Source organism: Thalia democratica, chromosome 4 (assembly GCF_965202585.1).
Source record: "Thalia democratica chromosome 4, ktThaDemo2.hap1.1, whole genome shotgun sequence".
Classification (NCBI taxonomy): domain Eukaryota; kingdom Metazoa; phylum Chordata; class Thaliacea; order Salpida; family Salpidae; genus Thalia; species Thalia democratica.
Window position 1 is genome coordinate 22274050 of NC_139168.1, and position 60948 is coordinate 22334997.

Below are 60948 nucleotides of genomic sequence, written 5' to 3' on the forward strand. Positions count from 1 at the left end.
TTTATTAAATGGTTTATCACACAGAAATTGCTGAGAATTTTACAATTTACTGATGTTAAATCTTTAAGCACCACTTTCTGCACAACTAAGCTTAAAAAAAGATTACATTATAAATGTAATAGACTTAACACCTAATAAAAAACCTGCTGAAGATACTAATTTTTATCTAAATATTTCAATTAAAATAGATGCTAGCTCATAAACTGTTTTAAACAATTAATGGCCAGTTAAAAAAATAAAATATTTTAAGAATAAATGATTAAAATTAAAGGTGTAAAACTCTAAGAAAGCTTTACTGAAATTTTAATTATAAACTAACAGCTATTAATAAAAATAGTAAAATGAATTTACTTCTAGAAAAGCGCTGACGTGTTAATAAAATTTATTTATTCAGAAAATTAGCGCCAACTTCTTTTTATAACAAATTGTACTTTTTAACTTTATAAACTTTATCAGAGAGTGAAAATCTCCTTCTTTATCATTCAAAAATTAAAAGCCATCTCGCACCCCCTGGAATGCTGCCTCGCACCCCCAAGGGGTGCGAGCACCCTGGTTGGGAACCCCTGGTTATATACGTCATTAATATTTATCGTAAATGCAAGTTCAGAAAAGTGTTTGTATTAAGAAATATATAACACATTTTTTACAATGCTTTCAAACTATTTTGTTTAGTTATTTATCTCTAAGCTAAGCAGATTTCTATCATTTATGCTTTATGAAAGAACAAACAAAATAAATATTTCTTGAATGATGTTTTAGATTTCTTATTGTTTAAAAGGTATGTTATGTTCATCGTAAAGTATTGGCATTTATAAGTTTAAACTTTATATATAACAAGTTGGTTGTTAAGCCTTTTACCAAGCGTATTATTGTATTTTTTTATTTGTATTGTTCTCAATTTTAGTTTAAGTTGTTTTCTGAAAAATTTAATTCTAATTCTCAACTTTCAAATTAAAATTTAAAGAGACCTTAAAACTACTTACAAAGCTCAAATAATTTTTAGAGATTTTATATTTACCACGAATAAATTTTTAAATAATAAATTTATAACCCTCTTTAAAGTAAATTTTTATATCAATTTTTCAAGTAAGATGATTTAAATTAACATTTTTATGACATATTACTTTAAAATATTTTTTCTTGTAAAATTAAGATATCAAAACATATGTACTCTGTCTAGACACTTATGTCAAATAGATCTGAATAAATTTCAACGAATTCAATTCCAAAGTAATTATGTAACTCAATAAATTTAATAGTTCAAATTAAAGTGTTGCAACTTAAGTATAGCTAAAACCGTGTAATAAAAATTTATAGTCTTTTTTTTTTTGAGTAATGTTAGTATTTGGCAAACTTAATTCTATGTTGAATAGTAAAAAGTTCATGTAACTATTTTTATAAAAAATAAATCATCAAAACCTGATGAAACTTATTCGAAAAGTATTATGTCATATTAGAAAAAGTTTTTTATTTATAGAAGTTACGACACAGCTTTAAAACAAAACATTTACAAAATAGATGGTAACTGGTTTACAAAAAAACTGGTTTACAAAAAGTAATTTTTAAAGCATTTAAACTGATACTTATACTGAGAAAGCAAGTTTATTTGAGTTCAAAAAATAAATTTAAAAGTAAATGTATAAACCATCAAATGTCAAAAAATAACAATATCAAATAACACAAATTTTTATTTTCATGCAATTAAAAAAACTGTTGAAGTATCTGCAATTTTAAGTTTTTTTCACTTTGAGCCACCATACCATTATAAATACTTATTCAAACTGAAATAATTACAACAGAACTCTAAAATAAATCAAAATCATTTATACAAAAGGTCTAGTGTACATTAAAGTACATCATATTCAACTTGGAAAACAAAAATCAATGGTTTATAGTGAAATTTTTGGCTAAAATATTTTAGTAGAACTTTTTAAAATTAAACTTTACAAAATATGACAACAAGCGACCCTTGAAACAACCACATTTCTAGTTTTTTATTTCATTTAATAAATTAAATTTTAAATCATGTCTAACAAAATGCTTGACGGCTATGTAAAACGATTGTGACTAGATTTTAGTATGACATATGTGTTTGAACATTACTCGTTTGAAATAAATTACTCCATAAAGTTTTCTTAATAAGTTTAATTAAAATATGGCTATAAAAGTTTTCTTGTTTAGATAAAATATTGTAGTAGTTTTAAAGAATTAAATACCATTTTCTCAACAAAAGTTTCGTAGTTCTACATTATTTAAATGAAATTTATTTATCAAGTTATTATTAGTTCGAGTAACTGATTCAACTTGAATTAGAATAAAATAGAAATTACACATAGTTTTAAAAACATTAAAGTGTATTTGAACAATACTTATACTTAAAACTTCAATTTTGCAGGTTTTTATTTTTGTCAAAAAAAGGTAAATAAAATTTTATAACAGGTTTTATACTATTCAAAGAAACACGTTATTTTAAATCTAATAAAAAATCTAACAACATATTTTTTTCAAAAAACAAATCAAATTTAAAGTAATTACTACAACCTACTTTCAGACAAACTATAGACACATAACTTGCGATTTATCGAAAATAGAGTTTTTTTAGTAAGTTTTCCTTATTTTTATTTTGAAAATTTTAGTACGTATGTTGAACAAGAAAAACATAGTTATTTATTTGAGTTCTTTTTATTGGCTTTTACAATGAATTTGCAAAAGCAATTCATTGTAAATCATGTTGTTGTTTATATATAAGTATTCCTTTAAAGCTTTAACAATAGTTAACGTATTTAATAACGAAAATTTTAACTCTTATTTCAAAAACAAATTCATTTAATCTTATTGTTTAAAAAGTTATTTATGTATCTTGACTTACTTGTTGAAGAAACAAACAATAAAAAAAAACTTCGTATGACATTATTAATTCCAACATTTAAAACTTATTTTTTTTTATGAATTAAAGTAAACTCTTATATAAAGATTTAAATATTTTTATCATAACAAATTTCTTTTTAAATTTCATGTTGCAACTAATTTTTTATCAATAGTGTTAAGAAAAAGTAAATTAAAAATACAGCTTACAGTTTTCTAGTTAAACTTTAATTGCATAACTAAATAAAAAAACTGTTACTCAAAGTTCAACTTTTGTGGAATAACTGCACAATATTTTATTTATTTTATTATTAAATTGTCTGTCAAACTAAATCGGTTTAAGAGACTAGTTGATAAATACTTTTAAAGTATTAAATAATTGCACAGCTTTTTATTTGTTTAATTTGTCATTAAATTATCCGTCAAAAAATATAAAGTATGTAAGATATTGCAATGATAATAATTTTTGTTTAAAAGTAAATTACATTGTTTAATATAAAATTGATCAGATTAATAACAATGGTCTAAAAATGATACATTTCTCGTGTTGTATATCAAACTTAGCATATCTTTACCACAACGAAATAAACAAAAATATATTAATATGTGATCGGTTAAATTAAAATACAGTTTAAATGACTTGAATATTTTATATTACAGCAAAAATTTTGTTAAAACTAATATTCTTTAAAAAGAATTATTTCAATATAGTATGTTATTTTATAAAGTAATTTTAAACTTATTTTGTTTAGTAACTGAAAAATATTACGCTTTAATCACTTATTGATCATTAATAATATTTTAACTAATTAATGATCACTAATATCATTTCTGGAAAATGCTTGTTTTTTTAGGCAACATAAATATAACTAAGTATAAAATATCGTTTTGAAGTTTTTATACGTAACTTAAGATAATAAAATTTAGAAATAAATTTTCAAACTACAGGTTTTAGCTTATAGTTTCAATAGAAGGAAAGTTTAAGTATAATACAATCGAAAAACTAAGAATAAAGCTTTGGAAAATAAACAAAAAAAAGCTTTTCAAATGTTAATTGAATAGATTTAGTCTTAAGATTTGTCGACGTACTACTTAACAGAGATTGTTTAAATCTAATTAAAAATTTAATCGTTTTATACGGTAATTTCATATGACGATATTTAAATCGTCTTTTACTATGACGATAATCGAATACTTTTATAAATTATTTTTCAAAAAAAAAAAAAACCGAGCCTGTATTTGAATACTTGTTTTAGCTTCTTATGATGTATTATGAACATTGCCAAAGCATGTAAAAGCTTTTAAAGTTTCTTTTTCGCTTAAAAAATGATTTTTTTATATAATTGTATTTTTGTAAGACAAGTTAAGTTTAATATCGAAATGAACACAAAATCCTAATTTAAGAAAAAAAAAGCCTCAAGTCTACATCTATTTGCTTTTTTATTTTTATATTATATAAAAAACAACAACAATGTTGTTGATATATTAGACATTCACGTAAGATGTTAGAAATACTTGAAAACCTTCTAAGTTTGTGGTTACTATTAATTTTGTAAAACGCGAATAACAAGTTTAAATATAATTAAATGAATATGAAACTAACCGAGTATGGATAATTACATGTAATTTAAATGCTTTGAACATTAAATAAGTCAAATTAAGTAAATTTATAACGACTTGATAATAATTTGTCCACGCCTGTTTTATTCTTACCTAAATTAGTTAGATTGTATAAACAGTTTTATATGTTTCTTTACACCTTTTATTATATTAAAATTAAAATTACTTGCTTCGAATTTAAAAAAAAAAACTATATTTTCAATACCTTGATTTTTAAATTGAAATATTACGTTTCATGTCCGCAACATTTATTTAGCGGTTGAAAACAGTTAAACATATTTTCAAATTTGTACATTAATTTTTCATACTTTCTTCTGTATTTGGAAAAAAAATCTTGGTTTATTATCTTTCGTTTATTATATCAGCATTCCGTTTGTGTGAACTTGTATGATATAGACAATATTTTCCTACAGCCATGTAGCCAAAATAAAGTACTAGTTATATCAGAGCCGTTATAAGTGAGTCCTAAATTTAGCGGTTCTTAACAATCGTTTCATGCATTTAATAAGACATTATGTGCATGGAGATTTAAGTATAAAAAATTAAACTTACAACCTTTAGATTGACAAAAACTTCAACTATGATAACTATGGTGTACGGTAGTTATAAAACTATAATATTAGTTTATCTGATGTTTAAAAAGTTTATTTTATTTATTTTTTTCGAACACTACAACATTAATTAGTTTTAGTATAATCTGTATTACTGTAAAATTTAAAACCAAAACACATTATTTAAACATTTATATAGAAGACTAAAAAACTAATTAATTAACTAAACAATTAGGGAAAGTTTTTATGATATCTTCCTTTACTATTTTTTATGCCTTCAAATACCGATGTTGTAATTGAAAACGTGTCTAAAAACATGAATAACTAAAGCGGTAATTTTAATGTTAAGCATGGAAAGCTACGATCCACGGGCCAAATATAAACCGTCAAGCAAAAACCGCTTCAAAAAATTCCAAGTATTTTTTAATTTAAATAGTTTCGATTTAAATACAACAAGAAAGTATAAGACCAAATGAGGAGATCTAATAAACATGAACAACTTAAAATATGAGACTACTCATACTTAAAATCTGATAATAATTACACATCAGATAAATGTTTTCTTAAAACTTTTCAGTGGTTTGTGAGTATATACTTTAATATCTAAACAGGTGCACATAGAATCTTCTGTGTTCAAATTTTCTCACAGCTGTTATTTTCCATACCTTTAGAACTAGAAAGTCTTGTACAAACCTTAATCTTTTCCGGAACTTAAACTCCACAAATGCCCTAATCAGCATATCAAACTCGTGTTAAAAGTTTAAAAAATTGTATTTTAGCAACTTACTTTCTTTGGTTATATATTTTAGGTTTTTAATACACATTTAAATGGAGAAAACTGCAACACTTCGTAACCAAATTAGTATACAGCAGGTTAAAAGCTCTAAATTTTTTTTTTATGAAGTTATATAACCTCAGTTTATTTGCTTTAAATCTCAACACGAATTTGTATTAACGTTTACTTTTTTAGTCCTATGAACTTTACAAGTTGTGTTGTATCAAGCATTTTTTAGCTTGAAAGTAATTTCTGATATAAACATAGGTCAAACAAACAAAGTTTTAGAATGATTCTCAAAAAAATAAAACTCCATAACAAAAAACCACGCTTCGCCACTGGTATTATACTTGTTAAACGGAAAATCAAAGCCAATTGACTTGAAGTTTGTGAGTAAATTCAGAACATATTTCAACAAAATGTTGTAGAATTCATAAAACACCAGTTTAGTTATTATGTTTTAACGGTAAATGAGGTTCTATTTTGTAATTAAACATACATTACCTGATCCATTTAAATCTGTTTTAAATTAATTCTTGAACACTATTGGAGTTAGGGAAAAAGCAGGAAGTTTTATACAAGCCTTAATCCTTTTTGTTTAGTTGCCCGGAACTAAGTTCCAGAAATATTTTGTTAATACTAAGTATACGTATAAAAATTCAAAATTAAACTAGCAGAACTGTTTCAGGAGGCATTTACTAAAAAGAACTTATTTAAAGACAGTTAAAATAAACCTACATTTTTCAAATGACAACAATAAACTTTACATAGACATTCTTTGCAGATTTTTGTTTGAAATTCTTACAAAAACTAACTTTTATTTAAACAGTAATTTATTTTTGGACAGTAAAAGGTTAAATATAGATTTTATTTTAGCTTAAGCTTTTCATTTTGCGGTATTTATAATTTTAAAATTTAATAAAAATATTTAAGTAAAACAAGTTTATTAGTGGCATTGGTTTTTCTTATCAAGTTATCCAGTGACAGTAAGCACAAGTCAAAAAATTAATTTAAATTTTATAACAACTGTATTTAAATGTGTCAAATTACACTTTTGTTACTTAACAAGAACTTAAGATTTAAAATACTTCAATAACTTAATTGATATATCATATTTAGTTTACTGACTGTTAGAATTCGGAAATTTAAGTTTTTACAAAATAATATAGTCACACCTTAAAATATAATTTGAAAAATTAAAGTAGTCACGTAGATTTTATAAAAAACTCTATAATATTAAAACATATCTGATGAAAAAAAACTATTTAAATATATAACTCACATTAACTAAGAATTGTTAGAGTTTGTATTGTTAGATTTTACATAGTTATGCAGCCACCAAATTTTCTAAAAAATAGTAAAACTGATTGCCGAGTTATAAATGTAGGTTGTGTTGATAAACTTTATATAAATATTTTCTTATGATTTTCTGTCGAGTCTGGTTTTTTATTTATCGTTGTCATTTAAAAACCTTAAAATTGTTTCTTTAGTTACATAAAAGTCTCTCCTAAAAGTGATTAAAAATGATAAAATCTTACGTTATTATTTCATTTTATCACTTGTTTCTTCAAAGTGTATAAGCTCTTTAGTCTTTGTGTGAATCGCAACTAAAATTTATTAAAATAAGTTAATATAAACATATACATTGTATAAATACACCAAGTTAAACTATTGTTTTATATTTTTTGTTTTTATGTAACATTCATTTTTTTATATAAAACTATTCAAGGTTAATGATAAGACTAAGAGTTACCACTTTTTGTTATATCTTTTGTTAAATTTGTTTCTTAAAAGAATAAAAATTGTAGATAAATAAGCTATAAAAATTTGCAAGCTTAAACATATCAAGTTAAAATAAATACAAAAACATTAAAAAGAACCTTGTTTAATCATACAAACCAATGAAAAAACTTTAAAGTTAAAAGACTCCAAACATGTTTCATAGATTTCCGTGAAAATAAATCCGACATAGACATATAAAAGCCGAGATTATTGTCAATTAGTGTGTATACAAAACAAAGTTTAGAATAACTTTAAAGTTCTTTAGTGTTGCGGTTTAAAATGTTTCTAGTTCTACTACTTAAACGTGTTTTAAAAAACACAAAAATATATGTAATAAAAGTCAGCTTACTTTTATATCCACTTTTATATTATCACTTTGAAAGAAAAAAGAAAGCGTACCTTAGTTTTTACTTTGTCCTAAAAACAACTAAATATAGTAGTATAAACAAACAAATAAAAATAAATACAATTTACAGGGATCAGGTTAAATATGCACGAAGGGACACTTTTGAACAAAGACTTTTTTGCCCAAAGGGACATTTTTGTCCGAATACACTTTTGCAGGATGAGTCACTTTTTCACAAAGACAATTTTGCACTAAGACACTTTAGCACAACGGGTCATTTTTCAACGAGAGTAAAAAAAATAAAAATGAAATAAAAACTAAAAAAAAAAGATAGATTTAAAAAAATATATACAGAAAAAAAAGGTCACAGACTGTGGGTAAGGGTTAGGGGTAAAAGTAATAAAAAATAACCTAGTGAAAATATTGATCAAAAAAAAAATCATAAAAAAAGAAAAAAAAAATACCGATCGAGGGTAAGGGTTAGGTGTAATAGTGACAGTAAAAAAAATGAAAAAACAATTAAAGTTAAAAGAATAATAATAATTACAATATTTTTCAATCCGTGCAAATGCGTCTTCGTGCAAAAGTGACCCTTCATACAAAATATTATTTGTGCAAAAATAACCCCTCAAGAAAAATTGACGTCATGCAAAAGTATCTTCGTGCAAAAATGTCCCTTCGTGCATATTTGACCCTTTGTGTAAACGCGTCTTCGTGAATATTTGACCCTTCGAGCAAAAGTGTCCTTTTGTGCATATTTGACCCTTTGTGCAAAAACGTCTTCGTGAATATTTGACCCTTCGAGCAAAAGTGTCCTTTTGTGCATATTTGACCCTTTGTGCAAAAACGTCTTAGTGCATATTTGACCCTTCGAGCAAAAGTGTCCTTTTGTGCATATTTGACCCTTCGAGCAAAAGTGTCCCTTCGTGCACATTAGAATCCTTCCCAGTTTAAGAGTATATGTAAAACCATGCAACAAAGTTAAATATAGGGAGTTACTTTAAATTATATAACTAAATATTTTAAACAAACTTACACAGCATTTATTAATGTTATCTAAGCTTTTTTATTTCGTTGGATGTTACAAAAGAAGTATAAGATTTATTTACGTGTAAAAAAACAAGTATTCAAAAGTAATTATCTAGTAATACACCAAATTAGATGATTATATCAATTAAGTTACAAAAAATAACGCCCTATTTTATAAAAACTTATTTAAGTTTATCGTTTAAATTCACATTGTTTAAATTGTACTATTTTACTTGAGGTAAACTTAATTTTAAAAATATGTTTTGATTGTCAATAGTCAAAAATTAGTTTTAAAAGTTTTCTAATTGTTCAATTTAATATTATTTCTCTCTTTCTGTTAAACTTATATTGTTAGTTTTACAAATGTTAGAAAAAGGAATCAGTTTAAATAAAGTATAAATTTTCTTTTTCACTCATACTATTATTATTCTAAATATCTGAACATAAATCAATTTTATTATAATATGGATTTTGTCTGACTTAGTTTCGGTAAACTAAAAAAATATTTACATAAAAAAAACTTAAAGTAAAATATTCATTAATTAAAACTGTACTTTTTCACATTTAAAAACAGTATAAAGTTGTTTACATTACAAAAACGTTTAAAAAAACATAAATGTTAACAATAAGTTTATAACGATATTTATACTAAAGCTACAAACTAAAAATAGTAATAAGAATAATAAAAAAGATTAAAACGTAAAAAAAACTTTATCTATACATTTTGAAAGTATTTTGATTAGCACAACCTAAAATTAAGGCTTATTAAAATACAATAACATAAACAGTAGCTTTAAAGAAAAAAAGTACTGATGATTTTTTAGAAGTAGTTTATCAAAAAACTTAAACCAATTTAATTGTATTAAGTTCAGTTCTTATTTTTTTTAGTTAATACACTTCAAAATAACTTGTAATTTATATAAGGCTACCACACCACGTTATGGTTTATGAAATTAAACTTAATTTCAACAAAGTTTTTGTTTTACAATTAATCAGACTTATTTAATTTAAAAATACTTTTGGATAGCTTGTACCTTTAAGAGTTATATGTCTAAAAAAATATTGATTGTTTTAGTGGTTAAAAAGTAATTAAACGTATTTTTTTGAAAAGTTATACACCTTTTAAGTTTAAATAAACTTAAAGTTTTTAAAAAGTAAATTTAAATAAATTTGTATTTAAAAGAACACCTAAAAATACTTTAGGTATTGCTGCTAGTTTAAACTTATAGAAAATATAAAGATAAAAAATATTTTAAAAAGTAAAGTTATTTTAGCTGGTTTTCGTAACATTTAGTACAGTTCCATATGTTTAATTAAACATTAAAAAACTTGAAGTTTTTAATTTACCTAAATCTTAACGTGTCTAATGTCTAGCTAGTGCATGATATTTAACCTAATAAATTTTCTGTATTTTTGTCTAAAAACCTCTACAATCAATTAAAGTTAAGATATTTTAAGATTATAAAAAAAAGTCTGGTTTTAAAACTATTTTGTTATTACATTGTTGTAATAATTGTTAATGCTTGTTAGAAAACATACCTTACACTAAAGTCTATCTATCTAGGATTATAAAAAAAACAATTATAAAATATATAACTTTGAAATAGTTTAAAGCTTTACAAATATAATAGGTAACAGTATAAACTAGTCGGAAATATCAAAACAGAACATAATAAGTTTATAAATTATTTTAAAATATTAATACTACCTCAAAACTTTGCTATCAAGCTTGAACTATGTTATGTACTTTTATTCATGATCAAAATAACTTTAGAAAAAAAGAATCTAAATAATTGAAATTAACAGTAAAGCAATTTAGTTTAAAAATTCTAACTAGATGAGCATTCAAACTCTAAACTGTTTGTTTTTAAAAATTCTAGCACTTAACAACAAGCTAGCGTCGTATTTTTATTAAGTTAGTTGTATTATATGCTTTAATGATTATCTTAAAATTTAAGTAGTCATTATGTTGTTTGAAATCCAGTAAATTCTTTTTAAACTGTACATATGCTAATCTCAGCCTTCCGGATTACTTTTGCAACTTACAAAAGGATATATTGATTGCATTAGTGGTAAAGTAGAAGCAACCTCTGTAAGGATTGAGTTTACCGGATGACCAAAGTTTTAAAGAATTTCAAATTTGCATACCGACTTAATTTCACAGTCTTAAATAAGCAAATGTATGTTAAAATTTTATAAACTTATATATTTAATGTTCTCATCACGTAAATTTGGTTAGAAAATACTTTAAGCCGTATGTCTTAGAAGTTTTATCAAAATTTTTAAAGCATTACACAATACATATATGATTGCTGGTTATTTTAAAAACCATAATAATATTCTTCTTCGTACTACAAAAATTTGCAATTAACTAAACGTTAAATTCAAAAAAAAAAAAAAACGTTGAAAAAACTTTAAATCCTAAAATATTTAAAAGATGTCTATTGTGTACGTGTATTTATTTATTTCAAAATGAAAGTTTAGCTGAACTAAAATAAACATTTAGGCATGTTTTAGATTTATGAAAATATCAAGTTTTGTTTCAATTTAAATTTATTGACATTTAGTAACTCTTTATAGTACAAAAACAAATCTAATAACGCGTATAATAATATTTTGTTCAAATAAAAGTTTTTAAACACTTAGTACAAAAATAAAGTTTTAAAAATGTTAAAAATCTATTTACAGACCAAATAAAAAATTACAAAGTATTTTTAAACATCTCATAAAAAAACTAAGCTTATTAAAATGCAATTTTTGATGAGTTAAGTTGCTATTGAAGCTATTCTAGAAAATTTCCACAAATTAAGATTTAATGAAATTTAAATAAAAAAATAAAAGACGTAAAAGAGTGAAATTAAAACTAAATTACTTATAGCACAAGCTTTTTAACATTATAAAATAAGCAACATACGTAGAAAAAGTTTATAACTTTCAAAATTGGTTGAATACAAAAGCAGTATGGATGGCCTGTTAAAAAAATTGTATACTAAAAACAACAACTAGTTTTTTAAAACATGACTAAATGCATCAAGTCAGGTATTCAAAGTAAACTTCCAAGTAAAAATTACAACAAAAGGTATTTTCCTTAAGAAAGTATCACTAAAAAGGTATTTATTATGTAAAAACTTAATGAAAGTAAAATAAAACATTTACTAAGTAACTAGAAAGGGTCATGTTACAAAATAAAGTATTAGTTTGAAAATTTAAACTAACTTTTGTTTTGTTATATAAAGTTATTAACTAAAAAAAAGTTGATTTAATTCAAAGGTTCATGAAAAAAAAATCCATGTAGTAATTTCGAAAGTTTGAAAAAACGGCAGTAAGAGTGGACCTAATATTACGTCATAATTAGGTCCACCCTATACTTCCGAATATTCCACAAGTTCGCACTGTGATGTCATAGATATACTTCTAAATATTTAACACGTAACTACCATTAGTTTTGTGACACTATTAGGCATACATTACATCTTCTATCCTTTAAAGAGATTAGTTTTATACAAATATAATTTTAAACAAAGAATCAAGAGCAAAAAAAAATGTGTAAAATTTCTTAAAAGAATATTTTAACAACGTACATGACTAGACAATTAGATTAACATTTTTACAATCGAAACTAGATTCTCTTCTTAGGTAATTTTCTTGAACATGTTTTGCCCACGTTTCGACCAATAAAATGTTTTTGAAGATTTGGTTGAAGATCGTGACATGGCGCAAATGACGTCATCGAATCATGTCAGCTCGTTGTGACGTCATAATATTACAAGTGGGGCTAACATAATTCGATGAAGCAACTTGCACAGGTCAGATAGAAGATTTATCCTTTTAAAATTGTGAAAAATATTTAGTGCTTGTTTAAATTTTTCTATAGAGATACTTTTCGATAGCCATTAAAAGTAACTAATAATCTTTAGCAAAAAGTTCTTTAACCTTATATATATCTAAGTACCTGACATTATGTATTCTCTAAATAAATTTACTTAATATTTTTTTTTACTATGCACATAATAAAACAAAAAGTTGGTTTAAACTAGTAGCGACATGTACTATTTTTAATAAGAGGTGCGGAAAATATACAACTATCTAAAAAAAACTATTAGTTTTAATAAAAAAAACTAGCTAATCAAGATAAAAATGAAGAGGTACAATAAATCGTTTGTAATTGAAAGTTTATTAAAAAAATATATTTTCAAAAGCTTTCTAACATTATAACAACTTTTTCAAATATTTAGGCGTATGTGATTATGATTTAAGTACATCCAATACTTCACTTATTCCAATACTTCACTCCACGCGAAACCCCTGGTTCAAACTGTTTGTACTAATTCAAAAAGATTCTATTGTAAAATATCACTAGCCTATAATATTTTAGTAAGAAATTTTTTAAGAAACAATTATTGAGTAATTTAGTTTTGTATCATTTGTCAAATTAACAAAAAACTTCTAACGTAAAGCAAACTTTAAACTAATTTCTATTTTAAACACTGCTTAAATATTTTAAAGAAAATTATTTTAGAAACCTTTAAAAAAACCGATTACAATTACTTATGTTTAATATAACCATATAAATTTTAGCAGTTTTACCTGTAAAATTTTCCTAAATTCTTGAATATATAATTTCTAATGTAAACTTTTTGTTTTCTTAACATGAGTCGAACAAATGTTAAATTGCATTTACTTTCAAATAAATTACAATAGTTTTACTTTAATATTCTTCTTTGACAAACGTTCTGAATAGAACAACAGTCTAAGCTAAAAACTCCTAGAACAGCTTGTAAAGCTAGTTTTTTGAAGTTTTCTAGTAAGGAGTGCTAGAGCAATGATAGTATTTAATACATCGAGTAGTGAACTTAATTTATTGAAAAAAGTTTTTAATGTAATTACCTCAATTTACTTACATATAACGTTTTTGATGGTTCTTTAAAACTTTAGGAATTTAAGCTCACCGAAAACGTTTAGATCAAAATCAAAAAAAAAAGTTTCTTCATTTTTCATAAAAAATTTAACAATTTATTTTCTTTTTAAATACACACTTTTCTTAACAAAAAAAAATTATATATTAATTTTTAGTAATAGAGTATTGGCTATACTGCTATAAACAGACTAAACTTCTTTATAATGATTTTTAGAACTACTTTCAGAATTCAAACTTTTTTAAGTTGTTATTAGATTTATCTGCAAGACAAATCCAAATTTACATACTTTTAATTTGACTATAAAATTTTTAAGTAAGAAGATCTTTTTTTTTAATATTTAAAGTGTTCAAAAAATTGTTGGTAAAACACTTTTATACTTACTTAATAAATATACTTTTAAAATACAAATAACTCCTGAAAAATGAGTTTATGAACTTTAAACTTTTCAAAAACTCTTTTAGCTAACTAGAGTGTAAATACTGACTAACAACTAACAACAACCATCTCTGACAGAGACCTTGCAAAACTATTAAATATCACTGCTAGTTGTCTGTTCTAGAATTTATTAGTTTAAGATATACTTAAATTAAACACTACCTCTTTTCGTAAAAATACCGTTTTATATTTATTGCTTAAAACTTGAAATTTTAAAGGAATCATTAGACTAAAGGTTTTTTTTTAAATATTACTTTTTTTTCGATAATATTAGTAAAAACTAAAGAATGTTTTATTTTAAAAAGTCTATAAACTTTTTTTTATGAAAGTTAGTGAGCCACTTGATTGACTAAAATGAGCATTAACAATTAATAGCAACCGTCTCTGACTGAGCTTTCACAAAAATGATGTCCACATGCAGACGTGTTGGCAACTTATTGCAATCAAAATTATGGTGAGCTGGCATTATGTGACGTCATAATTGTAATAACAATGACCGTGTTAAGAGCGTTGTTGTTTCAATACTGTATGTAGCGATTCGTATGCATAAAAAATTCCGCGCAAAATTTGAATTTCAAAAATGTAATATTAAAAATAAAAAATAACAAATCTAGGTCATTGTAAATGACTTTAAGTTAGAAGTAGTTTTAAATTATCAAGTTTAAGTTTTTTTAAAATTGAAGTCTTAAGTTCCGATAAAACAAATTAAAGCAAAAACTGTAAATTTTCCAGGTGTTTAATCAATTTGTAATAGATTGTCATTATATTATCAATGTGACTGATTGTATGCAAAGGTTGAACTAGTAAATTGTTTAAGTTTAATTTTAATTTGTTTAAAAAGTGGGGTACTTTAATAGGTTCTAGAAATAAATTTCTGGTAATTAAGCTCTATATAAAACTGAAACTACTTCTATCAGTTTTTTTAATGCATGCACAACAGGTATAGTTATTTTTAGTTTTTCTTAAGCCGATATATAAAACTAACTTGGTTTTTGAACATTTTAATTTGAATATTAAACTTTAACTGGTTAATTTGGTATTTTTTAATACTGAGACCTTTTTAGAAGACGACTTTATTTTAGCATTTTTAATTAAGAAACTCCATTAACGAATACAATGTTTTAAAAAGGAGTTTAAAAAACTTAGTTTAGTGAGAATAATGTCTTCCTAGGTTATTTTATAAAATGATGGCTATAAAAAATACGAACATACCTATTATATAACAAGTAAAATTTTATTTTTGAAACAATGTAACAATAGTAGAAAAATATTAGAATTTTTTTAAATAACTTTTAAGGTAAATGAAAATAACTTAATCTAAAACAGGTAAATTAAATAGAAGAAAAATCATTTTCAGAACAAACAGAACAATTTTAAAACTATAATAAGGTTTTGTGATTATGGTACAAAAAAGAAAAATATGAAACTTAAAAAATAAGAATTTTTCGATTCTGTTGTAATCGAAAAGAAATCGAACAGGTTAATTCAGTTTTAGTTAAAAATATTAAATCAAAACTATATATATTAATTTCAACTAAAGTAGGTTTTTCGCATACAAAGGTACAACAGTTTTTGAAAACTTATTTAAAGCAAAAAATCGATAAAAAAAAAAAATCATAATGTATATCTATTGTTAAGGGCAGTTTATGCATTGTTATGACGCTAAGTTTAAATGGCAATAAGTCTTTAAAAACTGTAGCTAGCAAATCTTACAATACTTTTTTGCATAATTAAGATAAAATTTACTACTTTTAATAGAATGCTTGCAAAAACTTCATGGTTATTGTTTAATTTATACATTTTGTTTTGTTCATCAAACTAAACACACAATCTTTTATAATTTTTTATAAAGACATGAAGTAACGTTAGCAAAATTACTAAAACTTGCTTTATACTGTTTTTGTGAAGTCTTACAACTTTCTTTGCTTTTGTTTTAATGATAAACTTACCATTAAACGTGAAAGGCTTGCAAACATATGATTTCAAAATTTCGAGCAATTGTCAACAAAAACTCCTGCACCTGACATTTTTGCGTTTGAATTACTGACTAAAAATATTAATAAAAACGGAATGGTTGCAAAATATTCACAGTAATTGTTTGGTTTACACACGCTTTCAACACAAATTGCTCACGTAGACGGATTAAAGTTTATGGTAGCAAGGTTATAGCAGAATGTGCAAACAGTTGTAATAACAAGTCTCTTCACAGCTACCTACTTGTTTTTACACTAAAGCTACATTGTTGTTACATTAAACATGTTTTCATAGCGTTCTAAATTATTCAAAGTTCATTGAAGTTAAAAATTAAAATGGTGCATTTTTGATTGAAATTTATCAAAATTTATATCTTAATTTTTTCATAGGACTGTTAAATTTTCAGACAACTTTAGAATGTCAATGTGTAGAATTTTTATTTAAAGTTTAGATTTTATTTGATTAATATTGTTACCATACATAAATTATAGTTCTATAAATAACTGTACTTCACTTAATACACCTATAATTTTAACTTACTGTATTGGCTAACGAAGTTTGTAGCGTTATTTATTTCATCAAATAGCTAATAAATAATATGTTTCAAGAAAATATTAATTTTTATCTGTACAGATTTGCTTTTCAATGCTTACAAATAACTTTAGTCATACAGATAAAATTACAAAAAAAATCTACTGTATCAAAATACAAACTTTTTGTTGAGTTTTGTTTTACACATTAAAACCATTATATGTGTCTTTTATTACTCTTCTATATCCAAAAAAAAAAAGTTGAATATTAAAAAATATATATATTGAAGTTATGAAACGTATAAGAACTTCGTTTAAATTTTTTTTTGCACAAATTTAATATTTCTAAATATAAAAATGCGTAACAAAACACCAAAACCAGAGTTCAACTTTATCGAAAAAGGAAATTGAAATGTATGTATAATGAAAGGCTTTGTATAAAAAAGCTTTTAAAATGTTTTAAAAATACATACTTTAGATTTTAAATTTTTTATTAGTTTTATTGAAAGCAAATTTTTCAAGATTTGATTATAAAATTATAAGTAAGTTTAATAGAGTACTTTTTACAAAGTGATTTTTTCTAATAATTTCAAAAAAATAGTTTATACAACTGTTTTCAAAACCAAAATAGAATAAGGAGTTTAAAACCGTGAAGTGTTTAAAACGCATTTATTTTTATTTTATTTATTTATTTACTTATTTATTTATTATTTTTATATTTTTATAAGTATTATGACTTCATTTTTGGTATTAGTATGTAAATAAAGTCTTTAAACTTTGTGTGTAGTTTGTTGTATTTATTTTTAAAACTTAAAGATTAGATTGCAACATCTGTTTAAAATAAAACGATAGCATCTTTAAAGTTTATTAAATTTAATGTTTTATCAAATGAAGTAGCAAAAAAAGCAATTTAGCATACAATGGTACTTTGAACTTTTAATCTTCTTCAAAAGTCAAAAATTTGCATAGTAATTATTTCTTAATAAAATTTAATAAAATGAAAATAAAAAAGCACAAAGATAGTAAAACATTTTTTATTCAAAACAGTATAAGTAGTATGAACTAAATGTTAAAATAAAATTTCTTCATAGGATTTTAGGTAGTTTAAAATTCTTTTTTCTTTAAACATAAAATAATTTAATTATTTTCTTATTAGCTGAAGCTAGAAAAATCTTACAAATCATTAAGCAGCAAAGCTTATCTTACTTAAAAATAAATAAAAATTTTGTTATACATTTTATTAACAACATTTAATTTATACAACTGTTTTCGTCAATTCAATAAGTAAGATTGGCGTAATAGATTGATTTTAAAATAAAGTGTCGTACTAAGTGAGGTAAGTTATAAAGCTTTAAACAACTACAATTAAATTTAGTGTTAGAATAGTTTTTTAAATGATATCACGAATTAGGTTTGTTAACTATTAAACTTAATTGTATCAATTTTGTTGTTATAATCATAAATCATAGATTTAAGTTGTCAATTAAAGCAGACAAATAATTACACACGTGCAAAATAATTAAAACCTATTTAACACCCACAAAAGCAAATAAAACAATCTAAACAATCACAAATTAACTGATATAATCGTGTTTAAAACTTTTAACTGAAATATAAGCAGCAAATTCCAATTAAAAAAACTTAATTAAACGAAAATTTTCAACAAAAACCGGAATATTTATTAATGCCCGCATCTTGTGGTATACTGCCTAGAGGTGTTTTAGACGTTGGAATTGAAGTTGAGGTGTTTTATTTCTTGTTATTACCATCGCTAAGAGCTACAGAGTGTAGAAATGTACGGTTTAGATTTAGATTTGCGAACAGTAAGTTGTTTTTTGGAAGTTGTACATAGAGATAAAAACGTACAATTTAAGATACTTTTTTCTCTGTTTAGTGTTGTTAATATTTGTTAGAGATTTGAGGTGTTTCATTTTATGTTACTAACATCACTAAGTTCCATAAAGTGTAAAGGGTAAGATGCTTCTTTTCTTGTAAATTTCATCACTTTTTACACTTTTTTGTATTGTAACGATAAAAGAATAATCAAGTTTTTTATAGAAAGTTGTCTGTTAATATAGAAAATGTACGATTTTGATTTAATGTTTATTTTCTGTAACAAGTTATTTAGGAGGTAGAAACAACGTCGGAATTAAATTTAAGATATTTAATTTTTGTTAGTAACAGCGCTTACATTTATACGTTATATGAGTAAAGTTGTATGGTTGTATCAAAAAAAAAGATTAAATATTTAGAAAATTGATTACGGAGGTAAAAACATATATGATATTGTTTAATGTTTTTATTATTTTTTTTTTTAATATTTTTCTTAAAATAAGTTATTGTCAGAAGCTTTCATGAATTTTATCGCCAAGAGTAAACGCTTTGTTAAACTTTTGTAAAAGTATTTTATTTTGTATTCTATTTATATACTGTAAGCACACCTGTTTCAAAAAAAAAAATAAGACAACAAAATACGTTTTTTTAGAATAACTTTTGAGAAAGCTTTATTGAGACAATAGACAATTTTTTTAAATATATACATTACATTGTTAATGTCATAAGGTATTATTTTTCTTGTTGTTAGTGTCGTCATAAGAGTTTTACTTTGTTAAAAAAGAAAACAATAAACAGTTTGTCAAAAAATATCAAAATTAATATCGTTAAACTATAATCTAAAAATTTTGTTTTAAACTGTCGTGTTTTTTGTGATAAAAAAAAAACTTAAACTTCTTTTACAGTAATTTTGAAAACTTTTACAAGCAAAAATAAAAGACTTGTTTAGGTGTTTATTTTGTAAAATTACCAAAAGTTTCCGTTAACTTGTTTATGTTTTAAGCTTATTTAGGCAAGTTTGAGAACTAGTCAGAAAATTTAAGCTTAATGTAAGCTTCCGATTAGTCAGTATAATTACGTTTTTTAATTTTTTTTTCAAACCTGTATTATAATAAACAGCATATATAAACTCGCTCCAAATTTTGAAAAAAAAACATTATGTAAAGAAAAATGTGTTTGATTTTTGCGATGGTTTTGGTTGTTTTGTGCACAGTTTAAAAGCTAAGGTGTGTTTCGGTTAAAAAGGTTAAAAATTTAAACACTTGGTGATAGTTTTACTTCGTTGAAAATAATTTTCAATTTTAAGGGTTATATATTTAATCAAAGATAAATAACTATTGGAAAAAAAAAACTGTTTAAGAATACTTTAAGATTTTTTGTTATTTATTTATCAAAAAGTACTAAAAACTTCGAGGTTTTCTTGATTAACAGTAAAATATTTCGTAGTTATTTCGTTTTAGACGTTTTATTTCTTTATAAAACATCTTTATTTTTGCTAGCTCACAAAAGTATTAAATTTAAATATTAAAAATTCAATTTCTTATCTAATTAAAAAAAAACAACTCGTAACAATGCCCAGCATGTGATTAGTTTGAATTAAGTGTTTAAAGAAAATAAACACTTTGTTTTAAAAATGCAATATTACATTGTTTTTTTTTTCCTATATTTCATAGCGTGTAAGGTATAAAAGTTTCCAGATGGTATCATCTTCTATCAATTACAGTTTTCTAAAAAATCTGAATGAAAATATTAGTATCCTAATACAAGTGGGTAGTAATAAAAACTTCCTTAAATGGTTAATAATTAGTAAAATTTTCGATTTTTTTCTTGTAATAAGTTTTAGAGTAATTTAGAATTAAAGCAGTTAAAAAAAGTTTTCAACAGTTAAAAGCTTTAATGTTATCGTTAAGTATAATTGCAAGTGTTTTTGCAATTAATTTGTATGCTAGCATTAACATCAATCAGTACAGTGGTATCTTTTACGTAAAATAAAACCGTTTTCAATTTATTTTGTCACTTAATCAACGTAAAAACAAGACATATTATTACAAACAATTTAAATTATAATTTGATTATTGAAAAAAATAATAAAAGTAAGGTTTCGTTTATGTTTTACAAGCTAATAACGTAAGTCTTAATTTTACAAGGTCAAAACTTTTATAAATTATTACGTGACAAAAATCTATATCTAATTTAAAATGTCACTTGATCAAACTAAATTCACCGGTAAATCAATTAAGAATGTCAAAAATAACAAGCAATGAGTACAAGAACATTTTGTAAACATTTGGAATTACATGTATTTAGTGATGTATAGAACTTTTAGAAATTTAAGTTACACACTTTTAAAATGCTTGTAAAAGATAGCATTTTTGAAACTGACTAGACTTTGAAATTTTTTTTTGTCACTTCATAATATGTGTAGTTGTAAAACTTGTAAATTTTCCAAATAAACTTTATTTTGCCTTGATGATTGTTGTAAGTAGCATCAATTTATTTGTCAGAAAATTTAATTTTTTTTGATCTACTATATTCTAGAAAAATATATCTACAATACTAAATTGACATTTGTTTTCTTAAAATAAATAAATAAATTGTTTTATTTTCAGTTTAGTATATACAGAGAAGTCACTAGGGGTGGAGACGCTCTACTGAGAATATAAGTGAACGTATTATAATATCATTAAAATATTAAAGCTAAATTGTTTAAAACGGTTTTTTTATTGAATTATATTTTTATCTTACTAAATTAGTTTTAAAAAGCATCAAACTAGAGGGATTCTAAAACACTTGCACCTCTGACAAAATACTACACGTCGCCAGGAGTACTCCACACTTTATAGAAAAAGTACAACAAAGTATAAATTATACAAAACAGACACTACACGTGTTTTGGGCTTAATGTTTTATACACCAAGCCTTCCTAAGAGTAATTGATATTTTATATATATAACTTAACCATCTTTGGTTTGTCGGAACCACTGTTTATAAATACTGGTCTTTCTAAGGTCATATCAATTACAAAGAAGGTTTAAAACCAGAAATAGTTTTAAAAAATATGTGTTTTAGAAAACTTTGGTGGTTTAAACAGTAAAGTAATTGCTGTTTGATTTTTTTTCAAGCCACGTTCTTTTAAATTAAAATCTATGATACATAGATTTACAATTATTAGTTTAAAAGTAAGCAAGTTCACCAGTAATTTTTTTGAAAAAAGAAACAATTTGATAACTTGAGATCAAGGTATTTTTTGTTTAAAGTAAGAAAAATTTAAACATAGAAATAAAAATCCATCAAGTTCTAAATTAAAAAAACTGCTAAAATTTTAGATTTCAGTGTAGGTTTAGGTGAATTATCAAGCAAAAGCAAAAAGTTCCTAAATAGTAAGTTTTAATTAAGCTTTGTTAAATGTATACAAAAATATAATTAGTTTTATTGAAAACTTATATAAATAAGTCTTACAAGCTTATGTTTAATAAATGAGACATCTACTTTTTGTTTATTACTTCAGAACTGTTGATTTAAACTGTAAAGTAAAACTTTTAAATTAAAACAAATATCTTAAACAGTGTATAGTCATATGATTTTCTTATAAAACTTAAAAGTAGTATCATATTGTAAATAAGCAAACGTAAATACACAAACTGATTAATAAAAACAATGAAATTAGAAAACATTCCAAAGCAGTTTCTTTACAATAAATACGTCATTTATCTAAAAATAACTTAAAAAGACTCGTTGATTTTTTTAATAAAATTTCATATAATAGTCTTCTGATTTTTATTTCTATTAAAATTTATTGTACTTGATATGCAAAGTTCAATTACTGAACGCACAACATGTATCTTTCACAAGCAATTACTATTTACTTCAAACGAATAACTATTTATTTATGGAACATAATGTATATAACAATATTATTAATTAGTTTAGTTAATTACAAAATTGTGTTAAACTAATTAAACTTAGTAAACAATAAATTTTTTTGATGTACATAATTTTGTTTTAAACAAATTTATCGTATTTTGATTTATTTGCATATTTTTAATTGTAATTTTTAGTTGTAAGTAAGAAACAAGTAAGTTAATAACACTGTTTATTTAATTATATAATTTAAATATTACAACATAACAACATTAATCGCTTTATTTTGAAGTATAAGTAGTGATTAAGTAGTTAAATCATGTAAGTGTTTATTTATAATACGCCTATAATTTATTAAATTTTATGTAAACAGACAACATAAAAACATTTTTTTATAATAAACACATTATGTTGAGTACATGTGAACATAAATATATTAATAAACAAAACCAACAAACTTTGTGTATATCGTAAGATTTTAAGTGTAACCTATGTTTCAGTTATAAATAAATAATTTGTGTAATCGTAGAACAATTTATATGTAAAACAAATTTTGTTTGTTCAGTCAAACATTAAATTTACATAAATTTTTAACCTTATATAGTCCTAAAAAACATGAATACATTTTTACTATATGAAATTATTCCAATAAATTTTATTTTAGTCTAATTTAAAAAAATATAAGGTATAGGACTTTTCTAGTTGTAATGCTTGTTGTTTGTTGACAAAATACTTTTTGTGATAACTTCTTCTATATTTTAAACATCTATAAAAGAAGAGTTGTACTTTAGGAACAAAATAAATTTTCACTGAAATTAAATAATAAATTTGAATGATAAAAATTGTTTTTTTACGTATTGTAGCATATTTTTCTGGCACACTTTATTATTATTATTGGTAAAAACAATACAAAAACTCAACAAAAAAATACTAAAACTATATTAAGCTTAGTTATAATAAGTTGATAAAACTAGAATTACAAAATTTTAATTATCATCATTATTCAGATAGAAACTCGAATAAATTTTTCATTCTAAAACTTTTACTATTGCAAGGTTACCGAGACAACATTTTAAACGTATCTTAAATCTTTCATGAAAATATACGTGCAAAAAGTAACAATAGCGACAAATACACATGATGCGATACTTTGCTGGACTTGTGTTGATATAACTTCACGATAAGTTATTTAGCTTGAGGTGTAATTTAATAATAATAGTTCTGAGAAGCCAAGTTAGTACAACTGCGTTCATTTTTATAAGCAGCATTTGAATATTTTAGTTCAAACTTGTTTGAAAACTGCAGTTATATGATTTTTTCGTTGTTTTAATAAGTATAATACTTTTGTAATGTTCATTTTTATAAGTAAGCTTATTTATAGATTGCAATGTTTAAGTTGAAAACTGTTTGATATTTGCCGTGATTTTATTTTATTAGTTTTATTTTGATGTTTAGCTGTCTATGTTCTTTTCTTTATTTAAAAGTTTATAGGTTTAGGATGTTTTTGTTTTGCTTAAATATTAATCAAACTAGTCTAGCTCAAAATTATGAAAAATTTTGTTTTAGTATTTAACAGTTATTAGTAAACATGCATTTAAAAATATACTTACTACTAGCTTTTTTTTCGTTTTAGACAAATTGGTTTTTATTCTAAACTCCTTAAAAAACAAAAATACTTATTGTTTAAACACTACTATATACGCGAAATTCAGAGTTTTGTTCAAACATGTATCTAGTTTTTAAAAACTCCGTATAAACAAAATATTATTTGTAGATTTTTTATATAGCAGCATTGTAGAAGTAAACAAACTCACAGACAAATTAAAAGCTAAAACTAAAGTTTATCAAGTATACCAATGCAAAAACACACAGTTTAAAAGTTAATATAAACAAAAAGTAAAATTTTCTTTGAAAAATATTTAATTACTCTATAGAAACTTAATATTTTTACTTTGTATTTAACTAACAACTAGTTTCTGGTAAAAATTTAACAAATTGATAAACTATACACGCATTATCAAAATAAAATAAATCCTGAACTTATTTTTATTTCTATTCCAGTTGCAAAGTATGTATTCTAATACAATGATAAGTACGACAATGACCACACATTCAACATACATTCTTCCACGTAACTCGATACACAAATAAAATCACATGATACAAAAATGAGGCTAGCTCAAAATAGTTTTGTGTAAATTTTAAACTTGTGAAACTATTTTTAGGCTTTTTGTAGGTTTAAAGTATGATTAAAGATCAAATTTCCATATCTAGCATATAATATAATTAATAAAGTATTTTCAGCTGTTACTTGAAATAAATGATAAAAATTCGTCTTTTTAGCATATTTAAAGCATTTTTACTTAAGTTAACTTACTAAAAAGCTTAACTAAACTATTTATTACTTTAATATCAATGTATAAATATTATTTCAGTTTTTACTTAAATTCAACAGTATGAGGATAGGAATCATATTGGTGACAGTTTTTGTTCTCATAAATACTGCAGCAGGTTAGTTGGTCGTTTTAATTGAATTAAATATAACAAACTGTATATGGTAATCTTTATATTTTGTACTTATGTGAAATTGATTGACCTATTTGCAAAAAAATACAAACTTTTATGATCTTGGGAAAATTACTAAATTTGAATTCTCAGGTTTTCAGTGTGAAACATGTCTAATAAAGTTAATTTTATTTTGATTAATGAAGTTTGTATTTTAGTTTTTTTATTTTGTTTATAAAACAAGTTTGCATCTTGGTGCATGTATAATTACCTGCTATTAATATTTTCACATATAAGTTTACAAAAATAGTATTTCTTTTGTCTGTAAATAGTACAATAGCATGTACTGTTTTCTAACAGAATGACTAAAGTGTGTATTCAATACATTACAAATTTTTTTAGCTAAAGAACGTAACTGTATAAAAATATACCATAACATATTTAAATTTTCACTTGAAGTTAAGTATTTACAGAAAAATTGTTTCTGTTGTCTAAAAAAAAACAAAACTAAGTTCTAAAAAGCATTTTTAGAGTTTACATATAAATCATTGTTTAGCTATGAAAAAAACATTTGTATAAAAAAATATAAACTTTTAGGATAATAACATATGCTTTCTTTAGGTGAAAACAAAAAACAGTTGTTTTTAATAATTATAAGAGACAAACTAAGTTTTATTTCAAAACTAAGCGCTTTTTAATTGCCTCAGTAGCCAAATTATACTTAAAGCTTATTCTAGAAACTTACTCGATAGTTCTCAATCGTTTCAATAAGTCAGTAGTACAATAAAAAATGATTGTTGTTGAGTAAGGTTTAATAAAATTATAATTTTATCATTTTTATACACTTATAACTTTTTCCAAAATAGAGTATTTTAGTTTTAAATATCGAGAAAAAACATTATTGAATTGTTATTTGTTACAGTTTTGAATAAACTATTACAAACAAAAAATAGCTTTAATTGATCAAACGGCATATACACAACTCTATAAATAATTATGTAAATATTAGATATTAATCATAAGACAGAACAATATTTTGATTTTATAAAGCTTACGTAATGTTTTGCTTTTTTATTAAAACTTCGCAACAATTCTTAGAAATCACTAAAAGTTTAGTAATAAGTCATTTAGTGAACCAGACATTAACATAAGATAAAGGATTAGTGGTTTCATACTTGTACGAGATTGTAGTTTGAAACTGATAATTAAATCGTTAACAAATCAATCAGTTGAACAATTTGTAATTTTAAATCACTTAACGGAGGTATTTAAGTACAAAACCGAATTTACTAATAAAATAACTGTTCCGGTAATTGACATAATATTTTATACAAGCTTTTTGTTTAATTTTTTGCTCTTTTTCTATATAGCTTATAAATCGATTATACACATAATACATTACCTCTGCTTAGGTGTTATAAGAGGATACAAAAATTTTGATTCATAGTATAGCAAAGACTTTAATGTGTATAAAATTTTCTATATTGACCATGAAAGATAATTTAATTATCTTTTAGCTGCATTAATTACAAAAGTATTGTAACTTAATCATTTTTGAGGTTTTTCTTTATAATAAATCAACAGTACGAATGTTTGGATGACTTTGTATAATTATTTGTGCATACTTTCCGTTGATTTATATAAAAATGATTATATATACTTTTTTTTTTTTAAATTTACAATATCAAAAGTTTGTTAAGAAACATACACACTACAAATTTTCTAAAGTTAAAGTGTTGTGTTAACACAAAATTGTTCATGAAAAAGGCTTGGTCAATGAAATTTTGTAAAAAGAGTTTTATTTAACAATTAACTGTCTTATTATTTTTGAGCATTCAGAATATATACTTACTTAGATGAAAAATGCTTTTACTTTAATTAACGCTCTTTCCAAAAATTAAACATTTGTAAACGTTTACTTATAATCCTACAAACCTTGTTTGTGAAACAAAAAAATATTAAAAAAAAAAATATTTTCAAAAAAAGCATTTAAGAATGTTATACCAAGGTGATTTTGTTAATTGTTTTCAAAGATATTAAGTGCTTTTTATGTGTATGCACTTTCACAATGAAATTGGAGAGTATTTTTATATTATTTTTTTTGATTCAAATGTATATAATGTTAGTATTTTGTATTTTAGTAAATTTATTATTATAATATATTAACCATAACCTTTGTTTCATAAAATTAATTACTTCAGTCATATGAGATGATACATGTCTTATTTTCGACATAAGCTGAAATTATTAAAAATTCATAAAAGACTTAAAATACTATTCTTTATTGCTGCAGCTACAAAAAACTTTATGAAGTAATAGAACAAAGTTATGAATAATGTGTTAATCAATATACAATATATTGCAGAATATTTTTTAATATTTTGAAAAAAAAATAAAAAAAATAAAGATTTTAGTTACTATTAGTTTAAGGCCTAAAGCTTTAAACTTGCTAATAGTTCTCTAATATAAATACAAAAAACATTGTGATCAATTAATTAACTAATTAAATAACCAATTAATAAAAACTTGAAATTTTTAAAAAGTTATTTTAGCTAATGAAAAGTAATAGACACAGTTTTACATTTTTAATTTAGATAATCAAATATTCGTAGGAACTTATGCCAGCGTATAAATAAAATAAAAAAGGCCATTAGCATTATATTATAAGTGTTATAATGAAATTACGCTGTTACAAATAAGAAGATATCGAATTTAAAACACAAAAAAGTTTAAAAGTTAAGGTGTAAACTAAAAAGTTGTAAAAAGCAAGCTTTAAAACGCATAAAAGTCGTTTTCTAGGAAGCTTGAAGCTAAAAGACTTAATAAGTAGTTGATAGTTTAAGCTCGTGAGAACTTTAAACCGACGTTAAAAACTCTAAAGTGAGATATAATATTTTTTAATATGTGCCTACAAACCAGAAATATTAGTTTATTCACAGAAACATGTTTGTTGTTGCAACAAAATGTTTTGGTGAAAACAGATATTTGCACCTAAACGGTTTGAAGCGAAATATTTTAGGGGCTCGTCTGTGTATAAGCGTTTCAAAGTTGTCTATGTGTCTAAAGATAATCTGTTTGTGATACACTGCTTCTTTTTAATTTTTCTAGTTTAGGATTTTTAGGTCAAACTACTGTAATATTTTTCTTAAAATTTAAATAAAACTTTCATTGTTGTTTTCAGTTATTGTAAAATTAACTAGTCTTTATTAGTTTGTTTAAAAATAGTAAATTTTATGTAGTTACTGACTTTGTAATTTTCTAAAGAATTTTGCATTACAATTTCTAGCTAACAAAACTAAAATTTATTTTTTTTCGAAAATCTTAGAAACTTTACAATCTAGTTTAAAATTGCCGGAAACCACTAATAGTATTAAAATCAATTTAAATTCTCGGATGCTATAAGTAACCAGTTTTTAAACAACCTGAAACAAAGCACACAAACCTGAGAAGACATATTGTTTAGTAATAAAAAATTACTGCAAATATATTGATTGTAGAACTTTAGAAATCTACAATATAAAGACGAAATATGTTGAATAAATTATTAAATTACTTTAAAAAACAGCAATTTAGTTTATTACAAATTTGTCTTGTTAAAACTAAACTTTCTAGCTAACAATGCCATATTAAGTGTTTTTCTTGAGATGGAAAAAAAAACTTATACTTTCATATATTTACTAAGCAGTTGCTTAAAGCACTTGTTATATTTTTTTTTCATTTCTAAACATAAATAAACTAATTAACTCATTTAAATTGTAAAAAAATATTAGCTATACTTAAATTGACAATTACTAAAACAAAATAAAACATCACTTAGAGTATTTTTTATTAGTTTTCATATCAAATAGTATAAAGTAAAAAACACAAGTTTTAGATTAAGTTGTGTAAACTTAAAGTATTTTAGCTAATTAAAAAAAATAGTTAGAGTTTGATAAAATTACTATTATTTTAGTGTTATCAAATGTATATAGAGACAAAAAACATTGTTTCAATATTTTTTAGCTCTATGAGTGTTTAAGTGTACATTAAAACTTAGAGTAAAATGTTTGCGGCCGTTATTGTAAAATTTTTCATTAATATTTAATCTAAAAATATCTACTTTTCAGCACTGAGATGTATAGAGTGCTTTAATGTCAAATCAAACGATGAGTGTTTGGAAAAAGGACGGATGGTAGAATGTGTTGGTGAAAATGTTAGTCAATAAACAAATCTTTTCTCTTATTGAAGCCCTTTACTTTCTAATAGTGAGAGATAAAATAATCACAAAATTTTATAGTTTCTTGCTACTACATACTTAGTAAAATAACAATTGTTTTATTCAAATAAAAAATGATTCTAGATGTATAATTGAAAGATAAATCAATAAAAAGTTGTTTGCTAAACTATACCTACATTTAGAATTTTTACTTAAGCTTTTTTAAATACAGTTTGATAATTCAGTTAACATGTGTAAACGACTATTTATTTTTGTTTCAAAAGTTTTTAAACAACAAAATTTTTTAAAGTATTGTTTAAAAAAGCACAAAAGTTTATTTACTAAAACCGACTCGCAGGCGGTGTGTGAGAACCACGTGAGGAGGAACAAGGTTAACAACTTCACAGTATTCGAAAAAAGATGCAAGCAAGCTCACGCCTGCAGCAACAACGAGTACCAGGTTTGTGACGTAATAAAACTGACTTGTGACGTAATAGTACGTGAATTCTGGCGTTTTTAGTCCTATTATTATTACTATTTTTTAAATATGTATATTTTTTATCGAGCGGAAAAAAAGCGCTTAAAAGTTTGGTCGAAGGAAAAAAACTTGGTCAATGGTGAATGAAAAAAACCTTTCGGTTATCGAGTCATACGCCAGGATACAGTTTAATGATATGTCAAGGACAATAAAATAAACAAGTCAAATAAATAAATATATCCTGTAGAGAAGATTATAGAAAATTTTTGGAATAGTTTTAAAAGCAATGATTAAATTACTTTGAGAATAACAGCAGAAACTAATATAATTAGTTTAAATATAGTAATATTTTACTGAGTCTTTATAAAAATCATATGCATAGGTATTTCACTTTACATATTATTTAAACATCCTATGTTAGAATTAACATTTTTACTATACAATATTTCCCCGAAACTAACAGTAAGTGTATTTAATAAGAAACTACTTTTAAGTTCAAAACTAAATAACTAAACGACTGAAAAAAAAAATAACGAATAAAATAAAGTGTGATAGGGTTTTATTTTTTAAAAGATTACAACTTTGTGTTTATTTTGAAATAAATAACTAGTTGTATAATACACTAGGTAAAAAGTTTGTTAAACGTCTATACAAGTAGAAACAAATGTTTTACGTCTACACAAGTCAAAATTTAAAAAAATGAAGGTGAAGTTGAATGATAAACACTGTGTTTGTTTGCAAAATACTTTATTCAATTTATTGACATGCGCCTATTGTGACTAAATTCAGATAAGAAAAACCACTGCCAATAAAAACTTGATTAACTTGATTTAGATATTGAAAATAATTTTATAAACAAAATGTAATAGAACATTTTTACTGAGATAAGCTCATAAACCATTTACTGTCAAAAATAAGATTTTTTAATACATTATAAGTTGTATTTAAAAGTTTTATTTTGAGGACGATTGTTTTATTTAAAGTTTACATTGAAGTCAATAAGTTAACCTAGTGCTTTTATATAATGCTGTGTAATTATAACTTCATAGATTTGTACACATTATAACAAGTTAATGCCTTAATATACAAAAAGTAATTTTTTTGGTACTTAGATAAATCAAAAATGTTTTTAATTTTTAAACTGAACTTTAAGTTATATAATTACAATATTCTTATTCAACGAAAAAAAGAAAAAGGCTCAAAATGTTTGATCCTAAGACCAGGTTAAAAAAAAAATTTTTCGGTTATCGAGTCGCACAAACTTTTCGGTTTCTTTTAACTTCTTGTTCAGGACGTAACAAAACATCAATATTTACTTGAAAATTTTGTTATATGTTTTTTTAGTAAAGATTTATTTTATTTTCAAACATAATAAAACTCTTTTATTAAACCTTAGGCTTTGGGGTATCAAAGCTGGAGTATATGATTGAATTAAATATATATAAATGACGATTTTTTTTTAATTCGAGAACATGTTGGAATAATACTAAATATTCAATAATTAAAATATTTGTGTGTAACATAATTTTCTTAAAACTAGTTTTGATTTAAGTGTTAAGAACAAACTTTGTTACACTCCAACATCTTAAACTCTAAAAACTAAAATAAAATAACTAAATCGTGAGCATTTGAGTATAACTTTACTATTAAAAATATTTTTTTTTTTAATTTATAATATTATTTATTGCGAGTATTTTGGTTTAAATCAACAAAGTTTTAGTTATTTGACAAGATAGATTGTTATCTGTGTAAAGTGCTAACACAGACTAGATAAGATACTGATCTGTTTTCCTCAAAAGCTCACAGATTACCATTTATTTTATACTAGCACAAATTATCTGTCTTTTATATATTTAACTTAAGGTTATTGTGATTTTTCTACGTAATTTTTTTATTTAAACATAAATTTAGGCCTGTTAAAACCTGAATGCCTTTTGTTTATACTACAAAGTTTTTATTTTTTGTTAATATTTGAAAAATTAGTTTGAATTTCTGACATAAAAATAGTTGTAAAAAAAATGGTAATTTAAAAAGAGTGAAAAAAGTTTAAAATATCATTAAAAATATTATAAACGAAAACCATCACCTCAAAAACCCAATGAAACACAAGAGCTGTTTTATTAACTTAGACACAAAACGTATTCAGTTTTAAATTAGTTTTAATTTTATAACACATATTTAAACTTATTTTTAAGCTGCAACTAATAAAGTTTCAAAATCAGTTGCTTATATATTGTAGACTATTAGGCTATTTATTATTCTTTCAAAATCTTTAGTCAACTTTCAAACCAATCTTAAGATTTTTATGTATCACGTCACTAAAGACCACATACATGTTCTAAAACAGTAACTTAATATTGTTTATAAGTATTCATCAGTAATAAGAGTTGAAGTATCTTTAGGCTTTTATATTTATTATAAATCAACTTTAATAAGTTTTTTACTATATCATAATTAATATTTCGAGAAACTTACTTAGTACCGTAAATAATCAAGTATCTTACCATTTAAAATTTTATAAATTTTTAAATACAGTTATTTCTGACAACTTTAAGACGAATGTATACTGGTTTAGTTTTAATAAAGTAATAAGATAAGAATCTCTATAAACAAGACATTATGAAAACTGATTTTTAAAGACAATTTAGATCAGCATCTAATTTAAGTAGAAAAGATTAGATTTTTATCTTTTTATAACACTCTTTTGCTGATAACTAATTTTGTAAGCAGAAAAAAAAGTTTATAACTTCCTTTCATCATATGTATATTTATTTCATTTGCGTGATTTTTTTTTTCAAGCCTGAACTTGTTTTTACCAGTACTTTACATCAAAAAATAGACTTTATGCAACTTTTAATTAATATGAAATAATAAAATTAGATACTAAGTGATTACATCATCATTAAAAATGTAATGTTTAAAAACATTTCTTAAATATCGTGCAAAAACTTACAGAAAGCGCTCCAATCAAGTAATTATTTTTTTAAATTTTACATACATACTTAAAAAGTCCCGTTTTGAAATGCCAGGTAATAAAGGAATAGTTTAAGAAGTAAAATTAAAAGATTTTTTTCTTCACATGTCGTAACTTTTTAGAATATCTGAGTTCCTTTAAAAGCTTTGAAAAATGTTTTAATAAGCTTATGTGAAAACTTAGTAAGAAGAACAATTTAGTTAAACCAGTTTTTCCTTTAAAAATCTGCTTCAAAGATAAACTTTTGAAATTCATTTTAATACTGTTTTTAATAAATGAGTATGATTAAGTGACCTTAGGAATTTTATTTGACAACTTTTTAGTAAATACGTTTGGAATACTTATAGTCATTAATGTTATTAAGTTTTTAATCTGTAACAATTTAATATAAAGTTAATAACACAAAGTTTCAAGGTTATATACTAAATTTGTTATTTTTTTATTTGTAACATTTTTTTGCAACATGGTTGGAAAAAAAAGAGTTTTAGCAATTAATAATACTTATTAATACAACATCAAAAAGATTTTGTTAACAGCTTTGATAGTTTAAAGTATTCACATAGTAATAAGCTTAGTTTTAAGTAAAATCGACAAAACACACTTAAAAAAAACATGTATACATAACTAAGTGGATTATTTATGCAAATACATTAAAAAAAAAGACCTTTCCACTGCTTAAAGAGTATTTATTTATAAATTAATATAAACTAAAGATTTAAAGTTGCTTATTGATTTATACATACCTTCTTATTAACCTTAAGTTTAGTAGTGTTATAACATTCAACGGTGAATTGATATTTTAATACACATTTGCATATATTTTAGATAAGATAAATATACCACAAAAAAATTAAAAAGTATCTAGTATTTTACAACGTGTAAAGAATAGTTTATAAGAAATCAGGCTAAACGAAAAAAAACATTTTAATTATTTTTAAGATTATAAAAAATTATACAATTCTTAGTTGAAAATTGTTATGCTTAATACATAAATAAAGAACCTATTATTATAATTTTGTTATTTATAAATACAAAGAACTAATATTCTGACATGTTCAACTAAGTTTGGAACAATGATTTTTATATTTTTACAGGAAAATCAAGAGTTTATAATTTCGTTTAATAAAAAGTTTTGTATGAGTTAGTCAGATATTTTAAAGTTTTAATAAGAACTAGTAGTAAAAAAAAATCGTGAATAGTTTTCTATTTTAGTACTTACGAACGAAACCAGTATCTGTGTAACGAATTAGTGTAAATTAAACTATGTTTATACTTACTTATAAAACACGCTTATTAGACATGATTTTGATATTAAATTAATTAACATACTTTTTTTTTTATATATGTTAATGCTACACCTTATGGGTATTTCTTGAACTTTTTTGCAGACTAAACTTATGTTTTACAACAAAATGTAGATGAAACTAATTAGACACGATTTAGTTAGGTCATATATTTATTTTTACATCATACTTTTGAAATGAAACACTTTAAGTTTTTTATTGAACTCGATCGAAAACTTCAATAGAAACATAAATTAGTAGTACACTTTCCTGAATTTTTCATACACGATTAAAAAAATCTGTTATTAGATTTGAAAGCAGTAAAACACAAAGTTTTTTTTTTTAATTCCAACAATTTAACTTGATTTTGCTCAATGGTATTTGAACGTGTATTTTTGCAATTTTAAATATACTTAAATACTTTTTAAAAGCTGTTTCAAAGTTAGCCTGTTAAAGTATATTTGAAATTGCAAACGAAAAAGTTCAGATAACATTAGAATTCAAATAACAGTGTTTTAAAAACAGTGCAGATCTTTAAAGTTATGCTTAAAAAAGTACATATACATTTTATAAACTTTGAGTAAATTATTTGAGGTTAGATAAATTTTAGCTTAAGCTTATTTTTAGTACAAGTTAAAGCTAAAGTTTTTACAGTATTATTATTTATTTTGCTCATTATAAAAATAGACCTTTTTAAAAAAGTCTACATACTTATCAGAATAAAAATGTAACAACTTTACCTGTTCTTTTACATACAAATGACTGAGAACACTTTTTAAGGTTTAAAAAACTGCAAAACAGAATAAAAAAATAAGTGTGTTAAATATTGTTTTGTAAATATTCTAATTCGTATTGTTCATGTCTTATTTTTTTGTTCAAATAAAAAACTTGTGATGTAGACGTATATGAAAGTTAAAAATAACATTAAGACAATTTATACTTTTTTCTGACATTTAGATAATTTATATTAAGTAATTTGTTCACTTTTTAATTTTTAAACTAGTTTTTATTTTTATAATATTGGTTATATTTTATTATTAATTAGTTTTGTAAATATAACAACATTTAGTAACAAATTTGTAACTAAAGTAAACTTAAGCAAAAAAGTTTAATACCGTCTTATTTAGTTAATATCTCATTAAGTAAAGGTTAACTTAAAATAGTAGCAATTTAGTTTTGTAAGTACTAAAATACTTACATTAACATCTTTCTGATTACTTTTCTGATTTGTAATTTAACATTACATTGGATTAAACTTTGAATAGTTTTACAGTTTTTAGTCAGATTTTAATTTATACAAAAGTTGCACTTTCTTACTTTTAACAAAAAGTTTTCTACATTGTTTTTATCTATAAAATTTACTTATAAAAACTTGCTATTTATAAAGCCTGTTAAATCAACAAACAAAATTAAGACAAAAAAAATTTAAACACTTTTTATCAAATTAAGTTCCGCAAAACCTCTAGTTATATTGAAAAAAAGTTACTCATAACTTATAACAATACTTAAACGATAATTTATTGTATTTCATATTATCGCGGTAACTGTACGTCAGTTTTTGTATATAATCCTAGATTTAATAATCATTCATTAAATAGATTTACAAGTTCAAATGATTTTGATGTAATTTCAACAAAGTTTCTCGTTCAATTAACTTTTTAATATTTTTAAATAAATTCTGAGTTTATCTATTTTCTAAACAAGTTTTCGATATATATTAAGACGTCAGAAAATTATTTAGCAACGTAGTTTAACTTAAATTAATTAATTATATACTGTTTTTCGCTATGTTATGTAAAAAGATATTATACTGTTTCTAACTAAAAAAGTATGTAGATAAAAATATTATTTTTCTTAATTTTTTAGGTTGCATATTTGTTTAAGCTACATACTTATGTCGTATGTAAAAGTTTAAAAGCTGTATAGAAAAGTTTGTATGTAAAATAAACTGTATAGTTTCAGTGACTACTTACATTATACAAATTGATTTCATTACTAAAAACAATACAAATTGATAGTCAAAAATCAACGTAAAAGTAGTTTTAAAGAAACTAAAATTTTACTTTTGACTAGCATATTTTTATTTGTGAAAAATTCCAGATTTTGTTTTTTAAACAAACTTATGGTTAAAGTACAGTTAACCTACAAAATGTGGTTTTAATTTTTTTATTTAAAAATAGATTTTGTTATCATGATTTTTATTCTTGACGTGTATCACACTTACAAATTAGTTTGTCAAAATTTATTTGATTTGGATATTTAAAACATTATCCCTAAAATAACATAAACACGTTTGTAACTTAACTTTAATAGAAAGCTTTTGTAAGTTTGCTAGTTATCATCTTTTTAATTGAGTTATATAAGTAAACAAAAACTTGTTTATTAGAGTAAAAGTGATGTTTTAAGAATTATTGTTTTAACTATTTATGTTTAGCAGCAAATAAACGAATAACTAATTATGACAGTTTCTTAATTTAAATTTTGTAATGTCAAATACAACAAAAAAATAACATTTAAAACTTGTCTAACTTGTTTTATGCACTTGTTAAAAGAAGTCAATTAAAACAGTTTTATAAGCGCTATTTAAATTAATTTAAATACTTTCTAAAGCTGCAAAACTTAAAAAACATTCAAAACTGGTCATACTTGTTTTATGTACTTGACATGCGTCTTGTAAAAAATGTCATTATAAACTCATTAGAAAAATGAAACCACTAAAATTTTGAATTTTTCAACGACTTTCTTTGTTGTTTTGAAAATAAATACTCATATAACGTAATTTTAGATTTTTTTGAAAATTTGAGATTTTCAAATTCTCACTTTTAAAGTCACACCAAAGTTCCTACTAAATTTTGTTAAAATAGATTTTAAAATGTGTAATTATGACGTATTGTAAAACCATACAGTGAATCTGTTGTATAAATGGTTCATTTTGAAATGGTGTCGCAATACTTCGATAAAATTAGCTTATTTTATTCGATTATAATGACTTAGAATGACACTTCTATCCTACTTAGATTACATTATAGGATAGAAGTAGACTTTCTGTCAGTGTTAGCGTAAAGTACTCAAGATAAAAGTGTATTCGTCATATACGTTTTTTGTGTAACTAAGTTAGTTTTGAGCTCCAGTTTTAAATACCTTAATGGTTTCTTTTGTTCTACTATGAAACTGTAACCTCAAAACATGATGATTTGCTTTTAAAATATTTTTAAAAATGCATGGAGATTTAAGATATTTCTTGCTCCTCAAAAAACGTTTATAAGTTCCAAAAACGTATTTTAAGCCAATATATACAATATATCTTTTGTTAAGTAGTTCAACTTAAGTGCACTTTTCAAACTTTCTTTTCAGTTTTTCATACATGATATAATAACTTTGGAATGAAATTGGTTTTGACTAATTCATAAATTTTTGACATAGTAGTCTAGACTAAAAACTTTCATTATAAAGATGAAACTACAAGTTGAAAACGTATATGACGTATAAGTAACAATTTGTAGTCTGTTTTTGGAAATGTTATAAATAATAAGTTAAAAAACTTAGAAAACATGTTTTAACAAATGAAATTTAGTAATAATCTATTCAAGTGAAGATTGCTATTGTTAAAATGATAATAACAATTTTTTGATTCTAAACTTTCGATATTCAAATTGAACTTGAGAATTTAGGTCTTTGAATAACTTTTTTTTAAACTTATAATTCATTACAAAATCCTATTAAATTCAACTGTTGTAATTAATACTATTTATTTTGGAACAACAAAGCTTGAAACTCATATATATTTATATACTTAACAAAGAAACAAAGCAGAAAACTTATTGAATTTGAGTAACATTTATTTTTTTAATTTTCAGAACAACAAAGCGGGAAACCCAGTTCAGTGCAACGATTATGGTGACAGTTCTGTTTGTAGATGCTGTTGTCATACTGATGAGTGTAACGTTGATATGGACACTTGTCTGGGGGCTACTGGTTCGTTTTATATAAGTTTATTTAAATACAGTATCTGGGTACACATATAACAAGTTATTGTACTAATAGGTCTATAAATATTTCAGTTGAGGTTTTAGTACAAAATAGCTAGTTGTAGCTACTGTCTAAATCTAAAACTGTTTTGTTGATGTGTTTTAAGAATAGTATTTTAGAACATATATATCTTTTTAAGTTTAAATTAGTTGCAATGTTTTTTAGCTATTATAGCTTTTAGTTAAATTAATAACCCATTATATAGAATGGTTACAAATAAGCACTTTGAAAAAGGTTTAGATAAAACCTAAACTTAATGTTTGAAATATGTTCATTTCAACCGATGGTATTTTGGTCATATTGAAAAATTAGTTGCAAGCTAAAAAATTGATTTTCAAAAGTAAAGTACTCTTTACTCCGATGATTAGTTTTGACAACATTTGAAACATAGAAACCCAATAAAGATGTATTTTACTTTCAAAATTTGTTAAAGCTTAATATTTTTTTGCGGTGCTCTACATGAATGTGGTAAAAACAAATAGTAAAACACGTTTGAAAGACTGATGGTTATTTTCATTTAATTAACGTAATTTGCAACAAAGATTATGTACACTAACTGAAAAAAAAAACACTAAAGATCAAGTTAGCTTTAAAGTTAAAATGAATAAATGTATGTTTTTAAAAATTGTTGAATATAAAATGCTAGAAAAGTTTTTAAACTAAAACTTTATTGTAAGAGAAACCTCAATAAAATTATCTTTGAATAATTTTCTTACTCAACTATTATACTTACTGTTAATAACAACTCAGCTTAAAAAAAAAAACATTCTCAAAGTCTAATACTATACATTTTTAACCTAAAAACATTAAAAAAACTTACTTAGCTTCGTAACTTATGTAAATTTATATATTGTTAATCATTAAACTTTCAAAGTAGTTATGTAATAAATTTTAAAGCAAAAATAAATTGCAACTAAAGATATAAACCATGTAACCATTTCTCTAGAAACCAAACCACTTTCAATTAACTTTATGGTGGTTACATATGATTGGTTTAAAGTTAAGTTTGGAGATAACAACAGAAATTGCTTCAATTTAAAATTTTATCTCGGTTTTTATCGACATTTTAACTTTATTCTACAGAAAAAAATTATTGGAAAACAATTGGTTTTACACATAGAATTTAACACGAAATTACTTTATAAACGAGTTTTGGTACTCAGAACTAGATATCTATGAAATTCAAAGTTATTTAAGAACAGTTAACTCATACAATAATGTAGACATCGTAATACGTATATGGATTATAAAAAGTAAATTCACTTCCTGTTTAATCTAATACAACCTGTAACACACTTTATGTAAAAAGTAAATTTAGTTGTTGTGGAAAAACTAAACATATATTATTATGATATATGTACTTTTTGAACTAAATTAATTTTTAGTAAACTTTTTTCCTTTAGGATATTTAACTTTCTAGCTCATAATTTTTGTTTGGTATATTTTTAAAATTTAAATTTTTTGGAAATCGGTATTATTTTTTGAGCAGTTTAATATTTGTAGATTATTTAAGTTCGGAAGTTATAAAAATTTCTCTCTTATTACTTAAAAACTTTTTTATATAGAAAATATTGTAATTATATTACTCTTATTTTATAAATAAAATCAGAATGTTTTATACATTTCGTTAATGCAGCATTTAATCTAATCCTCGTTTATTCTAATTCTGTACTATGTAAACAAATTTCTTATAAAGAGTTTTTTTAGAAAATTCATAGCCAACCTCTTCTGTTAATGAATATAACTGCAAATGTAAGATGCCTCTTATATAGTGTTTTTGTGCTTAATAACCAAGAAACATATCACTAACGAAGAACATTAATTTTAAATTATTAGTTTTCTTTTCACTTGAGTTTGGGATCAAAACATCTTGAAACAAGAGTTTAACTAGTTAATCACTAGTACTTGCTTAAAACTACTATTTACTATAAGCAACGAAACTTATTGAGCTTACCAAGGTAAGAATTGAAATTACAAACACTTTATTGCTTCAATATTGATTGTAACCATCATATATTTAATTGAAAAGTCTCAAACGTGATATTGTTTTTGAAAAGTTTAAACTGCCTTAAAATATCTAAAGACTTAATACTTAAGACAAACTCGACCATATAATTTTACTTTTTACAGTACAAACTAAGATTGATTTTTTAGAAAAAAGTTTTTAGTTTATATTAAAGTTCTTATTTTTATCGACAAAATCCTTTCTTTAGCAACATATAGTTATACTACAAAAAAAAAAAAAAAAAACATACAAATATACAGAATACATAAATAGTTTTTCAAAGTCTACAGTACTAATCCTAAATAAGCTGCTTAAATTTTTATGGTAAACTTTGTATAACACAACCACATTTAACTCAAAAATTTAACATAACTTAAAATTAAACTTTTTTTGTATATAGAAGTATTACAATACATAACTCACGAAGATTATTAGCTTTAACAACCTCAATCAAGTTATATGTAAGATTAATGTTTTTACGTGTACAGTTATTTTAAGCCAATAAGATATAAAATTACAATCTAAAGGGGAAAAGGTGTAAGTTAAGGAAAAGATTATATTGTGGGCTAATGTTTGATTTAAACAGTAAATTTAAAACAAAGAAAAACATTAAATTATTTTTAGAGCAGTCAACGCTTACCCTAAGTAAGCTGCTTAAATTTTTATAGTAACCTTTGTATAACAGACCATATTTTATATAAAAAGCTGACAGTATTTAAGTACAAACTACTTTGTATGTATAATAGACATTTTAAGTTTTATATCTCACGAAGATTATTAACTTTAAAACCTCATTCAAGTTATAGTTCACATTTTTTGCTTTAAAGTGTATGGTTATTATAGTTATATATTGAATAAATTTGATATTTAAAGGGAAATGACGTTAAAGAAATAAAAGAGTTATGTTTTGTAGACTAAAGTCTGGTTAAAATAGTAAAACTTAAACAATAAACAACTTAAATTGAAACAAATAGTTTAATTTAATCGAAAACATTTTAGTGCTACGTTTTATTATAAAAAGTTAAGCAAACATTTTATTTTGTTTCTATATAAATCTAAACGATAGCAGATTTACTTTTGACTTTTATTTTACGCAAGTTAAATTTTAGTGATCTTTTTAGAAAAAATACACTGTTTAAAAAACCCTTTACCGCTCTACCAACGTGTAGAACAGTCTACTTTTATTTATACTTTTACAAGTTTTAAAAAATTAACTTAAAAAATTATTATGAAAAACAAATAACTGTTGTCTATTTCATCAAATGTAGTTAAATTTTTTTTTGTCAAAGCTTTTCAGACGGTTGGAAAACCTAAATCTAAATGACCGTATAAAACTGTTATTTAATTTTGGTTATGAAACTTTAAGTGTTTTTTGGTGGCTTTGTAATACGCAATTTTATATGTACTAAAGTAACCAAACTATTTAATTAAAATGTAATCAAACAACCAAAAGAAAAAAATTGGTCTTGAATGGACCATTTACAGATTATAAGGTTGATAAAAGTTCTAAATTACAATACGATTTTTCATGTAAAAATTGTTTTTGTGTAAAATTATGAATTACAATACAATCTTACTATTTAAGTTTCAACATAAAATGCAATAGATAACTTCTCAATCAGCACTTGTACTGGTAGAAAAATATTTTGTGAAAATTTTACTTAAAAACTTGGTAATCGTAGAGCTAATGATATATCTTATTTTATACATATAAATGTTCATTTAAGTACAAAAGTAAAATTAGAAATACAATACTTTAATACTATAGATGTTACTTTCTGTTTTCATTTTTATACATTTTAAACACAAAATATAATACAGACTCTTACTTATGCATAGTTTCTTATAACATATAAGTTGCCATTTAACTAATTTAGGTTAAAATTAAAGCATACAACTTCAAAAACTTTTATATGATACTTTAAAAATATGTGTTACATGTTTTAATGAATTATTTAAGCCTAATTTTATAACATTTAAATATATAACTAAAATAAACAAAAAAATTCTGAATACAAAAAACATTGTTTATTTTCTTCTGTTTTCCCTTATAAGAAAATTAAGTACTTCTTGAAAAATCACAAAGAAAGTCAAATATTATTTTTTATTATTAAATAGTCTTTAACTATATTTTTACTTTTATATTTTAAGAGTAATAAAAGTTATAATTTACTTACACTGAATTTTAAGTAAATTTTAAGTCCCAAATTCTAATTTATGAAAACTTGATACTAATGAAACCATAGTTTAATTTTAGTTAGTAATTAAACTTCTTCAAAACATAAAATAGAAAAGTTTAAAAAAACTGCAAAATAAAATTTATATAAAAAATAACGAAAGATAAATTGGAACATAAAGACTTTGAACTGCTTTATCAAATGTACTAAAAGATTTTTTTCAATTATCTACAATTCTTCTTATCATAAAATCTAAATCACCGTTAAACACTTTTAATTAAATTTCGATTATAAAACTTTTTAGTGGTTTTACAATACATAAGCTTACATGTACTAAAGTAACAAAAAATGTTTTTAAAAAGTCATCAAGAAACCAAAAGAACAAAATTGTTCTCTAAAAGGACCATTTTCTGATAAAAAGACTATAGTTAATTTTAAATTATACTTTGGTTTGTCATCAAAAATATTAAGGATTTTTGTAGGATAGTTTGAATTCTATTCTATCAAATTTCAACATAAAATTTAATACATATATTTCAACAAAATACTTTTACTGCTTTTATATGGGTGGATACCTTTGAAGAAAATCTTATATTTGTTTTAACACTTTTACTTTGGAGTTGTAATAAATGCAGTTATTCCGTTTCAAACCCAATTAGTATTAAAATATAATCGACAATTAAACTTAAATAAGTTGTTACAAAAACTATTTATTTAGCATTAAAAGTTGGTCAGAAAAACAATAATACATGTCACTATTTTGTTTCCACTGTGAACAACTTATGATAAATATAAAGTTTGTGAACAAAAAACGTGAACATCTAAAAATCGATCATAAGCTAATTTGCATTTTAAAAAGTTATTATTTAGTAGAATTAGTTCTAAACATAAGCACACACAACTAAAGTGTTGTTTAGGTAATATTGTAATCATTGATGTTATTCTAACTATTTATAAATGTTTTCAATTGCTTGTACGTAAACAGCTTTGACAAACAAATAAGTTTTGTATAGAAAAAAAATTAATAATATGTTTTAATTTTAATTCGACTTTAAAAAATTATGTACTTGATTGCAAGCAAAGCCTTTAAGATAAACTTTTTTTATTTTTATAAAAAAATTGTTACTAGTTTGACGTTTCTTTTACTTTCTTATTTTGTTTCTAATAAACATTTTACATTATTAAATTACATTAATAATATAAAAAATAGTAATTTAAGTTTCACAGTTATACTTGAATCTGTGAAAATATAAAAAACGGAAACTTATTTTCTACACTTTATAGCTTCAATTTATTTATTTTGAAAAAAAAAACTTCTAAAACATTTAAAATAATAAATATATAAATATTTAATTTATTACAAAAATAGTAATTATTATATCTTTAATTTAGTTTATTATTCTTTTGTTTTCTAATATTTCAAGTTAGTTTTTTTGAGCTTAACTGAATTGAAAAAATCTTTAGTTTAGTAGTTTATAAATTCGAGATTTTCGTTTTAATATTTCTTACGTTTTTAGAGAAATGTAAAAATAATTCAATTCAAAAACTTGATTAAACGAAACAACCATATGTTTTAATAAAATACCATAAGTAACATATTTACTTTTAAGTTTAATTAAGATAGTGGTTAGCCCTGATAAATTTTCTATAAAAAAGTTTCATATTTATCTAAATTCCCTTATAAACTTAAACCAATTATCCTGTCGTACAAAATTAGTTTTGATACCTAAAACTAAACTCCTGTCAAATTAGAAGTAATTTGAATACACAAAGTGTAATTTAATGTACAATCGTACTGAGATAAGTATCAAAAAATTTAAATTACTTTTTTTTTAAACACCTAAATAGTTAAGGCAGTATATCTATTCTTAGAACTTATAGCAAAGCAGAAAAGAAAACTTGGCTTTATTGAGCCGAATTTCTTTGACAAAAATACGTTTTTCAATTAAAAAAACCTGATATATCAAAAAAAAAATAAGAGATTTTGATTAAGGTGACAAAAACATTATAGATAAAGTTATTTTTTAGGCTTATTGAAAAACTATTTAATACGTTCTAACAAATAGCAGCATACTTTACTTTGTTTAACTAAAAAAAATAACTATATATAAAAGTTGTCTGATTAACTATTTTCTAATTAGTTATTTGGTAAGCCATGTTTAGTGAAGGCAGCTTTTTGAGTATAAAAATATATCTTATTAGTATTTGATACACAAAAAATTTATTTAATTTTTCACAAATCACCGGTAATAAACGTGACTTATATTTTATGCTTATTTAAAAGTCTGCCTTGAAGATATAATTAATATCATGTGGACAAGTTTAATTGAACAGCAGTTTTCTCTTCTACATGAAGTTTATACGAAATTCCAATTACTGCTAGTATACTTCAATCGAGTTTACAAATTCAGAGAAACTATAATATAAATTAAAACTAATGGGACCAGATAGCTACAAAAAGTATATTTGTAAAATTGGTAAACTTAAGACAAGAAAATTTATTGATATTTAAGTGACAAAAAGCTGTTGTACATACCAAATTTTACTAATCAATAAAAAGAAAAGTAAAATAAACTTTATTAGCTTCAAAACTTTTTCGAAATCTAAACATGAAGTAACAAGCAAATTAATTAAATATACTTTTTGCAATTATTAATTAAATTTTTTTATTGATACAATATAAAGTGATAATTTTTCAAAGTGCCTGCCAAAAACAATACCAACTTAAATAGCTTTACTAGCTAAGTTTTTACAAGTGTTCAAACTTCATATTCTAAGTTTTCTCCTTTTTTTACAGGTCCTAGCTTTAAATTTTTCTATAATTATTTTTTACGTAATTTTTTAAATAATTTTATTTTTTCCTACAGGGCCCCGTCCCAAACAGTGCACCCCACTGCCGGAGAAACCGCGCAGGGGCGAAAGGAGCTGCAGCCACGAAATTTTCCCGCCATTCGCCCATTGCAACTACACGTGTCACCACGACTATTATCTGAGGGGAAACCCCCAAATATTCTGCAGTTAGTTTCGTTTTGTTTCAGATTATTTAAATTTTTGAACTAAGTAAATAAGCATCAGCCCAAGTAAACTGCAGTTTGATTAATTAATCTTAGTATTTTGTTTTGTTTTAACCATGATAAGTTCTGTTTTAACTTTGTGTTTTTCGTTAAAAGAATTTGAAATAAGTTGTTATGCCTTAAAAAGAATGTTATCTGTAACTTAAACTTAATTAAATTAAAGTATTTTAGTTTAATTAAAATCTCTCAACTTTAGATGTTTACATTAAATTTACCATTTCAGAGTTAAAAATTCCAAAAAAATGTCTTCTTACTTTAAAAAACTTGATTTTTTTAAATTATTTATTTTTCATTCTATTTACACAACAGACGAGGACGGAACATGGCCGAAGAGACCCGGATGTATGAAATCGCAATGCAGAAAAATTAAAATTTTGAACGGCTTTTCGAAATGTTCACATTCTAACAATCTGTACAGTATTTGCAGGTTATTAATTTATATATTAGTGTCTAAAACTTAATACTACATGTATTCATCGCTGATTAAGCTGCAAACTTTATATTGTTTGCAAGTAATTGTTTTAGAAATTAATAATGCAAACTCTAAAATAATTAGGTACTTTTGTATAAATTGATAAATTTTAATGTTGTTTTTTTAACTATTTATTGTATAAATTAAATTGCAAACTTTTTACCATTTGAATTTCTCTAATTGTTGTGGGGTTGACTACAAACTTATTTTTGTTTGTTGGTTTCGTTTTGTTGTATTTATCAATAAAAACTAATATTACAAACTTTGTAGCTTTTGAAAAGTTAGTATTTATCAATAATTAGTTAAGATTTGATGCAAAAATAAAAAAGGTTACTTACTAACTTTCAAAATACAACATTTTATTTATGTAATTATAATACGATAAGTAACTGATTGATAAGCTTCTAATTGACAAAAATACCACAATACTGTGAAATGACAAATAAATTTTTCACAATATATTTTAGTCAAATAAATGTTTATTAACACATCAATAATATTAGTTTGGTGTATACGAGTTCGTTTCATCCTATTTTCAATAAACAAAACCCGCAAACGTGGTTTACAAAACAAATAAATTGAAGGTGAACACGCTTTTTAAGCCAATTATTTATTCAGTTTACTAATCAAACATACAAGTAAAATTGACACTCCTTTTTAATATACTATTTCTTTTTATTATTGAACAAAAACCATGACAACTTGTATTGACAAACTTTTTTAGTGCCATTTTTGCGGTACATGATTTGTATGTGGTCTATTGATATTGTATATGTCTCATTTAATAAATAAACTGATGTAGAATACACTCTTGCAACTTAATTTACGACAAAAAATACTTAATAAGTCAAGTGGTTTTACTGAATAAAACAATTCAAACTGCTAAAAGTTAATATAAATCTAGTAAAAAAAATTAAACTTCAAAAACTAAACATTTTTTATAACAGCATACCTAAAGTAAGAAGGAAACACAAAAATAATAGTTTATAAATTCGAAAAAATCTAACTTTTTTTTTCTGTATTCTAAAATTACCTGTTCGTAGAAAATAAAAAAGAAACTTTTAAATAATTGCAAAAATTTATAACTTATATTTTTTTTACAGCTTTTTCTGCAATAAGAATTTCCAGTTAGTGGGAAACAAGAGGTTGACTTGCACGTCTGAGGGAGAAGGTAGATTCAGATCCTGGGACTTGAAGGCACCCATCTGCAGTTAGTTTGTTTTTGTGTATTAGTGTTTGGAATTAATACTCTATAAATCCATAAACTTTATCAAGCTCTATTTTTGTAACTAAAAAAGCTTGTATTTGTAGTTATTTTGTTTCAATCTAATGTTGTATTGTAAATTTAAGTGTTTAAAAACAGTATTTATTAAGTGCTAGTACCGTGAACAGTTATTATTATATTGTCATTTATTGGAAGTCTTTTTACTTTAAATAATATTGAAAAGATAATGTGTAAGAAAAGAGGTAGTTTTTCCGTATAAGTACTATTGCGTAAATAGTTTCTAAGGTTTTACAAAAACATAGGTAGTCGTTTGAAGTTTTAAATATTTAAAATCGTGTACAAAAACAATAATTTAAACACGTTTTTGGTTTTGAAAAAAATAAAAACCTCGTTACTCGTAAAAAAGCAAACAAATATCTTCTTTTTAAGGTTTTATCTAAAACCTAATTGTTTGTTTAGAAACATTAAATTTTACTGTTTTCCAACATAAGTCTTAAGAAATTACACAAGTATATAACACTTTTCAATATTTTTTTTTTACTTAGAAATCAGTAAGTTTAAATTGTCATTTATATTAAAAACTTATGATTTTTCTGTATAGTTCTTTTAATTTTTAGCAAAAGTTTAGATCACAGCTTCGTGCAAAATTCATAGTATAATATTTCAGCATTTAAACTATTATATTAATTTTACTAGTTTTCAAATTTTAAGCAACTCAAAAATTTATTTTCTACTTAAGTCGTTTTGCAATTCGCACCAATATAAAAGTTTCTCTATTAAAATCAAACTAAATTTGATGTATTTCAATCTCAATTGAAAAATAATGATATGAACAAAAAACTTCTATATAATTAATATCAAAGATTATATAACCGCGTAATAATTTGTAAAGCATTAAATTGTACATTATGTGTGTATTAAAAAAATATGTTGTATAACTCCTTAGATATTATCAGTTTATATAAACTTATGCCGTTGTTTTATGTTTTTTTTACAAATAAACATTTACAGGTTTGATAAAACATACGAGTTTGTATACTATTAAAATTTGATAATTAGTTTAAATATATCACAGTTCACACATAGTTATATGAACCTATGCTTTTTTTAATTTTTAAGACTAATAAACTTTCAAATGTATGAACAATTTAATTTATTTAGTATTTAAAAGAAAAGCACAGTACCTATTACTCAATACTTATACTATTACGTTACGAAGATAAGGTAAAAATCAACAGACACCACACTAAAAAAGTTGAAGGTTAACAAAATAACAAAACATTTAACAATACAAATGTTACTTTATACAACAGACTGATACAAATAAAATATTATTTTAAACGACATATCACCAATAACGGTGTTACAATATAAAAATAAATATTTTATAACTAACACTATGATGTCACAAAGAGAGATTGAGAATGATGAACGACCCGAGTGTCCAAAGTAAATTTCATAAAAATAGCTGTTTTTTAATTATATGACGTCACAACTTACAGAGAGAGTGAAGAACGATGAGAGACAGGAGTGTCCGAAACTGCCATCATTGGACGAGAATAGTAGGAGGAGCTGTAACGGGAACGGAAGAGTCGGAACATCTTGCTTGTTCACGTGCAAGATCGGATACAGACTTGTTGGGAGGAGTGTCATTAGATGCAGTTGGTTAAGTTCAAATGTAAAATGAAAAGTTTTATTATGTAAATATACACTTATAAAGTTTGGTTTACTTTTTTTCACCAGATGCAGTTATTTTCTTTTGCACGTAAAATACTATGATTGTGTGACAACTCATGTAATTTAGTTTAAAAGAAATGATCTTTTTTGTACCGATCCAGTATAGCATCGTTACAAAACTATATTCATTTAGTTTCTATTAAAACTGAAAATATAGCTACTTTACTTTCAACTTTTAAGTGTCGAACTCCCGATGAAGTAGTCAGATAACAACTTGTCAAAAATCGAATGCTTAATTAATATAAATTTATACTAAAAACTACCAAATTGTTTTTACTTTCAACTTTTTAGTGTCAAACTCTCAATGGAGCAGTAAGATACCAACTTGTGAGAAAATAGAGTGCTTACCCGATCATGACGAACTTTTGAACGGAAATGTTGATTGTTCCAATGAGAACCATCTGTTCAGCAACTGCAGGTATAAAACTACTTTATGTTATAACGTGCAACATTTTTAAGTTTGATACATTATTGATTTTTGCAATGAGAATCATCTGATTAGTAACTGCAGGAATTTAAATTACTATAACCTTTTTTATGTTTAAGCTATGTCAAGAAAAGATATATCTAAGTAAAGTTTTTTGAATTGGTTCAAATTCACTTTCACTTAACATTCAATAGTTTTTTACAAAATTAATTCAAAATTGACTAGTTTAAACACTTTTTTATATTATAATCAACATAAAATTTACTAAATTTTTGAAACTGATAAACAAATATGCTTACTTTCTTAATTAGTATAACTTTCGTTACTTGCTTAAAATTCATTCAGACAAAAAAGTTTAAGTAGTTTTTATAACTTAACATCGTATCAGTAATTAAAAAGTTATCAAAACTTCCCACAGGTTCAAAAGTAACTAATAAATACTTTACAATAAGAAACATTTTATATTTATTTTACTCAAAAGTACTTTCTTTACAATAAAGCAAACTATTAGTAGTGATTATGATTAATAACAAAATTAAATTTTTCCAAAGGTTCAAGTGTAACTATGGTTACCTGTTGGTTGGGTCCCCCTCAACTACCTGCAACCTGGGTTTCGACAGGACCGGAGGGGAGTGGTCCCACCCCAAACCCATTTGTGAACGTAAGTTGAAAAAAAAAACATAACGATTTAAAATCTAACAGCAGTACCGTGTACTTATTTATACTACTATGTTAATCATAATTTAAAAATTTTATAATTTAAGTGAAAAAAAAATTTTGACTTTTCTAAATTAAATATATGTACATTAAACCTCCTTACAAAATTAATACGTAACAGCAATTCCTTGTACGGAGCTCGCAACTCCATCTAACGGTAGAATAATGTGCACAAGCGGAAGTATAATGGTGGGTAGCGAGTGCATGGTTACTTGTGATGACGAGTACACAATTGACGGGTCAAATACCGTGGCTTGTGGTGAGTTGTTTCAAGAAAGCAATTTTAGTAACTAGTTAAGTAATAAACATAACACATGCCTTCATTTTTTAATACTTAAATTCATTAAACTAGTAAAATAAGAACTTTGTTTTTCCTAACTAAACAAAGAATTAAAAAAAATATTATAAATTTAAGATTCTTCACTATTGAATTAAAAAAAAAAAACAAGTAAAACGTATCTAGCACATTTACTCAACAAATCTTGCAACTAAACACAATACTTAAACACTTTAAACTAAGCCTACACGTTAGTTAGATTTAAACCAAACAACCTAACAGAACTAAACTCGAACGGGAGGACGGCATCTTGGAATAGGGAAGTCCCCGTATGCAGGAAGATACAATGCCCCCCTCTAGCGGAAATGAAGAACGGTGTGAGAACTTGTACAGATGATAACAAGCTGGGCAGCGTTTGCAGGTTTTATAGTAAAAATAATTTGCATTTACGTTTAATTTACAACCTTGAGCAAGTACTTAAATATTTCTAAACATATATTTCTTATTAGACTTTGGTAAGAAGTTTAAAATACATTATAAAATATTAATTTTCAAACCATAGATATTCAACTTTAGAATTTGCTACTTAACTAAATTTCCGACTGCTTTATTATGTAAATGAATTAACTACAACTTAAAAAAAAAATTATATTATGATTCATATACTAACATTGTATTGTATAGCTCATACAACTGTACTAAAACTGCTTTTTCAATGAATTTATAAAGAGGTTTTGTCTTTTGCGATTTAGAGTTAATAAGTAATTTTGTTGTACTATGACTTATTAAACAAGCCGACAAAAACATACAAACCAAATAAATGCATATTTTTAAAAGTAACTTAAAATATTAGAATTTAGTTTTTTTTTCTTAAGATTTAATTGAAAAATAGTTGTAGTCCAAAACAAAATCTGATTCTTAACGCATTTAATCTTTGTTTTGTAAAAAGAACCATAAACTTGGTTCCAATCTCAAAACATATTAATATTATTTGCGTCATAATTTTAACCTTAAATTAACCTGAAGAGTCTTAATTTCACACAAAAACAAAAGTAAGATTGAAAAACAACAAGTCCAAAAAACATGGTCGTAGTAAACATGGACTACAATTATTACAAAACATTTACTAATGTGTTAAAGGCATAACAGGTTATGTAACCCAGTCAAATATTTTATTTTACATGAACTTAAACGTAAATTTATTTTTACAAAGAGAAAGGTCTACAAAATTATGGTCTGAAAATAAGAATTAATATTACAATATAGTTTATATAGTTACGAGTGTAATGACAAATTCAAACTCGTGTCGATATAAATTTTAATTGTTTAATTAATTATTATTGTTTATTCATACACTTATATATGTAACGAAAAGTTTGAATTCCGATCAACTTACTCCTCAATTATTTTATTCATTATAATTTTTTTATACAGTTACGAATGCGATGACAAATTCGAGCTCCGGTCAACTTACACCTCCATAACTTGCCTCCAAGATGAGTGGGAAGAGAATGTTGGAGTTTGGAGTGACGAGCCCCTGAAATGCCATCCGATTAGTTAGTACTGCCGAAATTAAGTGACATTTCGTAATGACTATAGTTTTCAACTTCTACTTTTTGTATTTTTGTAGATCACTCCGAAATTTAATTTAAAGTAATGAATCCTTCTCATTTAATTAGCAAATAATACTAGAGAAATAGAAACAATGTGGATTGTATAAAAACTTGATGATTTATTTCGTTAGTAGTAAACGTTGAACTTTCTTTAATACATTTACAAAAACTGTTTATTTTTATTAGTTATATTAAAACCGTCGATATACTTAGTTCAAAAATCATTTAAATCTAGTATTTAGTAGAATTTGTCTTATTTGTACAAAAAGGTTCCTAAATACTCTTTAAGAATAAAATTCTAACAGAATTCAAATTAATTTTAACACCAGCTAAACTTAAATGTTAAAAAAATATTTATAATATAAAACAAGAAAAATTTCTAATGAAAAATTTATTCATTTCGAGATTTTTTGTACTTTTATAAGTGCTGTTTAAAACTAAAAGTCAGATAATTTATTTATTTACCAAATTTCTGTAATTTTTCAAGTTCTCTACAGCTTCATCTGTAAGCTTACTGAAATTTAAAAAAAATTATTTATCGAAGTGTAACAAAATTGTACTGAAAAAGATTAAGTCCTACTTAGTCTTATTTTAGGATCAAAAGAGTTTAAGTCCTACTTAGTCTTATTTTAGGATCAAAAAAGTTAAACTTACCGCGTTTAAAGGGATTACGGCCTAGTAAACTGGATTAAAGCATTTAGTGCAAATAAAGCAGTAAAATACTGCTCTAATAAAAAACAATTTTTGAAGATTACAATCTTTATAATTTTAGCACAAGAGACAGCTTATAAAGTATAACGTCGGTAAACAAGTTCTAATACAATTTTATAGGTTTTTGAAACCTATATCACTCTATTTATACATATATTAGATTAACTTATTCGAGTTATAAAGCGTCTCTGTATATTTTTTAATTAAAAATTATCTTAATTAAAAAACATTTGTGAATTTTTAAACTAGTTAATAAGGTTTTTGTTAAGGTTTTTTCATACACTTTAACTCTTAAAACTTTTTTTATCACTTACATAGTTATACTAAACACAATAGTAAGTTGTTAAAAGTCTAATGTCAATTTTTTATTTAACTTTTAAGATTTGATTATTTTAAAAACTTTAAATTTTATAATAGAATTTCTTAACTTTACTAGATACATAAATAAGCATTTAAATTGTTGCAACACTTAGCAAGAGAAACTTTTTGTTACACTAATCTCATTTATAAATAAAAACCAAATACAAAGAAACAAAATATAAAATCCTCTTTACAGTAACCGGTTGTCCGAAAGTGGAGCTTGACGCATCTTACACGCGGGAATGTGACGGGGAGGACTCCAAGGAGGCGAAATTCGGGGAAATTTGCAGGATTTCGTGCAACCAGGGATACTATTTGGAAGGAGAATCCATGCTTGAGTGCAGTTAGTTTTGTTTTAATTTCTGTTTACTATTAATTTTTTGGTGCTTTTGATCTTGTAAAGTTAAAAAAACAAATACACTAATCAGAATTTGATTTAATTATTTTCAATAAGTCAGTTTTGAACTTAAAGTTAATCTTAGGTTATTAATTTTAAAATAAAAATTCTTAAATTAATAACCAATTGCAGCTTTATTAGTTTTTATTTCAAAGAATATTTCTAGAACAAATTTTTAGCAAAATGTTATTGTACTTTTAAAGCCACTTGACAGTTTTGAAAATTAAACACATCAAAAACTTTTAAGCCAAACGTATAATGTATAATACTTCTGATATTTAAAAAGATTAAGCTTTAAGTTAAACAACTAAACAAGTATTTTCAGAGTATGAACTTTAAAGTTTTAAAATGCTATACAGATAAAGTAATAAGAAAAAATATTAACAGCAAAGACTGGTGAATTCGATAAAGCGATGCCAACTTGTGTCCAGATAAAATGTCCTGAGGTTTGTCCTGAACCAGGTATGAACGCTGTTCTTTCAAATCACACAATCGACTCCAGTATTGGTGATGTTTGCAGGTTTGAAGAATAACTTTTTTCTAGTAAAACAATAAGCTCAAGTATCGCTTCTGTTTGTTAACTGTAACTTTAGTAAAGAAACAAAAAAAAATTCAATACATTTCTAGCTTGGAAATAACTCCTAAATCTATGAGTTTTTGATGATGCTACTTAAACTTTTTTATTTTAAGTATAGATACACTTATGTTAATATTAACTATTCCTGAATTAATAATTGGTTTTATCATACTTACTGCTTTATTAGTACAGGTTCATTTACTTCAGTGTACAATGCTTATATCATACGTTTTACTTTAAATATTTTTTCATTACAGGTACAGCTGCGTCACACCCGTGTACAAGTTATTTGGTGAACCTGAGATAGTGTGCACACAAGTTGATGAGAAAACAGCTGTTTGGTCGCCCCAACCGCCCTTCTGTGCTCGTATGTTTAATTTAATGCTAAGCTATTTTAAAAGAGTGTAAAGTGTTTTTATGATGTGTGTAATTGTTTAATTGGTATTTATATAATTAAATGTGTAGAATAATTAAATTAACATTAACATTTTAAACTTCATATAAAGCCAACAGGACCTATTGGTGCTCGTTTATCCACACACTTAAAACTAAGTTGTTTAAATGTCTACCCTGTTTAAATTCTTTTAACATTAATTCTACATGTCTCTTAGATACCTAAAAAAGTGTATCTATGCAATTCTTTTTAGATTGACGTTAAACGAATACCACAAGTTTATTTTATAAACAAATGTAGCTAGTTGTTGAATACTCATTACTTAGGCGTAGTTTACAATCTTTATTTGCCAAAAAAATAAGGACAACTACTAAATATAAAACCACGAATTAAGAGCTAGGTTTTCTGTTTATTCGCTTATAAGTTACTATATACAACTGGTAGGAACCTTTAATATCTGAAATAGTTTTTGTATATTTGTGCAACAGTTTTAATTTTTTTTATTATTCCAGACGTAACATGCAAGCCACTGGTAGCAAGCTCAGAAATAGAGACGATGGATTGCGAGACTTCAATCAACGACGAACTCTCTTACGTAGGTGATAAATGCGTCATCACTTGCGAGTCCAGCATATACGAAATAGTTGGCGATAAAGTTGCCACTTGCCGTTAGTTCATATAAAATAACAGAGTAATTTACTAACTTAGCTTCTATTTTAAAAACCTTTACTTTTCTATATTCTAATTTGTTAGATAAGCTGTAAAAAAACGTGCAAAAAATAAATTTTTTTGGAAACTATTTTATACTGATGAAGTAAGATTGATATGTCTAATTAAACAAGTTTTTCAAGTTATTTGAATTAAGTGTTTTCAATATTCTGTTTATGGGTAAAAAACTGAACAACTAATAAATTTAAGTGTTTAAATACAAGTAAAATTAAGTAAAAAGTAGATTACTTTAACATTTTAACATAAAGATGTTTTACTACTTATTCAAAATACATCCAAAGCATACAAACATTTCAAAGACTAACTTTGACGTCACAGAGAACAACGGAGAGTTCAGTCACGTGCCTCGTTGCAGGAAGCTTTCCTGCAAACCGGAAATGACGTCACTGCTGCACGGTGACGTGGAATGCAGCGATGAGAGTTTCATTTTCAGCGAATGCAGGTTTGTTTGTAATTTTGTGCCAAGTTAGAAAAAATCATACATTTATAAATATTTCAGTATTAGTTCCTGCATCCATTAGTTCAGCATATATATAGAATACTTTTCTACTTAGAATGTTTCAGTAATAACTAATGTATACAAACTATTAATATTGTGGTATAGCTTACTTTAACTAATAAGTACAAAATAGTTTTAAAATGAATAATTTGTTTTATTGAATAAAGTACCTAAAATGAATAATGTAACTAATGCAGTATTAATAGTAGATTTGTCGTAAATGTTTATCATAATAGTTTAAAACAGCTACAGCAAAAATTCTAAAATATAAAAACATTTTTTTTACTAAACCAACAAATTTTAATGCTTAAACTATTTTATAATCGTTTATATCACTAAAAATCCTTGAATATTAATATTTTTAGCTTCCAATGCAACGGGAACCGAGCACTGAGCCACGACAAAATTTTCAGATGTCAGAGGAGTCCTGACGGTTCCGTTGACTGGAGCACTGAGCCACCAACTTGTATTTGTTAGTTTTTTTAAATATTTAAATGAAAATTTAAACATACAACTTATGTTATTATATCTCCTGATGGTAGCAACGATTTGAGCACATAACCACCAACTTCTATTTGTTTTTTTTTAAACATAATAATAAGATTCGATTTTTGTTTTAAAATTATCCACATTGACTTTTTTTTTAATAGCTGTTTTTTATACTTACACAGCTACTTTTAAAAGGGCTTAAACGAACATGCCAAAATAATGTTTCCATGTTGTCCAGAATCTCATGTCAAGATAATGTAAAAACTTATGACAATATCATTTGAAATCAATAACAATAAACAATTCATTTTATCCAACAATATCTAGATACCTAATCTCTACTATAAGTATATGTTACAGCACAAATGTAAAAAAAAAATTTTGTTTTAATATCTAAGAGAAACCCCGTCTTGCGTCATATAAATAAAAAGTGTATGGCACAGAACTAAACGTTTTAATAACAACTCTAATAATAGTATTTTTACCAAGCAAACAACAACTTAAATCCCTACAGACTCTGTTTCAATAGGCTTCAACAATTTCATGACAACAAAATGAAAAATCTATGACAATAAAAATCCATTTTATCCAACAGTATTTTGATATCAAATCTCTACTATAAGTATATGAACCACTGTAAATAAAAAAGTCATTTAGTTTTAATCTTACAGAAAACCCCTTTCTCGCGTCGTATAAATCAAAAGTGAATGATACAGTTCAAATAACAATATTTCTCATCAGAAAATAAATAAACAAACAACAACTTAACTCCCTACAGACAAGCCCTGCCCAGCACTCACCCCGCTTTCAAACCTTCACGGGGACCGCACCTGCACCAACGGAATCCAGGTGGGATCCTCCTGCACCTACCAGTGTGAGGACAACCACAACCTCTACCCTCCTCAGAGCCATCCTCTTGATTGCATAGAGGGATCGGTGTGGAACCATCCGGAGCCTTGTTGCGCTTGTTAGTATAAAAACTGTTTAGATCAAACTTATGTATGTGTTAGTAGTATTAGTGGAACCTTGTAGCGTATGTTAGTAAACTTTTGAGGATATATACATTGTATTGTAATTGTTAATTATTTGGAGTACACTGAGTTTTACTCACATATAGAACTTTTTTTGTGAGCAATGGTTGTGAAAAATGAGATTAAAAAGCTGAAGCAAATTAAACAATACTTTAATTATAATGCTTGATTATTTAAATTAGAAAGGTAAAAATATCTTAATTAGCTGTAAAATTAGGTAGATATTTTTTTACAACTAAAATAAAACTAAACTGGGATCTTTATCTCAAATGTTTTAATAATAACTTGTATAAAATAAATCAAAGCAACTATTTAAATTTATTAATATTTACAGTGTCATGCCCACCCGATATATACGCGAACGTCGGAATCTTTGTCGATGGTAGTGACAATTTAACTCCTGAAGTTTTCGCAGCGACCAAAGTGTTTGTCAACAGACTGCTAGAGTTAGTTTGAATATTTTAGTGTTTTTTTGCCGTTTAAATGAATTTTTAATTTTGATATATTTTTAAATTTTCCTATCAAATTTTTCTGAGCCTAGCATGTTTCTACCAATCAAATATGCATTGCTTAACGCTAGTTAATCTTAAAGCTTAATTTGATGCTTTCAGATGCTTTTAAGTTTCGTTTTTGTTTTTAAATTCAACTTAAATAACATTCTATAGTTTTTAGACAGACACCAGCTGTATTGGTTTCAATTAAAACTAATTTTAAAAGCTTTGTAAAGTTTAAAAGTCTCTAAGTTAAACTTTTGAGCAAAACTTTAATTTTCATTAGAGTGCTTGTAAAACAAAACATTTCCTAGAAATATTTAATGTAAAAACAAAAGTCAAACTCATTGCCAAAAAGTTAAGTATTTCGGTTTTAAGCGTTGTTTAACGTCATAGTTACTTTTTGATTATGCACGTGATTTTTTCGATGGATAGAAATTAAACCTCAAAATACTTTTAGAATCTATGAAGTATGCTTAGCTTTTATCTTTGAAAAATAAAAGATTGATAAAGTATCAAATTTTTTCACAATTGCTAAAACTAAATAATAAGTCAACAAAAAGTTGTAGATAAAAAACCGAAAAATATTTTACAATAGTAAAACGCAACTATAAATCACAATTAATTAGACTAAGTAGAAAAATAAATTGACGACCTAAAGTACGTGATGAATTTATGTATGTATAAATTCCAACTCACATTCTACATATTTTATAATCACAAAGTATTTGACACAAAGCACCTTCATAATTAAAAACGTTTATGTAGAAACAGCTTAGTGGTAACAAATGCTAAAGTTTTTCTGTAAAAAAAGCTTGCATTAGTATGAAACCCAAGCATAGAAACTTTTTTAAACTTAAAACTTGTGAAATTAAAAATCATCTTTAAAACGAAAACAAAATTTGTGTATCTAAACTTTTGAAAATTTATGTTATATAAACACACTTACATATATTCCAAAAGAGTAGCATTTTAATAAGTATTCTTTATCAACTTTTATTTCATCTATACATCTTTAAAGAACATTTTAACCACATAGAGACTTTTGAGTACTTATTTATATTTTTGTTTTATTTTGTACAGAGGCCTCAGAATAGAAATAGAAGAATCGGCTCTGTACGCAGTCATGTCAGATATCAGAAAGGACAATATGGTTAGTTTTTTTTTTCGGCTACAATACATTTGTAAATTATTTTTTCAAAGTCTTAAATATCTAAATTTTTATTTTAACTTTTGATTTTTTATGTTAACTTTTAAGATACAAATGGACGACCACAGAGACATGTCGGATCTTTTAGTTGATTTCGACGCCAAAGTTCAAAGGCATGGAAGGCCCGGTTAGTGTAAATAACAAGAAAAAAAGTTATTGCTGTTTTATTTTCTTTTGTTTTTTTTTTTTAAATTTATTTTTATAAAAACAATCATTGTGGAAATTGAGTTTTAAAACATCACTTTACGCTAAAATATTATATTTATGTACGTAATTTGTATAATTTTGTTATTGCAAATAAAGATATTGAAAAAAAAACTAAAATAATTACTTATTCATTAACAGTAGATACGTTTATCATGCTATTCTCAATTACTAAGCATTGACTAAACTAAAAAAAAAGTAATAGTTAAATAAAAACAGTTTTTTTTTTTTCAGCGGATACGTTCAATATGTTGTACTCGATTACTAAACACTAACTAAATAAAAAATAAAATTAACAAGTTACTTTCTTTAATTTTAGTTGACACTCAAGTTCTTAACAGTTTTAATAACAATGTGTTAAATGAATAAACAAGTTTCATTCACAGTGGACACATTCAACATGTTGTTCTCAATCACCAAGCACATGTTCCTCACCCGCGAACGTGAACGAAAGAACGCCAACAAGATACTGGCAGTTTTCACTTCGGGGAATTATGTGGGCAAGGATGAAAATTCCCCCATGATGCAAATGATTAACAACCATTTGGAGAAGCAGGACATAATGGTTTGTTTATAAATATTTTTATTAATGTTATATAACATTTGTAATTAAAAAAATTAATATCCTAGCTCTACCCAAATAAAAAATAAAAAGCTAATACTGTACTATAAACTTACTAATTAAGTTTCATGGTTTTCCGCCAAGAAGTTATATAGTACTTTTCATTGATATTTTTAATGTCACATTAAAGCCTAATAGGTTACACATCTTTAGTTTTAAGGATTCTCAACTTACTTTACCTAAATATTTTTTCAGGTCATAGTGGTGCTGGTACCAGGTGCTAAAAAGGACGCCGACAAGAACAAGTTCTGGCCGAAACTAGTGGACCGTGTGACGTCAAAAAGGTTGATTACGTCATAATATGTTACGATAAATTAATTAAACAACATATATATATAACACATGTATATTATATACTAATAATAAAACAATTGAAAAGGTTGAAGGGTTACGTCATGCCAGAAATCTTGGAGGAGGGCTTTGAAAGTGGAGTTGAGTCAGTGATTGAAAATTTCAGGGAGGCATTGTGCAGCAACCCGTGTAGCAACGCTTTCCATGATATTTAAATAAAAAAGTATGAAAAATACTTGAGAAAAACTCAACTTTTTATACTTTATCCGAAGTTTTACGTGATGATTTAAAAACCGGGCAGTAGTTATTTCCATAATGTTTCATTTGAATATGTAAACTATGTACTTCGTGTTTTTTCTTCCTGTTTTTACGTACTAGTTTTCAAACACAGTAGTGTAATGTTTTCTAACTGGTGTTAAAAAATTATACAATATGTTTTTGAAATAAAACTTTTATAATAAATTACTTTATAAAATTTATTTCCTTAATCTTTTTTAGACATAAAGAACAAACCTCTTGTAACTTTTTGCTCTTTAGTATTTTTAATATTTTTTTAAAGGGTTTTTTACTTACTTATGTCTATAGAAAAAATTACTAGTACACTTCTGTTATTTTTTGATACATTATATCAGTACAAAGTACTAAGTATTCTAAAATAAGTTTTTATTATTTTCTTTTGGAATACCATAATAAGAAAATTATAAGTTTAGATTAAATAAAATAAGTTAAATACTTTATGTTAGCTTTTTACCGATATAAATTATCGTGTTTTTTAACTTAGTTTCATAACTTTTTTTCTAATTTTACAGTTTAATTTAAAGATTTAAAGAGAAATTTCTAAAATCAACATTTTAGCTTAACTTTATTGTTCTATTTATCATAGTACAAATTAATTTTGCACATTGAATTTTATTTGTAAGTTTTACATATGAAAAAAATATGCAGGTTTCAAGTTTAGTTAAAAGTTTTGTAGTAGTAAACTTAGTATTACCTTAACAAATAAAACGAAATATAGATGAATTTCTGCCCTTCATAATAATTTTTGACTTAACACTTTGTTTTTTTTTTCGTCTAAATATTGGTATTTTTACCTACTAATATTTCATAAACATTTTCCTCTACTTTTGCTTTTTTTCCTTATGCAAGTTTTCTAAGATTTTTTTAACATTAGCTTATTTTTCTCGTAAATTTATTTTATGATGTCAATCCAATGTATATTTTGTAAATAAAAAAAA

The 60948-nt window shown here is 24.3% G+C and overlaps 1 protein-coding gene across 1 annotated transcript; it reads left to right on the forward strand.

Moving 5' to 3' along the window:
• The first annotated feature begins 22020 nt into the window (after window positions 1-22020).
• Window positions 22021-60332, forward strand: LOC145834052 (P-selectin-like). The gene is made up of 27 exons (XM_082941379.1): window positions 22021-22039; window positions 24976-25031; window positions 29132-29217; window positions 29579-29680; window positions 37813-37930; window positions 45034-45183; window positions 45550-45667; window positions 46816-46922; window positions 48440-48598; window positions 48966-49092; window positions 49653-49762; window positions 49940-50077; window positions 50378-50516; window positions 51530-51651; window positions 52976-53122; window positions 53564-53696; window positions 54011-54120; window positions 54660-54815; window positions 55195-55318; window positions 55741-55847; window positions 56643-56831; window positions 57230-57341; window positions 58470-58539; window positions 58645-58723; window positions 59187-59365; window positions 59618-59706; window positions 59802-60332. Exons 2-27 carry the CDS (start codon window positions 24977-24979, stop codon window positions 59926-59928), a joined length of 3153 nt encoding a protein of 1050 aa, XP_082797505.1. The 5' UTR covers window positions 22021-22039; window position 24976; the 3' UTR covers window positions 59929-60332.
• Window positions 60333-60948: the final 616 nt, after the last annotated feature.

What these genes read in the sequence shown, in the direction of transcription:
- LOC145834052 (XM_082941379.1), top strand. Translation starts at nt 24,977, where the DNA reads ATGAGGATAGGAATCATATTGGTGACAGTTTTTGTTCTCATAAATACT. An exon ending in CACTTGTCTGGGGGCTACTG is followed by an intron (nt 37,931 to 45,033) that starts GTTCGTTTTATA and finishes TTTTTCCTACAG; the next exon opens with GGCCCCGTCCCAAACAGTGC. An exon ending in CGATAAAGTTGCCACTTGCC is followed by an intron (nt 54,816 to 55,194) that starts GTTAGTTCATAT and finishes TTGACGTCACAG; the next exon opens with AGAACAACGGAGAGTTCAGT.